The sequence below is a fragment of the Hibiscus syriacus genome, unplaced genomic scaffold (assembly GCF_006381635.1).
Source record: "Hibiscus syriacus cultivar Baekdansim isolate YM2019G1 unplaced genomic scaffold, ASM638163v2 tig00110122_pilon, whole genome shotgun sequence".
NCBI classification, from domain to species: domain Eukaryota; kingdom Viridiplantae; phylum Streptophyta; class Magnoliopsida; order Malvales; family Malvaceae; genus Hibiscus; species Hibiscus syriacus.
In genome coordinates, this window is record NW_024062598.1 from 1,536,167 (window position 1) to 1,608,255 (window position 72,089).

General features: G+C 35.4%; 1 protein-coding gene and 1 pseudogene across 1 annotated transcript; both read left to right on the plus strand.

Annotated features, from left to right (window-relative positions):
- The first annotated feature begins 8,829 nt into the window (after positions 1–8,829).
- On the plus strand, positions 8,830–21,563 carry LOC120215502 (annotated as a pseudogene).
- Positions 21,564–24,581: 3,018 nt separating this feature from the next.
- Positions 24,582–30,046, plus strand: LOC120215503. The gene is given in 7 exon segments (XM_039213173.1): positions 24,582–24,712; positions 24,714–24,875; positions 25,800–25,878; positions 27,497–27,562; positions 27,642–28,045; positions 29,776–29,843; positions 29,940–30,046. Coding segments are annotated over 7 exon segments (876 nt in total). The 5' UTR covers positions 24,582–24,673; the 3' UTR covers positions 29,998–30,046.
- The last annotated feature ends 42,043 nt before the right edge of the window (positions 30,047–72,089 follow it).

A 72,089-nucleotide genomic window follows, 5' to 3' on the forward strand; every position in this document is an offset into this window, starting at 1 on the left:
ACATCCTCAATTTCAAAATTTCTTACAATCTTTGGGGGTAACAACGTGGATTTAGAAACAAATTTGAATACTTTCATTTCGGAGGTGAAGATTTGAAATGTTGAGACTTTTGAGCATATTGGTAGAAAAAAGAAAAGACTTTTAGCTCGTAGCCATGGCATTGTTAGATACCTCTAAACTGCTCATTCGGATTTTCTTATTGATCTGGAAGGAAGGTTGCGGGGTGAGTTGAAGTTGGTTTTGGAGCAAGAGGAGATTTTGTGGAGACAGAAAGCTTGTTTTCAGTGGATTGTTTTTGGTGACCGTAACACAATTTTTCATGCATCCACTATGGCTCACCGTCGAAGGAATAAATTACAACTTTAAAGAATGAGGACGATGACTGGTGCTCGGACCAAGAGGAGTTACAACAGATGACAGTGAATTTTTATCAAAATCTTTTTACTGGTTCTGGAGTGAGTCCGACCGATTACGAGTATAGAGGTTTGTTTCCTAATATTGTTCCTTCTTTTCTGAATGATATGAATATTCCGGTCACTCAGGATGAAATCAAAACGATCATTTTTTAGATGGGACCATTTAAAGCTCCAGGTATTGATGGTGTACATGCTGCGTTTTTTCAAAAGAACTGGAATGTGGTGGTTACTTCCGTCTGTAAGTACATTTGTGAAGTTCTCAATAACAATTGTTGGCATAATGAACTTAATCGGATAATTTTAGTTTTACTGGAAAGGTTGAATAAATTCTGACCCATTAGTAATTAGATCTACAAGGTGATTTCAAAAATTTTGGTTAATCGCTTGAAATTCATTCTCCCGGTTTTGGTTGCTGAAAATTAGACAAGTTTTGTTCCTGGTCGTTCAATTATGGATAGTATCATAATTGCTCAAGAAGCCATTCATTCTATGAATGGGAAGAAGGGTAAGAAAGGGTGGATGATCATCAAAATTGATTTGGAAAAGGCATATGATCGATTGGAATGAGCTTTTATTAAGGATATTTTGATTGACATTGCCATTCCGGAACGTACTCTACAAATTATCATGAGGTGTGTGAAGACACTAGTTTTTTACATTTGATTTATTATTTTATTATTATTATTATTATTATTATTATTATTATTATAATTATTATTATTAATAATAAAAAATTATTATTTACATTACAGGTCCAAAACCAGACTGACCCATTTACAAATCCCGGAGCCCAAACCCAAATGTGTAACCCTAAACCCAATTAGGGTTTGTATCAATTTCTCCAGCCGCCCTCAATCATCAGTCGTTGGATCTAATGAGATCCAACGGTCCCAGATGCACCAGCTTGAAAACATAGGGCCACGCGGCCGCAGTTTCTTTTGCCGCCGATCTACGCCGTGCCACGCCACTCTACACACTGCCACGACGCCAACATGAGCTTCTAGAAGAAATCAACACCAGCCGTCCACGTTGTGACTTTAGGGTGAGTCACTACTGTGGGTTCAGTGACTCACTGAAAGGTGGTCTTTTACCCGGTCTGAGACGGGCGCCGATGGTGGTTATAAAAGCCACCGAGCCCCCTGCCAACAGAAGGAGAGAGCAACTACAGAAAACAAAGCTAGCCAGAGAGCAACCAGAACACAAAAAGAGAAAAAAAAACCAGAGAACCAACAACCCAAGAATCAAATCACAAAAATACCGAGATAAAAAATAGAGAGAAACCTTACCGAGGAGCTACGCAGTGCCAGAGCCTCCGAATCTCCCCAGAAAAAAAAATACCGAAGGTATTATTTTGTAGATCTACGCAAATAGGAGCCTTTTAGGTAAAACTAGGGTCAGATTTGGGTATAGATCACTCAGATCTATCATTTGGGAGGTTTTTTTATTTTTCGACCACCAACGACGGTGGCCGACGGTGAGATTTGCAGCGAAAGACGGTTGCCGGCCGGTGACCAGATTCCCTCCGGTGAAGGAATCTTAGAGAGAGGCGAGAGAGTTTACAACTTTCTCAGTTAGAGAGAGAATGGAAATAAGAGAATGAGAAAATTTGGCCTTAAGGCCGGTTATAATAGGGTATTGATACCCTCTCTTAAACGGCGTCGTTTAAGGGAGGGCCTTTGTGTAATTTTATGCCTGGCTAAACTATTCTCGTAGCCACTATAACTTTGAAAACTTGCAATTTGATCCTTACAGCATGTTTTTATATATTATAATTCGGTTCATTAATTTTTATTCATTATAATTTAGTCATTGATTTACTTATATATATATTTTAGGTAAAATAACTGAATTAGCCATTATGATTTTAATAATTATTATTTTAATCCCTAGAGCATGCTGTAATTTATTTTAAATTGTTATTTGAATTCTATATAATTTCATTTTAATCACTAAATTAAATAAAAGTAAAATAGCATGTTTAATCCCTGTAATTTTAAATAATTAATTACAAATTAGGTATTTAATTTTAATATGTTATAATTTAGTCACTAATTTTAATATTTTCATTTATTTTTAATTACAAGTTTTTTTTAATATATAGTTTTAATTTTATTTATTCTTTGTTCAGTCATATTTTTTATATGTTTATTTTAATATATTTAATTATTATTATTATTATTATTATTATTATTATTATTATTATTATTATTTAATCATATAAATATATATATAATAAATAATATTTATCTACTTATTTTTATTTCTATTAAAATCCTATTTATAAATTTAATAAATTACTTTTAAATTATTTTAATCTTATTTTAATATTTATTTTTCAATATTAAGAAAGGGCAGTCTTAAAGCAACTAGATGTCCATTTTCTGATATTTTTAAATAAATAAATATTTTAAATTATATATATTTTAATTATTTTTAGATAAATGTTTTATTAATATTTATTTATTTTTTAATATTAAGAAAATAGATGTCTCAAAGCACCTAGAAGCTCTTTTATGATATTTCTAAATAAATAAATATCTTATTTATATGTATATATAAATTAATAAATTGTCTTAAAATTATAGTAATAAATTTGAAATAAATAGGATTATAAATTAAATATATCTTCAAAATTTTAAATTTCTAATAATAGAGACAATTTGTAATTAATGAGTACCAATTTTGGGCGTTATAGGGGTGTTAATCCTTCCCTAAACGTAACCGACCATGAATCCTTTTTTATTAAAATTTTTTGGTTATACATATATCAGTTTATCTTTTTAATTATGTTTTCTTATAAACTATTTTAAAAGATTGTTTTTAGGTATTTGACCTACCTAACTCAAAAAGGTCAATAGCGACTCCCAAAATATTTTTTAAATCAAAATCATTTATTTATTCATTTTATTTTTCCGCCAAGTAAAAACTTCCTGCCCGGACGAAAACCAGTTACGACAGCTTGGCGACTCCGCTGGGGACTTGGTCCAGCTTTGAAATTAATTATAAATTGTCTCTATAAATTATAAATTAAAAATTCATATATATTTAATTTATAACTCTTCCGATTTGAAGCCATGCCGAAATTTTGTCCAAAAATAGGTGTACACAAAGAAGAAATGAATTCTAACTTTTTCCTTTTAATTAATTAATTTATTTCTCTGTTAAATAAATTGAATATGAATTTATATTATTTAAACTATGCTATGTAAAAAGCATGTTAAATAGAAATATATGGGTAGACATTAAATTAAATTTTTTCTTCCTTATTATGTGAACTAATTCATTTCTTCTTATGTTTTCTTTTATTTTTGCTATTTGCATAACATCACACAGGATTAAAGGTATTGATCTTCGAGTTAATCGTCTCATTGGAAAACCTTCATCTATGGATAAAAAGTGTTCAAATCAAATAGTTCCAAACTCAGAAGTAAGACAGTGGTCTGAAGACTTACAAAGACAAGGGGGAGACAGTCTGCAGGATGATTATGTACCTGATTTAGCAAGTTATGCTCTGGTTTCTCTAAAAAGAAATTATATGCAAGATTAGCGAGGCATTTGGGAAAGTTGGGATTCAAATAGAAAGTTTTAGTTCTATCAGTCTTACGGGGACATTCCATATTTGCTCTATGTCGAAGTTGATGATGACTTGCTTCGAGCCCTGAATCAATTATGGAATCCAGGGTATAATTGCTTCACTTTCAATAAGGAGGATTTGGTTCCTACTATTAAAAAAATATACAACTATGCTACATATTGAAGGGGCTTTGGAGAATCGAATTTATTCAAGATCAGTTAAAACTCAACCTTTCCGAGTTAAATTAGCAAAGATTACAGGAGTACGAGATGAATGGCTAGCAGCCCGTACGAAACAAAAGGGCGAGGGCAAAGGCATTGCCTGGACCAACATCAAAGAAATTATTCAGAGTTATCCAGATTATAAAGTACGATTTGATCTCTTTGCTCTGGGTAAATACGGTATGGTCATCTTCCCGAAAGCATTGGGATACATTGAGGCTGCAGTAGCAGATTTGTTTGAGCAGCTACAAAAAAGGGTCAATCCTGCTTATGCAATCCTAGCAGAGACTTTTCGATCTTTAAGAGCTTGTAGAAGACTTGGAGGTGGGTGATTTTCGGGATGTGCACAATTGTTATATGTATGGATCCGTAGCCATTTTTGGGGGACAAAAAGGTCTCTTACCGTCGCTTTAGTACGGATTATTCACCTTTGAAAGAGTTTTTGGAGCAAGAATGGCCGAAAGAAGTTACGAAAGACATGTGGATAAATGCCCTTCGAAATCTGCAAAGTAATGAGATCGTTTGGCAGCCCCGTGGCAAATTCAAAGGGAATTTTTTTACAAATGTGGTGACTACAACTGGGTAATGTTGCTTGGTTTGTGGGGAGGAATCGGATATGCACCACTTCTGGTTATAAGGCAGTACGAGGGTCGTCAATTTGTTCCTGTCACTACTGGGTTACATTCATCTGAGTTTGCATTTCACAACAAAAATTATAAAAGAAACATCATGGATGTCGTTAAATCTTGGAAAACAACTTTCTATATTCGAGCCAAATCAGCAAAAATAATGCTAACTCCTGATTATGAGGAATGGAGGCCTGTCAGGAAAAATGAAAATATTCCCCTACCATACCAAAATAAGGATATCTCTATGAAAGATCGCATTCAGGTAGTCCCATCAGAGATTGAAATCCTAAGAGATGAGTTTGAAGCAGAAGGAGAAGGTTGGTCGAAAGAATTAGAGCAAATGAGACGAGATAAAGCTATGTTGGGCATCGACGCTAACTTTCACTCAGCACATTGTGTAATGCTGAGGGAAAACAAAGAAAAAGTTGATGGGGAATTCATAACGTTAAAGAAAAATTACAATGAGCTACACAAGTCCCGGAGAGCATCAAGATCAAGCAAAGCAACAACACAAATGACCAAAGAGTTAAATATCGAGAAATGCCGAGTTGAAGATTTTAAAGGAAAAAATAGTTGTTTGCTCAAAAGCCTTGAGAAAGGAAAGTAGAAAATGGAAGATCATGAGGTTGATAAAAGGGAGCGAATTATAAAGCACAAAACTGAAAGTCATGAGATTATGAATGAAATGCAGAAAGAAAAGGATCCAGCAAAATAATTAGAAGATATGAAGAATGGCATGCTTGAAAGATTTGAGGATGAGAAAAATACCATGTTCAAGGGATTTGAATATGAAATGAACAATCTGATTGCCGAACTTGAAGTCAGGGGCCAAAGGATTGAAGAGTTCGATATTGAAAAGGAAAAATGGGAGTTGGAGAGGAAGAATTTCAACACCAGACTTGAATTATAGCAAGAAGTGGCCAGCACTTGGATGCAACGATGTAGAAACAAAAATGTGCAAATACAGAAGCTTAATAAAAGGACACAAGAAGCACGAACAAAACTTGAAGTGGATCTAGATCAATTTAGAAACAAAACCTCAGAGTTTAATACTTACATCTTGCAACTTAAAGAATCATTATTCCAAGAGAAGGTTCATCTAGGACCTAGTGATCTTAAAGAGAGTTATGAGGAGAACGCTTCACTATGAAGACGAATTCGAGATCTTGAAAAAACTCTGCACAGTTGTCAAGTCAGAATCACTGAATTAGAGCAGACTCTTGAGGGAACTAATGAATAATGGAAAAAATCTACTGACTTCTTTGAAGAAAGAGGCAGTATGGTATTCGAGGCCATGGTACAAATGAGCGAAGTTGCTAGATATATTGGGGAGTTAGCTGCTGAAGCAAAGATTATTGAGCATCACGTCGATTACTTTCTAAGTATGGAAAGAAGATGATATGGCTGATGAAGGAAATCATAGAGCTTAATAGGAAAGCTATGTCGTATCTGTAGTTATGAACTATTATATAGAAACTTTTGTATACCGATGGAAGTTGTTCTATTACAGTTAACTTTTTGGGATCAATACCTTTTGCATACATGCATTTTGCATGCATTCATTATTCATTGCATTATTTTCTTTATGTATAAGATAAACATTCAATAAATAAAATTATAAAAATAATATCAACAAATTTTCAATCACAGTTACCCTGGCCAAATAAGAAATTCAACATCACTACGGCACTAGAAAAGCTACTAAGAAAATCATGGAGGATAAAATACAACGTCTTGAGGAGCAACATAATAAATAACAAGAAGAAATAAGAATGAAGTTAGAGAAGATTGAATCCAGCATTGCAAATTCACAAGATAGTATGATGCAGAAAATAGAAGAAATGCTCAGGAAGCAAGCTATCATTGGAAAAATTCATAAAAATCATGTACCTTTCGACCAGGAACCTACGTATCCCTTAGGTTTCACGCCAGAACCGACTTATCATTCTGGCATCACACATGTACAAATCCATGCTCGCACATCCACACTTCAAGAGACCAAACCTAATGAAAGTCAACAAGTGGATCCCGCTTCTTCAAGTAAAAATCCGCTTATGTCAGATGTGAAGATAGGGGAATTTAATGCTGAGCATCTGATTCCAGATTTGAATGAGTTGAATGAGAAAGAAAAAGCCAATGAAGAATTGACCAGACCGATCAAGAGATTAGAGGAAAGAATAAAGTCTGTAGAAGTAACTGAATCGTTCTATAGGTTTGACGCCAGCGAATTGAGTTTGGTCCCAGACCTAATCCTCCCCATCAATTTCAAACTTCCTGAATTTGAAAGATACGATGGTACTACATGCCCATCATCCCACATTACCATGTTTTGTCGCATAATGGTAGGACTTGTGAAAGATGAGAAATTGTTAATTCATTACTTTCAATATAGTTTGGCAGGACCAGCTTTAAAGTGGTATACTCAACTGACCAAAGCCAACATTAGATCATGGAAGGATCTGGCAAAAGCATTCCTAGAGAAGTATTGCCACGTTACAGATATGGTGCCTGATAGATAGACTCTCCAAAATCTGGAGAAAAAGAACAATGAAACATTCAGACAGTACGCCCAGAGATGGCGTGACACAGCGGCCCAAGTTCAGCCACCTCTATCAGAGAAAGAAGCCACAGTGATATTTGTCCACACTTTAAAGGCTCCCTATTTAAGCCATTTAATGGGGAACGCAACCAGAAAATTTGTAAATCTGGTAATTTCTGGATAACTCATTGAAAAATGTCATGAAAAGTGGCAAAAGAACCATGTACCGAAAAAAGAAAAATGAAGTTAACAATTTGAACACTTAGAACAAGAAAACCTCGAAAAGTGTTACGATAGCCCAACCAAGGGTTAAGAAGGAGGAAACAAAACACTAATCGAACGGAATCCAGAGGATCTCGCAGGGAAAATGAAAGGTTTTCCTTTACACCCTTACCAGTACCATATGTTGAGATCTATGATTCGCTGTTAAAGGCAGATGTTATATGGCCCTATCCGTTGATTCCTATGCAACCACCATTCCCTCCATGGTACGATGTGAAAGCACACTGTATTTATCATGATGGAATTACGGGTCACTCTATTGAAAACTGTTTGGCATTCAAAAGGGTGGTCTAAAATTTGATTAATACTGGAAAATTGGAATTCAATTCACCAGCTACGTCAAATCATCTGCTGGCAAATCATGGAGACAAAAACGTGAACGCAATCCAGGAAGAGAATGGAAGGAAAGAAAAAACTGATGTTTCTGAAATTAAATCTCCCTTTGGTTGGATATTTCAACAACTCTCCCTATCTGGTATGATTCAGCAACAATTCAAGCCAAAGCATAATGAAGGAGAGAATTATTGTGAATATCATCAAGAAAAGGGACATGGAATTCAACTATGCCCAGAATTTAGGGGATTGCTGCAAAAATTGATGAATGACAAAGAGATAGAGTTCTTTGAAGAAGAACCAGGAAAAAGCGAAGATGACGTTTACGCATCAGAAGATTCTGAACCTAAACAGAGAACAAGCGATCCCGTGATTATCACTGTGAAGTCATCTACAGTAAATCCTACTCCAATAAAGTCAAAAGTGGTCATCACAACTCCTTTACCATTTCCATATAAGGATACCCGCATGGTACCTTGGAATTATACTACCAATGTTTCAATGGTAGGAGGATCTGTTTCTTTGAAAAAAGAAGAAGAGAAAGTACAGAGTATGGATTCGACATCTGAAGCAGTAAGTGAAGTCGGATTCTTTACAAGAAGTGGGAGATGTTACTCTCCCAAGACATCGAATGCATCAGAACAGGAAAAAAACAAAGGGAAAAGCTACAGTAATACCCCAAAAGGTATTTGATGATGAATCCCCGCCCACAGTCAATGAGCCTGTAACAGAAAAACAAGCACAAGAATTTTTGAAATATCTGAAACATAGCGAATATAGTGTGGTTGAACATCTACATAAACAGCAAGCACGAATTTCAATTCTTGATATGTTGATGAATTCAGAAGTACACAGAAATGATTTGATAAAAGTTCTTAATCAAACATTTATCCCTGAAGATATATCTCTTAAATGGCTTGACAGGATTGTGGGGCATATAGCCACTGATAATTACATCACATTTACTGATGATAAAATACCGGAAGGTGGAATGGGATCAGTGAAAGCTTTGAATATTACAACACATTGTCATGGCTATGTCTTGTCAGGAGAATTAATTGATAATGGATCTGCTCTTAACTTAATGCCTCTGGTTACACTTCAAAGGATGCCAGTAGATAAATCAAACATGAAGAGTTATCAGAATGTAGTGCGAGCTTTTGATGGCACGTGCTTGATAATGGATATCCACCCTACATATAATTATTTATTAGGAAGGCCGTGGATTCATTCTGCAGGAGCTGTTCCTTCGTCGTTACATCAGAAACTGAAATTTGTTGTTGATGGTCAACTGATATGCGTAGGAGCTGGGGAATAAATCATTGCATCTATAACAAGTGATGCTCCGTATATTGAAACCAATGATGATGCTCTCGAGTGCTCTTTCCGAGCTTTGGAATTTGTCAATGCAACCTTTATTGTTGAAGGAAGCAAAATTCCACATCCCAGATTGTCCGATTGCACCAAAATGACAGTACGACAAACTTTAGGCATTAGAGCCAAAACTGGAAAAGGTTTGGGAAAGAATCTTCAGGGGAGTTCGGTTCCTGTAAGTATAAGGATGAAGAAAGATCGTTTTGGGCTTGGATTTAAGCCTAACTTCCAACAAAAGAACAAAGAGATGAAAACAAGAGCTGAAGATAGAAGGGAAAGATTAAAAAGAGAAGAAATTCCCTAGGAATGCATGTCTTTCCCTCATCTGAAGTCCATATTCAAATAAAGAGGAATGTTTAATGTAGAACAACAGCTTGTTGATTCTCTTAAAGAAGAAAAGTTGACAAAAGAACAAATCATGGTTGAAGAAGCTATGGGAGGATTATTTATCAACATGATTACAAATGCCCACAAGACTGGCAAATACTTGACTGGAATTCGCCCTTGTCTTCCTGGTGAAACACTCAATAATTGGACTGCTGAAGATCTCCCTGTAGTTTTTAGTATTAACACAGAGTAATACTCAGAACTAATATTTTATGCTTTAGCCCAAGAATATAAAAAGTTTTTGTTATCTTGTAAGGGCAATTATGTTAAGTTCACTTAATATCAAATATAAGAATTTTCTTAAAATTTTCAAATGGCAATCATTCTTTACATTGTTTTCATTTTTTACATTCATTATTTCTCATTTTTTATATTTATTTCATAAATTTACTATATCCTTTCGGAAATATGTCCGACTTAAATTTGCAGGTGTCACAATGTTAATAGCCTGATTATTCCTAAATTTAATCATCAGATAAATTTAGAGCGGCCCATATGTTTGGAGGAAGTCAATGAGTGTGAGGATGAAATAGAATGTGATGTTCCTACTGAATTGTTAAGACTGGTAGAAAAAGAAGAAAAACAAATCTTACCTCACAAAGAAGAAATTTAAACTGTAAATCTGGGAACCGATGAAGAAATGAAAGAAGTAAAAATTTGTACTACTTTGTCAGCCCAGATAAAACGAGAATTGATAGATCTCCTCCAAGAGTTCAAAGATATCTTCCCCTGGTCTTATCAAGATACGCCTGGGAGGATTATTTATCAACATGATTACAAATGCCCACAAGACTGGCAAATACTTGACTGGAATTCGCCCTTGTCTTCCTGGTGAAACACTCAATAATTGGACTGCTGAAGATCTCCCTGTAGTTTTTAGTATTAACACAGAGTAATACTCAGAACTAATATTTTATGCTTTAGCCCAAGAATATAAAAAGTTTTTGTTATCTTGTAAGGGCAATTATGTTAAGTTCACTTAATATCAAATATAAGAATTTTCTTAAAATTTTCAAATGGCAATCATTCTTTACATTGTTTTCATTTTTTACATTCATTATTTCTCATTTTTTATATTTATTTCATAAATTTACTATATCCTTTCGGAAATATGTCCGACTTAAATTTGCAGGTGTCACAATGTTAATAGCCTGATTATTCCTAAATTTAATCATCAGATAAATTTAGAGCGGCCCATATGTTTGGAGGAAGTCAATGAGTGTGAGGATGAAATAGAATGTGATGTTCCTACTGAATTGTTAAGACTGGTAGAAAAAGAAGAAAAACAAATCTTACCTCACAAAGAAGAAATTTAAACTGTAAATCTGGGAACCGATGAAGAAATGAAAGAAGTAAAAATTTGTACTACTTTGTCAGCCCAGATAAAACGAGAATTGATAGATCTCCTCCAAGAGTTCAAAGATATCTTCCCCTGGTCTTATCAAGATACGCCTGGTTTGAGTACATATATAGTGGTCCATAAACTCTCGATCAGTCCAGAATACAAACCAGTTCAACAAAAGCTCAGACAAATGAGGCCAGAAATGTTGTTGCAAATTAAAGAAGAAGTGATGAAGCATATCAATGCAGGTTTCCTATAGGCAGCTAAATACCAAGACTGGGTAGCCAACATAGTTCCAGTACCAAAGAAGAATGGGAAAGTTTGAATGTGTGTGGATTACAGAGATCTTAACAAAGCTAGTCTGAAAGATGTTTCTCGTTACCTCACATAGACACATTGGTAGACAATACTGCAGGACATGCATGGTTTTCATTCATGGATGGCTTTTCAGGATATAATCAGATAAAGATGAACCCTGAGGACATGGAAAAAACAAAATTTGTAACCATGTGGGGCACTTTCTGTTACAAAGTAATGCCATTTGGATTGAAAAATACAGGGGAAACGTATCAAAGAGCAATGGTAACTTTGTTCCATGAGATGATGCATAGAGAGCTTGAAGTATATGTGGATGACATGATTGCCAAGTCCCGAAACGAAGAAGAACATATTAAAATTTGAGAAAGCTTTTCTAAAAATTGAGAAAGTATTAATTAAAGCTCAACCCCGCTAAATGCACTTTTGGGGTGACATCAGGGAAGCTTTTGGGATTTTTAGTCAGCCAAAAATGAATCGAGATTGAACCAGATAAAGTAAAAGCAATTCAAGATCTTCCGCCACCCAATACAAAGAAAGAAGTTCGAGGCTTTTTGGGAAGATTAAATTATATATCTCGGTTCATATCTCAATTAACTGACAAATGTGATCCAGTGTTCAAGTTACTTCGAAAGAACAACCCTAAAGTCTAAAATAATGAATGTCAATAAACTTTGGATATTATTAAGAAATATTTATCCAATGCCCCATTTTAGTATCACCAGTGCCTGATAGACCGTTAATTCTCTATTTAAAAGTCTTTAAAAATTCGATGGGATGTGTACTGGGACAGCATGATGAATATGGAAAAAAGAGAAAGCCATTTATTATCTGAGTAAGAAATTTACTAATTGTGAAATTCGATACCCACCAATACAAAAATTATGTTGTGCCTTGGTGTAGGCTACTCGAAGGCGCAGACAATACATGTTATATATACCACTTGGCTGATATCTAGATTTGATCCTTTAAAGTTCTTGATGGAATCACCATCTTTGACAGGTAAAATGGCTAGATGGAAGATGTTATTATCTGAGTTTGATATCGTATATGTCAACCAAAAATCACTAAAAGGAAGTGTCATAGCTGATTTTCTGGCCAGTCGTGTATCCGATGATTATCAGTCTCTGAGTTTTAATTTTCTAGATGAAGATTTGTTGTGCATATCCATGAACGAAGAAGTCAGAACAAATGATGAATCCTGGAAGCTTTATTTTGATAGAGCATCCAACACCTTGGGAAGAGGAATTGGAGCGGTGTTGATCTCTCTAAAAAATATTTATTATACTTTCACAAGAAGACTGGAGTTCTTTTGCACCAATAACATGGCAGAATATGAAGCTTGTGTCATACGATTGAAGGTAGCCATAGAAAGGAAAATTAAAATTCTCAAGATATACGGAGATTCATCATTAGTGGTGTATCAATTATGAGGATAATGGAAAATGAAAGATCCCAAATTACTGGAATATCGAGATTTTATCCTCGAATTAGTGAAAGAATTTGAGAAAATTGCCTTCAATTATCTCCCTCGAGAGGAAAAATCAAATGGCAGATGCTTTGGCTACATTAGCTGCTATGTTTAAGGCAAATAAAAAAGTTGATATAATGCCAATTAAAATGCAAGTATATGAAATTCCTGCACATTGCTACAGTGTGGAAGAAGAAGCAGATGGCAAGCCATGGTATTATGATATCTTGCAATATATCAAGTATCAAAGTTATCCACAAAATGCATCTGAGATTGATAAAAGAACATTGAGAAGAATGGCTACTCGATACTTTCTTGATGGTGAGACTTTGTATAGGAGAAGCAATGATCAAATGTTATTGAGATGTATAAATACGAGCGAAGCCATAAGCATCATTGAGGAAGTACACAGTGGGATATGTGGAACACATGCAAATGGTCTTTCCATGGTTAGAAAAATAATGAGTTATGGATATTATTGGGCTACCATACATACATATTGCATTGATTATGCAAGAAGATGTCATAAATGCCAGGTATATGCAGAAAAGATTCATGTACCTCCATCGCCTTTACATGTAATGACTGCACCTTGGCCATTTTCTATGTGGGGAATAGACGTCATTGGGGCAATCACACAAAAAGCATCAAATGGACATTGTTTCATCCTGGTTGCAATTGACTATTTTACCAAGTGGGTTGAAGCGGCTTCATATGCCAATATTAAGAGGTCTACAGTTTGCAAATTTATAAAGAATGAAATAATCTGCCGGTGTGGGCTACCAGAGAGAATCATTACAGATAATGCTCTGAACTTGAACAACAAAATGATGACTGAACTTTGTGCACAGTTTAAGATCAAGCATGCAAACTTAGTGGCATATCGCCCAAAGATGAATGGGGCAGTTAAAGCAGCGAATAAGAACATCAAGATAATCATTACAAAGACTACTGAAACTTACAAAGATTGGCACGAGAAGTTATCTTTTGCTTTATATGCATACCGAACTACTGTGTGAACATCTACTGGGGCAACGCCTTTTTCTTTAGTCTATGGGATGGAAGCAGTCTTACCAATTGAAGTTGAGATCCCATCACTTCGAATTTTGAGAGAGGTAAAATTGGATGAGTCTGAATGGATCCAAGCTCGATTTGATCAGTTGAACCTTATTGATGAGAATATATTGAAAGCTATTTGACATGGACAAATGTATTAGAAACGGATGATGAAGTATCATGACAAGAGAGTGCATCCAAAAGAATTTTAAGAGGGTGATCTAGTGCTGAAAAAGATCTTGCCTATACATAAAGATTTCTGTGGTAAATGGATGCCTAATTGAGAAGGGCCATATGTTGTAAAAAAGGCCTTTTCTAGAGGAGCGTTGATCTTGGTAGAAATGGATGGAAAAGTTCTGAGAAACCCAATAAACTCAGATTCTGTCAAGGAATATTATGCTTGAAGAAAAAAAAATGAAAATGAAAAATAAAATGAAAAAGAAAAAGATAAATATGAAATGAAATGAAATGAAAAAGAAAAATGATAATATATATATATATATATATAGAAAAGGAGGGTCAATATGAAAACCAGAAAAGGGCGTCTTGCAACCAAAGGAAGGATTTGAGTTGAAAACCTGAAAAAGTTGCTCAAATGCATGTTGATATTAGGCATCTAGCAATTAAACCCTCTTAAGAGCTTGATGTTTTGGGATGAACTTTACATCTACAAGCATTCTGGCAACGTTTGAGATCTTCCAGACATAAGCATACTTTAGTGCTCTAAATTATATCAAGTTGATTAGTTTAGAAATCCTTATGCTAATAATATGTTGAGTCTTTTGAATTTTATCATTCCTATGTTTTCCATGACTTTGAATACATTTTTATATATTTATTCTTTATTCCAAGATTATCTTTTTTAAATTCAATTTATTTTCGAAATTTAATTCGTTCTTTCACATAAATATCTGGTAAATGGATTAACATAATCTTGAAACAAACAAAATATTTTTGGTTATCACTTTATGTTAATACTTTTAAGTACATGGAATCCAAAGTAAGTCTTATCAACGTTTGCAATCACTGTTGAAAAGCAAACAAGTTATTACCACCATAGAGTCATTTGGAAGCAGAATAAGAGGAAATTTGTTCTCAAATTGGCAGATTGTGAATATATCCTCTTTTCCATGCAACAACACAAAAATACTTCGAATTTACAAATTCTGGCTCTATATCGTATAAATACAGTGACATTTCGGTCCAAACACCAACTAGAGAAAGTGCCACGTTCTCGCAGTAGAAATAAGGGGGTCAATAACATCTTCTGGAAGTGTTCTTTGAGTTATCTGATTTGGTTCGATAAAAACCCCAAAACCAATCCTTGGATTTGGAAAATAAATTGCATGATCATCTTCATTAAGAAGCTTCTTTTCAAGCTTCCTCTGCTTCTTCCTTTTCCAAAAATCATAGCCCGAGTTTCGCCTTTTCTTGTAATTGGGATCATTGTATAATCACTTCATATCTTTCACCGGAAGAAGTGCGCTAGCAGCCTTAGCCATTTGAGCAGCACATATAAAATATGTCAACTCTGTAATTGATGAATTTGGACCACATCTCTCTATGGCTATTGAAGCCTCAGCCTCTGAGTACCCCATTTTTGTCAAGTATAACAGTTTATTCTCCTAATCAGAATCAGAATTCAAAATTTCCTCGGTATCAGAAGAAATATCAATATCTGTGAAATCATCCTGAAAGATCGCTTCATAATCAGATGATGCAGAGGGATCTGAGACAGATGATGCTGAGCTGTCAGATTGTACCTTGATGGTGCTAAGATACAATGAGTTGGTAGATCAGCGCAAAGGCGGGAATTGATTGTGATATGTTCCTCATTGGGGCCGTTTTGAGTGTGCTTCAGTCTTTTGGCCATAACTTTGGCTACGGGTGTCAGAATCGTGCATAAGACCCCAATCCAGAATGCTATTTTCTACGCGCACGCTGTCTACATGGAGCATAATGCGGCCTTTTTTTCAACCTCAAATTCTTTCGTTTTCCCCTCCGAATCACTAGATTTAGATATTTTCACTATTTATGGTAATATAGGAAGTCATTTTAAATCCAATTTCGGCCGAATTTTTTGCAAATTGCTTATTTTATTTTGACTTTCAATTTAGAGTGATTTTTGGGATTTTTCTATTTTTGGTAAAATTTCGATAAACAAGATTTTTGGCTATAACAGTTCGGCTTGTGGACTGATTTTGGACAGTTTTGATTTTATAATATTTTATTAAACTCTAGAGACTTTTTTCCCTGGTTTTTGGGTGAATTTTCTCTTGTGAATCATCTGTTGGAACTAGCCTACAGGATAATCGTTATTCTGTCTAGCGTCATCAGATGAGTAGTTATCAGAATCAACATGTTGCATGAGTGCGGACTTTTCAAGAGCCTATACCATTGAGTTTTGTTCTCAAGTAGTTTTGTGACATCATACAAAAATTCAGGCATATCTACATCTACACTCTCCAAGGATGATAAATTCTCTGTTCAAAGAAGAAAGATTTATTGGATTTCTACACAATTGAAGAAAGATCGAGTTCAATACTTTGAAATCAAATAAAGATGAACTTAACATTCATGCATCATATTTAGACATTTGCAAAATAGGGGCATTTTCATTCATTTTATCCATGTTAAATATTTGACAGGAATTTCAAAGATTTTAGCAAAGATTTGAACCCATTACTCAATGGATCAACATTTCCAAAGAAGTTCGTAATGAGAAGAACTCATCTGAAAAAGGAAGAAGAAGTTCATAATGAGAAGAACTTGTTCAACCTTTTGTTCAAATTCATCACTAGATGAATCAACTTTTCCAGAGAAAGTTCATAATGAGAAGAACTTATCTGAAGAGGAAGAAGAAGTTCATAATGAGAAGAACTTGTTCAACCTTTGCATGACTCTATCACAAAAGGAGATAGATCAGCATCAACATTTCCAGAAGTGTTCATAATGAGAAGAACTCATCTGAAGAAGGAAGAAGAAGTTCTTAATGAGAAGAACTTGTTCAACCTTTTGCTAAAATTCATCACTCGATGGATCAACATCAACTTTTCAGAGAAAGTTCATAATAAGAAGAACTTATCTGAAGAGGAAGAAGAAGTTCATAATGAGAAGAACTTGTTCAACCTTTGCATGACTCTATCACAGAAGGAGATAGATCAACATCCACATTTCCAGAAGTGTTCATAATGAGAAGAACTCATCTGAAGAATGAGAAGAAGTTCATAATAAGAAGAATTTGTTCAACCTTGCCTTAATTCATCACATATTTGAATTAACAACCCTTCTTTGGAAAATCTGCATTTCCAGAAGGAGTTTATAATAAGAAGAACTCATCTGGCAAAGAAGAAGTTCATAATGAGAAGAGCTTGTTCAACTTTTTGGTAGATTACATTATAGAAGGAGATGAATTGTCATCCCAGTGGAAGAGTTCATAATGAAAAGAACTTGTTCAATATTGCCATCATAATCAAGTGAAGTCAAATGAAAAAAACTTATTGACTTTTTATCTTTGCCCTATTCTCGTTAACACCAGAATGAGCAAAGAGGAGCAACTGAAGATACTAGTTTTTTCCATTTGATTTATTATTATTATTATTATCATCATCCTTATAATTATTATTATTATTATTAATAAAAAAATTATTATTTACATTACATGCCCAAAACCAGACTGACCCATTTACAAATCCCGGAGCCCAAACCCAAATGTGTAACCTTAAACCCGATTAGGGTTTGTATCAATTTCTCCAGCCGCCCTCAATCATCATCCATTGGATCTAATGAGATCCGACGGTCCTAGATGCACCAGCTTGAAACCCTAGGGTATCATAACCCTAGGTCCATGCGGCCGTCGTTTATTTTGCCTTCGATCTACGCCATGCCACGCCACTCTGCACACTGCCACGATGCCAACAAGAGTTTCGAGAAGAAATCAACACCAACCGTCCACGTTTTGACTTTAGGGTGAGTCACTACTGTGGGTTTAGTGACTCACCGAAAGGTGGTCTTTTACCCAGTCTGAGACGGGCGCCGGTGGTGGCTATAAAAGCCACTGAGCCCCCTGCCAACAGAAGGAAAGAGAAACCACAGAAAACGAAGCTAGCCAGAGAGCAACCAGAACACAAAAAGAGAAAAAAAACCAGAGAACCAACAACCCAAGAACCAAATCACCAAAATACTGAGATAAAAAATAGAGAGAAACCTTACTGATGAGCTATGCAGTCGTCGGAGCCTCCGAATCTCACCAGAAAATAAAAAAGCGGAAGGTGTTTTTTTTGTAGATCTACGTAAATAGAAGCCTTTTTAGGTAAAACTAGGGTCAGATTTGGGTATAGATCACACGGATCTATCATTTGGGAGGTTTTTGTATTTTTCGGCCACCAGCGACAGTGGTCGACGGTGAGATTTACGGTGGTAGACGGTTGTCGGCTGATGACCGGATTTCCTCCGATGAAGGAATCCTAGAGAGAGGCGAGAGAGTTTACAACTCTCTCAATTATAGAGAGAATGGAAAGAAGAGAATGAGAAATTTTGGCCTTAAGGCCTGTTATAATAGGGTATTTATACCCTCTCTTAAACGACGTCGTTTAAGGGAGGGCCTTTGTGTAATTTTGCACTAGCTAAACTATTCCCACAGGCATTGTAACTTTGAAAACTTGCAATTTGATCCTTACAACATGTTTTTATATATTATAATTCAGTTTATTAATTTTTATTCATTATAATTTAGTCATTGATTTACTTATATATATATTTTAGGTAAAATAACCGAATTAGCCATTATGATTTTAATAATTATTATTTTAATCCCTAGAGCATGTTGTAATTTATTTTAAATTGATATTCAAATTCTATATAATTTCATTTTAATCACTAAATTAAATAAATGTAAAATAGCATGTTCAATCCCTGTAATTTTAAATAATTAATTACAAATTAGGTATTTAATTTTAATATGTTATAATTTAGTCACTAATTTTAATATTTTCATTTATTTTTAATTACAAGTTTTTTAATATATATTTTTAATTTTATTTATTCATTGTTCATTCATATTTTTTATATGTTTATTTTAATATATTTAATTATTATTATTATTATCTAATCATATAAATATATATATATAATAAATAATATTTATCTATTTATTTTTTTCTATTAAAATCCTATTTATAAATTTAATAAATTACTGTTAAATCATTTTAATCATATTTTAATATTTATTTTTTAATATTAAGAAAGGGCAATCTTAATACAACTGGATGTCCATTTTCTGATATTTTTAAATAAATAAATATTTTAAATTATATATATTTTAATTATTTTTAGATAAATATTTTATTAATATTTATTTATTTTTTAATATTAAGAAAAGAGCTGTCTTAAAGCACCTAAAAACCCTTTCATGATATTTCTAAATAAATAAATATCTTATTTATATGTATATATAAATTAATAAATTTTCTTAAAATTATAGTAATAAATTTGAAATAAATAGGATTATAAATTAAATATATCTTCGAATTTTTAAATTTCTAATAATGGAGACAATTTATAATTAATGAATACCAATTTTGGGCGTTATGTGGGTGCTAATCCTTCTCTAAACGTAATCGACCACGAATCCTTTTTTATTAAAATTTTTTTGTTATACGCATATCAGTTTATCTTTTAAATTATGTTTTCTTATAAACTATTTTAAAAAATTGTTTTTAGGTATTTGACCTACCTAACTCAAAAAGGTCAATGACGACTCCTAAAATATTTTTTTAAATCAAAATTATTTATTTATTCATTTTATTTTTCCGCTAAGTAAAAATTTCGTACCCGGACAAAAACCGGTTACGACAGTGTGTTCGTCTATCTGCTCCAAAATTCTCTGGAATGGTTCTCTGATTGGGTCCTTTACTCCCTCCCGAGGAATCAAACAAGGAGATCTTTATCTCCGTACTTGTTTGTGCTCTGTATTAAACGATTAGCCCAATCTATTCAGGTTGAGATGTCGGTAGGAAATCGTTTCCCACTTCAGCGTCTAACCCAGGAATTTCTCACATTTTCTTTGCAGATGATATGGTTCTTTGCAGATGATATGGTTCTTTTTGCTGAGGCTTCAATGGAAGAAGTTGAGGTAATTCGGTCTACGCTTAAAAACTTTTGTGATGCTTCTGGTTAAAAGGTGAGCATTCCCTAGACTAATATTTTTTTTTCACTAGGAATGTGTCTACTACTTTAAAAGATCATATTAGTTTTGCTTTTCGGTTTGAGGCGATAAACTTGGGTAAATACCTTGAGTCCCTTCATTACATAATTATAAACACCCGTTTTTGTTCAAGTTTAAAAAATATTATTTATTATTATTACTATTATTTATTATTTTGCAGTTTTTTTTGTTCAACCCCACCACTCCACAAAACCCCTAAAAACAAGAAACATTATTAACTATCCAGTCCCTTGCTTTTCTCCTTCTATCATGCCAGCCACTATTAGAGGTGTACAAAAAATCTGAATATCCGATTTTGTGCAAAAAATATCTGGAATCGGATTTGGGAAAAATCGTTTTTTTAAACCGGATCGGATATTTTAAAACCGGATAGTATAACCGGTTTGGGAAAAAATTGGACGACCGAATTTTTTATCGGATTAAAAACTGGTTTGAAAAAAACCGAATAAAAAACAGGTTTTTTATCTGAAAAAAGATCCGGTATGGGGTTTAAAAAACTAGTTTTGAAGGATTATTTGGATGGAGCGGATTTTTTACTGGATTTTTAACCGAATTAAAAATTGGTTTTTGAAAAAAACCGATTTTTTCAAACCGAAACCGGTTACATCATCCGGCCTTTCAAACCGGTTAGAATCCGAACCAATTTTTTTCAAACCGAAACCGGTTACACCATCCGGCCTTTCAAACCGGTTAGAATCCGAACCGATTTTTTTAAAATCTGATTTTTTAACTAGGTGAAAAAATCGGATCGATTTTTATCTGATCCGGATCGGATTTAAATATGACTTTGTGCATCCCTAGCCACTACTCGCATTAACTACAAAACAAATCCCATTTTCTTTCTGCTTTTTAAGGGGCCACAAGAAATTGAAAAAGGGGGGTAACCGATACACATAGAGGGGAACAAGCCATTGATTTGGGCAAAGGGGGTTCAACGGCAGTGACAGCAATATTGATCAACTGCCAGAAGCTGGTAGTAGCAAATGTTGGCGATTCCCGGCTGTGATATGTAAGAATGGTGGGGCTAAACAGCTTTCTGTTGATCATGAGCCTGCTTCCGAAAGGGAGAGCATCGGAATTAGAGGTGGATTTGTTTCAAACTTTCCAGGGGACGTCACTCATGTTGACGGTCAGTTAGCGGTGGCCAGGGCATTTGGTGACAAGAATTTAAAGAAACATCTTACGTCGGAGCCGGACTTGATCACTGAAATGATCAACGATGATACCGAGCTCATAATATTGGCAAATGACGGTTTATGGAAGGTTATGTCGAACCAAGAAGCTGTTGATGCTATCAAAGGTAATTAAGGATGCTCGGTCTGCTGCAAAGCACCTGAGGAAGCTGTTAATATGAACAGCAAGGATGACATCACCGTTATAGTTGTAAGATTTCAGTGATCTGTAAGTGTGTCAACTTCTCTTGTTGAACCTTTTTCGTGTTCGATAGAATGTTATGCTTATGTTGTGTCGGTATCCGAAGCTTTCTATACATAAGCAAACTGTAATGAAGCTGTCTAATTCCCGATGAAACTAATGAAGCTGTCTAAGAACTAAGGAAACTAAAGTTGACTTTTAATCATTTATCTAAGCTTATGGTTTCAGTGGTTCAGATAGGATATGTATTCTGCCATGAAATTTATTAATTTGTATTGAACAATTGGAGTTTCCCTCGGATATGTAAAAAGTTGGTTCTCTTTTTTAATTTTAGCATTTTTTTTCTTATTATTTTTATTTTATTTTATTACTTTTAAAATTTAACCTTTTTTTCCTTTGATTCATTTAATATTATATATATATATATATTTTCTTTTATTTATTTAATATTTATTTATTATTTCTTATTTAACATTTTCGACTTTTTAAATATATTTTCAATCGATCAAAGGTAATTAGTTTGAATTGAATTTTTAAATTTCGATTTAAATTTTAAATTTCGCAATTAAGACAATCGACGAATTAATTGGTACCGAAAGGGCAGTACAAGGGTGTTAATCTTTTCTTGACTGTAATCGACTCCCGAACCCTACACATTTCTGGTAAAACGCAGATCAAGTAAGATGATGTCCGATCAGCTTAAATATTTTTTTTAAATGATTGATGGCGACTCTAAACCTATTTATTCACGTCGAAACTCAATTCCGGGTCCAATCGAAAGACGGTCGCTACAATAATCGTATGTATTCGCTTCGAATCACTATCTAACCCAAATTGTTCGAGATTGCTTAAATGGTTGGAAGGTACGGACCTCATCGTTGGCTAGTCCTATAATGATTGCGGATATGGTAGATCGGTATGGCAACTGAAAATGGGATCGTTTTTAGCATCTCTTACCAACTCATATTCTCCTTCGAATCGCTGCTAAGAAGGGTCCGTTACAAACCATGTCTTGTGATTCTATTGGCTGGTTAAGTAGGGGTGATTTGCATTTCTCTTTAAAGTCAGCCTATGGAATACTTTCTCGTAATGACAGTGAAGCTTTAGACCCCATTTGGGGTTTAATTCATAAGTATCGAGGGATTCACCGCATAAAGTTGTTCTTATGGTTTTCTTGTCGTGGTAGATTGATGACTAATACGGAGAGAGTTTGGCGCCATTTCACCTCGGATGCTAGCTGTCCTGTTTGTTTCCATCCTAGTGAGGATATTGACCATATTTTTAAGCATTGCTCGATAGCTTTATCGATTTAGTTCGTTCTGATCAAAAGGGAACGTCTTGATGATTTTCTCTCCATGGAGATGAAAGATTGGATGATGATGAATCTTTCAGGACTCAGCGATTTTGTTCGTGATATTAACAATTGGGATATCCTCTTTGGTATAATTTTATGGAACCTTTGGTTGCATCGCAATTCCATTGTTTTTGACTCTTTTCCAGGTGACTCTCGCCAATTATTAGAGTGTTGCATGTTTTTGAAGGATGCTACTTGCAAAGCACTTTCTGTTGAAGCAAACAAGAAAGCTGCTCCCACTGTTTTGGCTCGAAGGGTTCGCGTGGCAGGGGCGGATTTTATAGTTGCCCTAGGTATCACAGGCAATCCCTTAAAAGTATCTACTTAGTGTTAATTTTTTTTTTATTTTTTTAATTAATACAAATGTCATCCCTAATATTGTATGTAACTGTTTTTTTTATGCGGTAGTGTCATCAGAAATTCCGAGGGTGTTTGGGTTCATGGTTTCTCGAAATTTATCGACATTTGTTCACTTGTGGAAGCTGAACATTGGGGAATTTTGATTGGTCTCTCATTTGCTTGGGAGCTCGGTTTTAATCAAGTGATTATAGAATTTGATTGTCTGGATACTCATCGGATGATTAACCAGTACAAGAATGATTTTGCCCAACATACGATCTTAGCTCATATCTCGGTGAAGTTACAGAAGAATTGGAGTTTTTATCTTCAACATGAAGAGTCTATTGGAACCCATGAAATCCTAAAAGATCCAGCTGACTTTCTCTCCTTTATTCACAAAATAATAATAATAATAATAATAATAATAATAATAATAATAATAGTGAAATTTAATCGTTAAATTTAATTGGTAATGGAATTAACATAACCCGCGAAAGTGACGTGTTAAAAAAGTTAGCTTAGACTTATAAATGTGAATGAAGTACAGTCTGGTGATTTTAGTAAGTTTTATCTTGCGATAGACTTAATATACCGTTAAGAAAAGACGTTATTGATTTTGTTATTATTTTTTAATAAATTCGTTAAAAAATTACCTAAAACATTATTATTTACATCTAAAACATTAACGTTTTTAATATTTCCGTTAAAGTGTCAAATAATAATAAAATCAATAAAAAAAAATAATATTTTAAATAAAACTTTACTAGATATATTAACAAAACCGATAAAACACTTAATAATAACAAAATAAATAAAAATAATAATGTTTTAAATAATTTTTTATCAAATTTATTAAAAAATTAATAATAAAACTGATAGTATATTTATTTAATTATATATTAAGATTACCGTACGTTACACTTATACGTGATTTTACCATACCCACCACGTACTCCATTTTCACTGCTAGCCAAACGGTCAAACCCCACAAAAATAAAACCGCTCCTTTAACCCAAAAATAAAATTAAAAAAACCGCTCTCTTTTCCTCTCTGTAACGCATGATTGACGAGAAAACTCTCATCTCCCTTCGTGGCATTTTCTAATTAGTCCATTTCGTTTTGTCGGGACTCCTATCGACACCAACCAGTAAACAAAACAACTGTCGTCTTTCCTTCGGTAGGAAAAAAAGAGAGAAGAAAAAGCAACTTTGATTTTTGTTTTCTCTCTCTGAACTGTGTTTTTCATCTTCTTTATACGAAATTCTCATATTTTGTTGTAATTTCTCTCTTTTGTGTACGAGACTTTCATCTCCGTATTTAACAATTCATGATCTTCCGATCCAATGTAGGTTTTATCATTAACTCTGGGTTTTTTTTGCCGAGTTTGACCCACCCTATTGAGTCACTGTGTTGGGACTTCTTTCTGTTGTTGGAGAAACTAATGTTGGAGGCAATGGAGAGTTCCGTAAACGGCTGATTTATCTCAGTTACAGAGTTGCGGTGACAGTGGCGAAGAAGAGTTCTCGGTGTTGCCACGTCATACCAAAGTGGTTGTTACCGGGAATAACCGTACTAAATCGGTTCTCGTTGGTCTTCACGGCGTGGTCAAGAAGGCTGTCGGACTTGGCGGGTGGCATTGGCTGGTAATTGTTTTGGAATTGTTTTTTTTAAGCTTTGGCCGGAAATTGGGTGTTTGCGGTTTGATCTGGAAATTGGCTCATAATGTTTATATTATCAAGATTAAGTCAAGTAAATTCTAAATTTATTTCTTTTGAAAGGTAATGTGGATTCAATTTGAAGTTTTCAATTATCGAGTAAACCTTTTTGTTCATTCCATTCTTCATATTTGTTTTGATTGATCTTGCTTTGAATCCTTTTTTCTCTGTAACACAATTGAATGTCCTGTTCTATACGATATATGTATATATTTTTTACTAAAACTGTAAATTTGGAAATTTCTTGTCTAAATTTTCTTGAATTTGATCCGTCTTATTTTATCAAATAAAAAACAAATTTTCACTGGTCACAAGTTGCAAACTTGAGGTTTTCGAGGTGGGTTTTGAATGGATGTAAGTGTTACCCTTTGGATCTGGAATTTTCAAGTGTTCTTGTTAATGTATGGTTGTTATTCTGGATTTTTACAATGAATTTTGAGTTTTCGAGAATTTTTTAGAAAAATCCCTACTCTTTTTGTTCTTTGTTTCCCTTGCAACTTTCATTTGTGAATCACATGGATTAATATGCTATTAATTCATAGTTTGCTGGAATTGATCATATTTTGAGTCATTTGCGATTCTTCATCTGTTTCTAAGCTTCAGAGAAGGAGCTGGACTTTCTCCCAATTACTGCTGATTTCTTTTGACAAATTCGCAGATTTCCCCTTGAATTATTTGTATTCAAGATCAAATTTTATTTTATTTAAAAAAAAGCTTGGATTGGTTAGTGGATTGAAATACAAATTGACAATGTTAATTCTGGTTGACTATTTAGCATATTTAATAGATAAGGCTTTTATTTACTGTGAAGCTGATACTGATATTTTTTTGCCTAATTAATAAAAACCACAGGTTCTTACTAATGGCATAGAAGTGAAACTACAAAGAAATGCACTCAGCGTAATTGAAGCACCTACTGGTAATGAAGTATAACGGATCAGACATGGGTTAGTTCTTTTCTTTTGAAATTCTCAGCAGTGGAAAAGATATTTTGTTTACTTGTGTCGTCGATTATTCGAGCAGTGCTGTGTGTTAGACCGTTCTGCCTCGGATGGTAGTTCTATGCTTATCATCCTTAATGGCTTTTGATCTCTAGATATACTTAATTTTGTGATCAACCATTCAGGCGTAAGATTTTGGATGATAATTTATTTGCAGTGAAATGTGGTTGAAGAAATTAGGGAAGAATACATTATCCAAATAGTGATTGACAATGAGGCAGCAATGAAAGTCGCTAGGAAAAGATTAATGTTGAAAAGAAACCATGTTTATTGGACCTAATGTGCAGCTCACTACTTAGATTTATGTCTTGAGGATATTAGAAAAAAGTCTAGTGTAGCAAAAGTATTAGAGGAAGCGAAAAAAGTGACATGCTTCATATATAATCACATTTGGACCGTTGATTTGATGAAGAAGTATACTCACGATAAGAAAATTCTTTGCCCTGCCCTTATTCGATTCGCTCCTCATTTCATACAGCTTGTGGAGATAACAAGACAAAAAAAGGTTTTAGAGAGATGTTTAAGTCAAAGGTCATTATTTTATAATTAGTTAATACATTTACTGATTACTCAAATATAACAATATTTAATGATTTTATTAATTTCAATTTTTAAATAAGTTAAATTATGTTATAGATTTTTTCTTATTAAACTTTAGGAATTCAGAGAATCAAAATGGGGACAACAGAAATCAAGGTCTGTTTATGAAGCCAAAAAAATTGTTTTGGGAAAAGATTTTTGGAAAAAAACCGTTGATATCATAAAAGTCTACGAACCCTTAGTCAAAGTTGTAAGGCTTGTTGGTTTTATTTATAAAGCCGTTGATAGAGCTAAACGAGCAATTAAGGAAAATTGTCGATATTCCATCGAGTATGAAAGAATTATTGACAATAGATGGAATTTTATGCATTCCGACTTGCATTCCGCTGGTAAGATAAAATATATCATATAATTAAGAGTTGTTTTTTATTTTTTATTTTAAGTTTTATAATTTATATTATTATCATTTGAGCATAAATTATGATTAGGTTATTTTCTCAATCCTCAATTTCAATTTGGGGTGGAGCATTCTAAGAATGTATTAGCACAAACATTAGAAAGAACAAGATCAGTGATTGAAATATTAGAACAATCTATTGATAATCAAATCAAAATGGTTAATCAGATTAGATTCATTCAAGTACTATTATTTCTAACTTAGTTAAATAATTTGAAATTGAAATATTATTATCATTTTGATGTTAGTTTGAAATTTAAATAATATTATCCAGCTGAGTGGTGGATGATATATGACACATGTACTCCTGACTTACAAAGATTAGCAATTAAAGTGCTTAGTCAAACAACTTATGCATCAAATTATGAACGAAATTGGAGCACATTTAGCTATATTCACACCAAAGCAAGAAATAGGTTGAAGTACAAAAACTTGAGAAACTAGTGTTTACCTATTATAATATGAGACTTAAAATGAGGCATAAAAAAGAACGAGCATCGATGATATAAACGCTAGTTACAATCCTATCAGCCTTGATCATATCATTGAAGATGTTGATCCACTATCAAAATCGCTTCAAGAGAAAGAGAATCCATTATTAGATGGTGAAAATGCTGGTGTGTTGCCTGTGGATACCTCAAATGATGAAATGAATGTTAATGATCAATCTCAACAACAAAATTTATCTCATTAAAGTTCTAGTGCAACACCAAGTCAAAGTGGTAATGGGACCGATGGTGATGCCAATTGATGACGATGATAGACAGAGTGCTGATAGAGCTGAATTTAGATCTTCTGATCGGTATGGAGAAGAATATGTTTATACCTGTAGTGGACATTTCCATCATAGGTCAGAATTCGAAGGAAATATGTCTGTTGCATCTAGTAGAGAAAGAAGTGAACCAAGAGCTCGATCAAAAGGAAAAGGGAAAGACACAAAAAAACATACTTCTGAAGGTTCTTCTTCCGATAGAAGATCGACTTCTAGTAACCCTGAGTATAACAATTCATCTACTGGCACTCATGGTTTTTATCCACAGGGACAATCTTCATATTTTCAACCTTCACATGGTTTTTATCCACCATTTCCTAATTATGGTGTGCCATACAAATGTACCCTTAGCCACCAATGTATCACCCACCTCCACCTCACATGTGTCCTCCTTCTCAAGTATATCCTCCATCTCAATTATTTGAAAATCAAGGTGAAAATGTTACATTTTTTTTGATATATTTTTGGAAAAAGACCACAGAGATCAAGTGGAGAGAACTCTCAAGTGAAGGTGAAGGATATGATATTCCTCGTTATTCCACTAATTGGTAAAACTGCTACCACCCCATTTCTAAGGTATGTTTGGCCTACCAAAAGAAGCTATGTTTCTATGACATTTAATTAGTTAGCATTTTTTTAAGTATTGTACATCTTAACATAGTTAGGTTACATGAGATATGTGTTGTTTTAATTATTGTACATCGTACTTTTATGCTCTTGCTTTAATGAAGATTGTTTTCTTACTATAATTATTGCATGAGGTATGTATTGTTCTTTTTGCTTACATTTGAGATATACATTGTTAATATATATATACATTATTATTGAGTTTTTCAGTGAATGATAACTCTTTGATAAAATGGTAAATAATTTCTTATCTCATAGTTATAGCAAAACTTATATTTATCCATTTTAATTTACTAGATTTTTCCTATGTTGATAGTCTTATTTCTTTTAAATAATAATGTATTCACAATGTCATCGTTAATTAATTATTTTATCCTATCATCGGATTTTTAAAGTCTTCTATTTAGTTAAATTATATTATATATGTCAATTTCGCTTAGAAAACATTTTAAAAATCTTTAAAAATGTTTCTTTATAATTATAATTATTTTTATTATGTTTTAAGATAAGTTATACAATATTTAAAAAATTTCACGACCGCGACACCCGCAGTGAACACGATGACATTCGTTATGTCTGCAAACGCGACTGAAAACGTGACCGCAAACGCTATTTAAAACTCATGAGCTAAAAATTATCAAGTTCAACTCGAACTCGAAATATAATATTGAAACTTGAACTCGAAAAGGCTTGAGCTAAAAAAAAATTAGAAGCTCGATTGAAGCTTAAAATTTGAGCTTGATTGAAGTGAAAGAATAGTTCACTCAATGCTCACCAAAAGGCTCCATGATTTTGAATGCCAAATTACATCTATTATTTATAGAAGTTAGTTGGGATCCTCTTCTATGTTTCTTAGCCATGTGGGATTGTTTTGTTCTCATATTTTTACTCTTTAGACTTTTGGGATGCTGTTCTATGTTTCTTAGCCATGTGGGATTGTTTTAAAAAAAATTAAACTAAACAATATCATTTTGTTATGATTCTTTTTGCCCCAAATTTATTTTTTAATTATAGTTATATAATTATATTTATTATTTAATATGTTTTACCTTAAATATTATGCTGTAGTTAACTTGAATCATTTTGTTTCATTTGATTTTATGGTTTTTAACTTATATATGACTTACTTTGAATATGACTTGTGATATAAAAAATTATTTTTTATTAAATATTTTTGGTATTTTTATTTAATTTTTTAAATAATTATGACGTCGTCCGGTTCTTCCGACCGGTCAGACCGGTTCGACCGGTTGAACCAGTGAACCTGTAGCATGACCGGTTCGCTAACCGGTCCGGTTCTGAAAACCATGTTTTATGGAGATATTGGTGACACTTCAATCTTGTAAGTGTTTTCATGGAGAAACATATTGGCACATTTATAACAAAAGGAAAAGGAAATTGTTTAAATGTCATTCCCTTTGCCATTGTTAGGTGGATGTTATCCCCAATCCATCAAATGAGCAACCAGTCGATGCTCTTCAGAGGCATTTCGTGTCACAGGTAACTTTTTTCCTCTCCTCTTCGGACAGGAATAGATCCGACAATTTCAGAACAAATTCGAATTACATGATGTAATTTGTGTGTTTCTTGGTGTGGCAAATGGATGAGCTGCAGGTCATTGTGGGATTTGTTCAGGCTGCAAAGAGATTGTAGACTGTTTGCAAATGACCCGGATAAGAATGTCGAGTTCGGCTGTCGACGCTAACAGAAACTCTATATCCTAGTTGGATGTCTGTAATATAGATGGTGTTCGTGGCTTGTTTATCTTCCTAGTGGCGCAGTTAATAATTACTTGAAGCTGCTATAGAGGTTGTTTCTTCCTTTTAGGTAGATTAGTTTATAATGTAGATATGGCGTAGAACTTGGTTACAAGAACTTGTAAGAAATCCATGCGACTAAATGTACCTCTTAACTTGGTGAAGTGGATTTCTGGAAATTGTCACGGGGCTAGACTGCTGCTAGCAAGCTCGTGCGGCCTTAGTCGTTTTCGAGGTCGAAACTCGGCTAAGTAACCCAAACCTTCACTAAGCGAGAATGCTTAGAACGTTGCAAAAATAAAGGAAATGGGAAAAATAGAGAGATGGGCGCTCAAATGGAGAAGAGAGAGTTTAGAGTGAATGCTAACTTGTATTCCTCAATCTGAAGTGAGTAAATGAGGTGGGGGTGAGCCTCCTTTTATAGTTGGAGCCCCCTACAATCAACGGTTAAGATTAAATTACATCAACGGTCAGAAAAGAGCCCTACTCTATCTATAACTCTAAATTAAATAATAATTAGTGGGAATTATCTCTAAGATAATTTCAAATAATTATCATGCCTCTTCTCTCTCCAAGGTGGATGGGCCAGCTCTGCTGGGTCTTCTAGAAGGCCCAAAACGTGGCAAAGATAGTCTCTGGCAGCCTTGAACGAACTGGGCTCGGTCTTGGGCTGGCAGTCTGTGACATTCTCCCCCACTAGTTCTAGCGACGCCCTCGTTGCGCGACTAGAGTGAAACTGGTCAATCTTATCTCGGAATTGCCACAAGGCTTCGGAAGGTTCCCAACTTCCCTCACTCTCCGGAAGTCCCTTCCACTGAACAAGGTATTCATGCCTTGGTCGTTTTCCCACTCCATGAACGGCTCTCTCTGCGTGGATAGCTTCTACTTCTCTCTATGAGACCTTTACCCCGACTGGCGCTCGGTGTGACTTGCCTCGATCTAGCTCCTCCTCATCCTGATGGTATGGCTTTAACAAACTCACATGGAACACCGGATGAGCTTTGATGGTCGAAGGCAACTCCAATTTGTAGGCCATGGTGCCTACTCGCTTCAAAACTTTGAATGGCCCCTCGTATCTTCGCACAAGCCCTTTGTGATATGGGTTGCGCAAGATACCACTTAATTTGGCAAGGACTTGGTCACCAACCTCAAAGTTTACATCCCGACGCTTTCGATCTGCCCACTTCTTGGTTCGCTTCCCGGCCTTGTGCAAACAAGCTCGGGCTAGTTCATGTTGTTCTTGCCACTCCTTGGCAAATTGGTATGCTGTTGGATTTGGCCCTTGGTACCCAGTCACAACCGCATTTGGTGTAAGCGGCTGCTGCCCGATAACAATCTCAAATGGACTCTGATTGGTCGCTTCACTCCTCTGCAAATTGTAGGAAAACTGGGCTACATCCAACAATTTTGGCCAGTCACGTTGCGTGGCACTCACATAGTGCCTCAAGTAGGTCTCTACGAGTGCATTCACTCTCTCGGTTTGCCCATCCGTCTGGGGATGAACACTCGTCGAGAAGTTCAAGCTTGATCCCATCAACTTGAACAACTCCTTCCAGAACCTCCCAGTAAACCTTGTGTCCCGATCACTGATAATCGTCTTTGGAACACCCCAATACTTCACCACGTACTTGAGGAAAAGACGAGCGGCCTCCTTGGCTGGACAAACTTTGGAAGCTGGAATAAAAGTCCCATACTTGGAAAATCTATCCACCACGACCATGATGCTAGAAAATCCATCAGAAACAGGCAAACCAACAATGAAATCCATGGAAAGACTTTCCCATGGTTTCTCGGGGATAGGCAGAGGCTGCAACAATCCAGCTGGTCTCCTTTGCTCTATCTTGTCTTGCTGGCACACAAGACAGGTCTTCACATAGGCTTCGACATCATTGCCCATGTGCGGCCAATAATAGTGCTCCGCTATCAAGGCCAAAGTCCGGTGGATCCCCGGATGTCCCGCCCACTTGGAATCATGGCATTCCCTCATGAGCTCCTTTCGCAATCCTTCAAATTGTGGCACATAGAGGCGGTGTCCTCGAGCATACAACAAGCCTCCATCTAGCCAAAACTTTCTAGTCTTGCCCCCCTTGGCAAGCTCAATCAATGAAGGGGCTATCGGATCATGTGACAACCCCTCTTTGATGCGCTCCCGCAACTGTCCCGTCGGCAAACTCACAAACTCCATGTCACACCTTCGGCTTAAGGCATCGGCCACGGAATTCACTTTCCCAGGTTTGTGCTCCAAGGACATGTCAAACTCGGCAAGGAACTCTTGCCAACGAGCTTGCTTCGGTGACAACTTCTTCTGGGTTAAGAAGTAACTGTTGGCAACATTGTCTGTAAACACCACGAACTTGGACCCAAGTAAGTAATGTCGCCATGTGCGTAAACAGTGCACAACTGCAGTCATCTCTTTCTCATGGACCGTGTATCTCCTCTCGGTCTCATTGAGCTTCCGGCTTTCATAAGCAACCGGATGTCCCTCTTGCATCAGGACCCCACCAATGGCAACGTCGGATGCATCGGTGAAAACTTCAAAGGGCTTGGTGTGATCTGGCAACACCAAAACTGGCTCGCTTATCATAGCAAGCTTGATTTCATCAAAGGCACTTTGACACTTCGGGCCCCAATCCCACGCCTTGTCTTTCTTCAATAACTCGGTTAAGGGGGCTGCGATTTTTGAGTAACCTTTGACAAACCTCCGGTAATAGTTGGCCAACCCCAGGAATGATCTCAGCTCCGTCACCTTGGTTGGCACTTGCCATTCATCAATGGCTCGAACCTTGTCCCTATCCATCCAGATCTTGCCACCTCCAATAATGTGGCCAAGGAAAGGAACCTCCGTTTTGGCGAATGAGCACTTTTCCTCTTTGACAAAGAGCTCGTTCTCTCGCAACACCAGAAACACTTGCTTCAAGTGTTCAACATGCTCCTCCAACGTCTTGCTGTAAATGACGATGTCGTCGAGGTAGACAACAACGAATCGATCCAGAAAAGGTTGCAACACCTTGTTCATCAGGGTGCAGAAAGTGGCTGGAGCATTCGTGAGGCCAAAGGGCATCACAAGGTATTCATACGAACCGTACCTAGTCACGCAGGCTGTCTTCGGTTCATCTCCCTCGGCTATCCTGACTTGGTAATAGCCCGATCGCAAATCCAACTTGGTGAACCACCTTGCACCACCAAGCTGATCGAACAAGTCCGCAATGAGAGGAATCGGGTACTTGTTCTTCACCGTGAGCTTATTCAAAGCCCGGTAATCGATGCACATCCGCAAAGAACCATCGTGCTTCTTTTGAAATAGCACTGGGGCACTATAGGGGGACTTGGATGGTCGGATGTACCCGGCATCGAGTAGATCCTTCAACTGTCTGCGCATCTCCTCCAACTCGGGCGGAGCCATTCGGTAAGGAGCTCGAGCGGGTGGCTCCACATTCGGCACAAGCTCAATCTTGTGATCCACCTCCCTCTTTGGAGGCAACTTCTTAGGCAACTCGGCAGGCATCACATCTTGGAATTCTGCCAACACGTGGCTCACCACGTCAGGAACTTTCTTGGTTGTGGTTGGCTCCTCACACACCAAGACAGCTAAGAAGGACGGTTCCTCCTTGCGCACCGCCTTCGAGAATTGAATTGCGGATAGAACTTTGGCCCCTACTCCGGGCCCTCGGCTCACTGGAACAATGCACTGTTGCTTTGGATCCAGGATGCACAAACAATCGGCAAAAGGTACTGGGAAAGCATTGATTCGGTCCAAGAAACTTAACCCGAGCACGAAGTCGAAGTCATCAAGAGGAATCACCTTGATGGCTTCCGTTCCGGACCAACCTCCAACAGTTAACTCAATTCCCTTTGCGACCCCCGCAATCGGAACCTCTTTGGCGTTGACGGTCTTGATAGAACCACAAGCCTTCTCGACATAAAGACCAAGTCTCTTGGCAACGGGTTCTGACATGAACAACTCGGAGGCACCGGTGTCCACTAGTGCACTCAATTTCTGGCCAGCAATGGTGATGTCAACGAACATCAACCCTTTTTTCTTTCGACCCTTCTTGACCTCCATGGTGCTAAGGATGGATCCAAGCTTTAGAGTCTCACTCTCCTCCCCATCTTTCTCCTTGATGGCCGAGAGTTTATTCTTCTGCGGACAGTCCCTCGCCAAATGCCCTTGGCCCTTGCAGTTGTAACACTGGATAATTTGCTTGTCTTTCTTATCCGAGTGCTTACCATTCGAGGGCTTCCCATTGCCACTCGAATCTTTGTCGGATTTGGATGCCTTGTCCCTATCACCACTGCTACCTCGGAACTTCGGTTTTGGTTTGGAGTCCACCTTCTTGACGCCAAGCTCAATGATTGACTCGGCCGTCGTCAAGGCAACCGAGAGCTCCTTAACTCCTCGTCGCCTTAGCTCGTTCTTCGCCCATGGTTTCAACCCATCCATGAAGGTGAAGAACCCGTCCTCTTCACTCAAATTTGGGACTTGGAGCATTAGTTCGATAAACTTTCGAACGTGCTCCCTCAGTGACCCTTCTTGCTTGAGACGCCTCAACTTGGATCGCGCCTCATCCTCAGCATACTCTGGGTAGAACTGTTCCTTGAACTCAGCTTGGAATTCTACCCAGGTCTCGATGGCAGCGTTCCCACGCTTCACATCGTTGCATCTGCGTCGCCACCACATGAGGGCGACCTCCGACAAGTAAACACTAGCGATGCTTACTTTCTTGGCATCCTCTGTGATGCCCGTGGCTGCAAAGTACTGGTCCAACCCCCAAAGGAAATTCTCAACATCCTGGGCGGACCTGGTTCCTTTGAACTTCTCCGGTTTAGGGATGTCACCCAAGGCTTTGGGTGCAACCGTGGCTACGCTATTCCCGAACGCAGCTTTACACACCAATAACTCGGTCTTGAGCAACTCGACCTCCCTCTTTAGCTCGACCACCTCAGAATCAGAACCCTTACTCTTGAGTTCCTCAACTTCCTTCCTTAAAGCCACTACCATGGCTTCTAAGGAATCACCTCGATCAGTTACCTTCACATCCAAATCGTTGAGTGAATCCTGAACCTCCTCCCTGATACTCTCCAAGGACTCCAGCTTATCGAGATCTAACGACCCCAGCTTTTCAAGGTCTACGGACTCTAGCACATCCAGCACTACCTTGGCTTCCGTCATGGAACCCTCGAGCCTGGTAACCTTCTCCTGGATGGACGTGAGAACATCTTTCGAGGGTGCTCTCTTCTTTCCAGCATTGCGGGTTTCATTCCCATCAGAACCCGTCGCTTCACCATGTTGTGGTGCCATCTCGAACCAACGAAAATAAAAAAGAAATAGGCTCTGATACCACTTGTCACGGGGCTAGACTGCTGCTAGCAAGCTCGTGCGGCCTTAGTCGTTTTCGAGGTCGAAACTCGGCTAAGTAACCCAAACCTTCACTAAGCGAGAATGCTTAGAACGTTGCAAAAATAAAGGAAATGGGAAAAATAGAGAGATGGGCGCTCAAATGGAGAAGAGAGAGTTTAGAGTGAATGCTAACTTGTATTCCTCAATCTGAAGTGAGTAAATGAGGTGGGGGTGAGCCTCCTTTTATAGTTGGAGCCCCCTACAATCAACGGTTAAGATTAAATTACATCAACGGTCAGAAAAGAGCCCTACTCTATCTATAACTCTAAATTAAATAATAATTAGTGGGAATTATCTCTAAGATAATTTCAAATAATTATCATGCCTCTTCTCTCTCCAAGGTGGATGGGCCAGCTCTGCTGGGTCTTCTAGAAGGCCCAAAACGTGGCAAAAGATAGTCTCTGGCAGCCTTGAACGAACTGGGCTCGGTCTTGGGCTGGCAGTCTGTGACAAAATGTATATATTCTTCCTTTGTCTACTTTATTTTATTTGAATTTTTGAACTCACATGTGTAACATAAGTGGGCAGACAAAACATAGTCACTCGTAATAGAAACATAAATTTTCTTTGCTCGATGCAGTCCCTTGTAATCTGAAAATATTTGGGACCCGGTTGATTTCGGCGTTTTTATTTAAAAAAACCCCAAAATTTTATTTATTAAGAAAATAATCTCAAACAACATTAATTGGAAAAAAACCCCTTAAACTGTCGACGTATGACTATCTTGTGTTCTACAAAACGCGTAAAAGGACCTCGTGTTTTGCATAACGCGAAGTCCACAAGAAATTGAAATGTCTGAACAATTTACTTCAGTCTTTCAAAATAAATTTTGAAAATTGAAATTAAATACCCAAGGTCTCGCAATCTACAAGGCGCGAGGTTCGTCTAAAAAGTTACATACGTGCCTTGCATAACGCGAGGTCCCATTAATCTCGTTTCGTAAGGGGTGCGAGGACTCCTATAAATAGGAACCCCGTTCAGCCAATTCCTCGCACCGAATTCTCTCTCTGTTTCTTCCTCTAAGCAGTTTACTTATTACTTTAAAATTTTGATTATTTGGTATTATGGCGAAATTACTAAGGCTTGATCAAAGGCATGTGTTCGATTATGTCATATAAATCCGAAGAATATTTTTATTTAATTAATTAATTTTATTTTTATTTATTTATAAATTTTTATTTGAAGGGGTATGAACGTGCGTTGACGTGTTATATCAATCGTTTCACAACATCCCATGATGATATTTTTCCGTATTTGAAGGAAGCCGATTTTGGTTACGTTGGCAATATAATTGGTGGTACTAAGTTGCATCCTCCACCGATAAACATGTTGTTAAAAAGGTAGAGGCCGGAGACAGACATTTCATTTTCCTTATGGGAGGCGACTATTACCCTTCAAGATGTTGCATTCCATCTTGGGCTGCCTGTTAACGAAATATCTATTACCGGTCTTACCGAAGGCTATTGGTACGACTTGTGTGAGGAAGTGCTCGGAATTGCTCCAAACGATTTGGATGGAGGGAAGATAAGGGTTAAATATTTGGACAAAAATTTTAAGCAGCTATCTCCCAATGTAACTCAAGAAATTAAGGAGGTAATTTTTTTAAATTTATGATTATTTATTTTGTTTTTTTATTATAATTTGAAATTTTATTTAATGTTATTGTGATTTTTCGATAATTTTTTATTTTGCGATTATTGTTATTTTTTATTATTTTGACAGTGATTTGCTCGTGCTCATATTTTACGAGTTATTGGGGGATCTTAATGCCCAGAAAAATCCCGAAACAAAGTGCATACAATGTAGTTGTTTCATCTACGCGTTTTGCATCATTTTAAAAATATTAGTTGGGGATCGACAAACTTGGCATTTCCTTTATAGGAGCTTTGTAAAGCCATCAATCCAGACAAACAAGTTATTAGAGGGTGTCTGATGTTGTTGTAGTCGTGGGCTTGGTTCTAAATGTAATTTTTACACCCAATTCTTAAAGAACCGACCCCATTTCAATTTCCACTACTTCGAAAGTAATTAAAAATAAACCAAGTTTATATATTTAGATTATTATGCATTTTTTATAATATCACAAATAATTATATATTTTGTCATATGAATTATAGGTGGACTGTTACAATAACTCAACCCAACTACCAAAAACTTATTGTGATTTTTTAATTTAAAAATCTTTTTTTATTTGAGTTTATCTAACTTAGTTTAATTTTTTTTGTTGCAATTCATGTGGACACTGTATAATGATCATGCTATTTCATCGTGTAGTCCGAATGAAATAAATCTCAATTTAGGCTTTTGGATGTTGACAGTCTCATTGATACTCTATAAGATAGTCAAGCGACATCCTACCGATCACGTGTTGCAATAATTTAATTGTGTCCAAACGATTCCGCCACCACCAGACTTAGACGAATTGCATCACTTAACGCGACAGGGGAAGACAAATGTTAATTAGGAGTATCATCATTCAGTGTGGGAGTTCTAGTGGACAACGAGATTGGATAGGTGGCCCATTTGTCAACTTATCTTCGATCATAATGTTTCATATGATTACATGTTGTGGTACTAACAAAATAGGAAGCCATATATATTGATCGAGGAGGAGAGAGCACGAGAAATTTATGTGCCTCCTTGAAACTGCCTATCGATGGAATGTGGTGGTAAATGTGGAGGAGAATCAAGCTAGAGAAGAAGAAAACATACTCTAGCCTCGTCATCAAGAATGACACAGGCACCTGTACAGTCAGCAGTAGAGAAACAGACGCCAATGCCACCACCTACATTCACCCACTCGACTCAGTTAGCATTTTCCCACATGGGGAGTCAAGCATCATTTCAGTATATGCCGCCTCGGACAAAAGATTTTTTCAGAGATGAGTTTTGTACCTATACGTCGGTTGTCACTTAATATTATCTTACTGTCTTAGTTCAACCACATTATCCGTCATTTCAGTCTGCATATGTTCCACCACTAGTATTTCAATTTCGACCAATGGCAACAGACTTTGCATCCAGTAGTGGTCCTAGTGACAATAGTGGTACTGCACATGAAAATGAAGATGGCGACGACGAAGATGACGATGATGGCATTGATGATGATGGTGGTGGTGGTAATGGTGATGTTGATGAAGGTGGACTGATTCAAAGGAATATGCGTCGGGCTCATCGTCTACAATTGTGCAGTACGAGTGGACAGAGGCATCATTAGTTATTTTTTTTACTTGAATCTGAAAATATTATATAATGTTAAAAACTTTATTGTAATGTTTTTTGAGTTAATCGAACTTCAATTTCATATTTAGTTAATCGAATTTGCAAAAAAAAAATATTTAGTTGATCAGATAAATGAAATACAAAAGATACATTATTTCACTTCACTTCACATTAGGAATCCACGTAAGGAATTCTTGTCTAGTGGACCTTACGTTTCATGTAAGGTGAGGTTGATCAAATATCGTGTCTGATAGGGTGTAAGGACTTCTATAAATAGAGGCCCTTCACAACTCTTTTTCCTCACATTCTCTTTGAATTATTCCTAATTATGTATATATGGGGAAATATTTTATGGTTTTGAACTTTATTTTTGTGTCTTGTGACTCGACACTGACGATTATGATTCAAGCTCGTCTTTAGATGAGGAAGAGTGGGTAAATGAGGCAATAAAGTATATAGTTGAGGATCATAAAAGTAAACTTGAAGAAGGGAATAAGAAGATGGAAATGAAGAAGAAGAAGAAGTATGAAGACTTACCAATCTGATGCAATGAATGAATTCGATAGAGGAATGGAAAAAATTACAACTTTGTAATTTTTGATCGTGGTAAAAAAAGTAAAATAGTATATGAAAAAATGTAGCTTTTTATATTTTAAATATATGATTGATTCAAATAAAATATAATGTTAATTTTTGAAAAAAAATTATTAATCAAGTTTTGATATATCAAATATTTAAAAATATCAATCAAATTATCCTCCAACAGTATGATAATTAGTCTGTTCGTTCGATGCATAAATACTTTGGGAACCATCATATTTTATAAAATTTGACTTTGACAACATATTAATCTATTTAAATACAAATTTATTAACATAATAAAAAGAACTACAAAAAAGTTACGGTTAATTGAAATGAATAGAAAAATATTATATTTTTGTTTCTTCGTAGTATGTATAAATGTCTGATGTTAAGTTCAGTTCCTCAATTATTTGCTATTTCTCCTAAAGTTTATGGGTTTAACGTAGCAAAACTACCTCTTCACCCTCTTTCTCTTGTGACAACCAAGTTACTTATGTGTTGCATAATAAAGATACTTCTTCCTCAAATGTTACATACAACTCGATGTTTATAATCATTGACCTTAAATATTTGACCTGTATCCAAACTTTGTAGTTTCCTTGTACTCTCTAAGCATTCGAATCTTCTTTTCTTCTTCTAAGCGAGAGATTTTGTTGGAAATGATCACTGGAAGAGTTTCCTATTCTCCTAAATATGCACGCTTCAAATGATTTGGCAAAGGCTTTGTTTCCAAATTTGGTGCATGCACAAGAAAAGCAAGAAGTTTGGTGTGAGAAAGAGGTAACTCAATATAAGATACATTATGCCTCAGGAGTTTGAGTGATTCTAGTTCTTGGATTGCATCTTGCAAATCAAGATCCAACACAAACTTTTTCATGATTCCCTGTAATTCTTTAGAAATGAAATTCATGTTGAGTGCAACTTTCAAATTGTCATCATCATTTTGATCAAAAGTTTCATGTGCTAGAGGGTCAATAACATCCATGAAAAAAAATAGAGGACACATCACTAGGATATCTCATGGCATCATAAATATTGAATTTAATAATTTCACCATCAAATTCCATGGTAAGTGTACCATCATTTACGTCAATTTTTGTCCTAGTTGTTTTCAAAAATAGCCTTCCTAACAAAATTGATGTTGATTTAGAAGAACCATATTCTTGCATATCAAGCACATACAAATATGTGAGAAAAACAAATTCATTGACTTGCACCAAAACATCCTCTAAACCTCCCTCAGGATATACATTAGATCTATTAGCAAGTTGAATAATCACTCATGTCTCTTTCAAAGAACCATCATTCAAAGATGAGTAAATAGAAAGAGGCATGATATTTATTGAGGCTCCTAGATCTAACATTACTCTCTCAATTCTAATATTTTCAATTTTACAAGGGATAGTAAACATACCTGGATCTTTGCACTTGGGGGGTAGTTTTTTCTGGAGGACAGCTGAAACATTCTCCCCCATACTTACCTTTTCATTACCCTTGAGCTTTCTCTTGTTGGTGCACAATTCCTTAAGAAATTTAGCATATCGAGGTACTTGTTTAATTGCATCAAGTAAAGGAATATTTACCTCGATCTTGCGAAATATATCAAGAATTTCTCTCTCTTCTAATTCTTTCTTGGACTTAGCGAATCTAGCGAGAAAAGGTGGATTTATGACCAATTCCTTTGGTTGTTCGCTTTTGAGTCCTTTGGGTTGGTCTTTCTGAGTCTGGGAAGCAACAACTTTCTTTTCAGTTTTTTCCTCTAAGGCTCTCCTATGTGCCAATGGACTAGGTTCCTTCAACTCCTTCCCACTTCTCAATGTGATTGCACTAACATTTTGCTTTGGATTAACAATGGTTTGTGAAGGTAGCTTACCTTGGGATTCTAATCGACTCACGGAGGATGCCAATTGACTCAATTGATTCTCTAAATTTTGTATACTTGTTCTTGTCTCTTTCTGAAATTGTTGTGTATTAGTTGGAAGTTATTTGACAATTTCTTCTAGGGACATATCTGGCTTTGAAGAAGACTGCTGAGGTGGAAAACACTGGAATTGCGATGGTCTTGGTCCATATCTCAGGTTAGGATGATCCCTCCATCCTGGATTATAGGTATTTAAGTAAGGATCATACTTCCTTTGTGGTGGGCTTGGAAACCTTCCAACTGTATTGACGTGCTAATGAGAATCATCTTGAAGTGTAGGGCATATGTCAGTTAGGTAACCAATCGCATCACATATCCCACAATCTTTCACTTACTGCGTGTTTCCTACAACTAGTTATTGAACAAGAGAGGTGAGATGCGATAATTGATGTTCAATGGAGGACGAACCTACCTCATTCACCCTTCTTGAAGATGTGTATTGCCTAAAGCCAAATTGTTGTGAATTAGTGGCCATGATGGAGATCAATTCCCTAGCATCGTGAGGAGTCTTATTCACTATGACACCTTCACTAGTTGCATCCATCATCTTCCTCTCCATGGGTAGAAGTCCCTCATAGAAATATTGGATGAGAAGTTTCTCAAAAATCCCAGGTTGAGGGCAGCTGGCACACATTCGTTTGAATCGTTCCCAATATCCGTGAAGGGTCTCAGTATCTTTTTGTTTTATTCCACATATCTCCCTTCGAATGCCAGCGGCTCTTGAAGCAGATAATTTTTATCAAGAAACATCATTACCATTTCGGTCCAAGTAGTTACAGAACCAGGGGGTAAATAAAAGAGCCAATCTTTAGTTATATCAGTTAGCGAGAATGGAAAAGCACGCAATTTTATATGCTCTTCAGTTACTCCTTGTGGTCTCATACTTGAACATACCACGCGGAATTCCTTCAAATGATTATGAGGATCTTCATTCTCAAGTCCATGAAAAGTGGGCAACAAATGAATCAAACCAGATTTTAATTCAAAAGCTACCTCCAAATCTGGGTAGTCAATGCAGAGCGGTTGTTGATTCACATTTGGTGCAGCCAATTCTCTTTTCTTAACTTACGAGCGGTCTTCTCGATCTCAAAATTGTATTGGAGTTCACCTGCATGAGAAGAACGGGGCATCAAAATATGTCTAAATGACACAAATCCCCAGCAACGATGCCAAAAATTTGGTGGGTGTCGAATCTAACAAATAATAATACTTTCTTTGAGAAATATAAATTGTAGTAGTGATAAGTAAGGTCGAATCCACAGGGATTGGGTATACTTATTTTAATGAAAATTAAAGCAAATAAAGGGGGTTTTAAAATTGAGAAAAATCAAAAGAAAAAGCAATTATAATCAACCAAGAGTTTAGAGAAAATTAATATTAACAAATATCCAACTAAAAGTAAAATTTCAGAATTGGTTCAGAGAATTGATCATAGATGCAATGATAAAATCTTCTACTTTTCACTAAATTGGTTATGGTTATTGACAAGCTCTAACAACCTGTCTCTCCTTAGTTTCTTGATAATCAAGAGAAGCTCTTTGATTATTTCCCTTGTTAATGAACAACCCTAGACAAGCACTTAAGATTTAATCCACCAAAAGTATTAACTACTAGAGATACCACTAATTATAGCCAACAAATACATAAGCTCAATTCATTTAGACTAGATTATATACCTTCATAACATAATAAAAAATCAACTATGTTACTTTACCACTAATATTAGAACGTTTAAACAATTACGGATTTAAAGTTCTAAATGGCAATTTATCAACCTGATAATTGAACAACAGGCCCTTTGCACAATCAATCAAGATAATAATTCTTAATAAAAATAGAAGATATATAAAATAGAGAAGAAATAAAAGAACAATGAAAATTGATTAGATCTCACAATCCTTGAAGAACCAAAGCTTCAATTATCCTTTAGTTGGAACAAAAGTATTTAGCCACTCATAATTGAAAGAACACCAAAATAGAATAAAGATGAACTCTGTAAGTAATCCTAAAGAAAAGCTTAAACTTAAAGAAAACTTAATGCCTCCTATGAAAGTCCTAGCTCCCCTTTTATAAGATTTCTCTATTAAGAGTGAATCCCACCAAAATAGGGATTTTTAAATACCCTCATCCTTCTTTAAAGATAAGAATAATTCAATAGAGTCTTTTAGCCTTCATTAAACTCTTTTTCCCTTGTAAATTTGTAACCCTAGTTTAGGGTTGTACGAACTGATAAGGCGTGCCCATGCCTTAACTAAAGACTTCTTCTGCGATAGCTCAGGATGAATAAGCCATGCCCACGCCTTATGCGAAAACCTCTTCTGGTCTTGCCAACTTCTTGATTTCCGATTTTCCCCCTTAATTTGGGGATCCCGTGAAGATCATGCTATTCATTGGATTTTGAACTTGTTTAATCCAAATTTTCAACCTAATCCACAAAATACGAAATATAATCAAAATCCATGATTTAAGCGATTCTAGTTATTCAAATATGAGGAAAATATCATAGAATATATGGCTAATATGCATCTTATCAAATAGTTATTAATTCATAAAAAATGTTTTTAGAAAAATATCGTAAAAACTTCTAGTCACAATATCCCACACCATTACTATACCCGAAAAAATCTAAGAATATGGACGAAAGATTGACTAATCTCGAGAAGACAAAAAATGAACTTGAAACTCGATTGGATGACATTGTGTTGAATATGAATGACCAAATTGCTCAATCTCAATGGGAGATAGTGAATCAAATTTATGCTTTGTTGAGATTTCACGATAATGAAAGTGAGAAGACACAAGAGGCGACGTCCCAATGCTGAAGATCAAGGGATTACTTCATCTAATACGAAGGTTCAACCCAAAATAGTAATACCCAGACAAAAAGTTCACTTCAACTCTATTGGATTATCTAAATCAATCTAGTAGATTTGAGAGGAAATTTTGCATACCATCAATATGAGAATGTACCAAACTGTAATGCGTCGAATTAATTTGAGAAAGCCAAAGCTGAAATGGCTAAACAATATGAGGACCGCTACAATATGCTTGAAGACAAGGTAAAGGCCATGGAAGTAACAAATGAGTATGGAATGAACGCTAATGAGTTAAGTTTAATTTTTTATCTCATTATACCTGCAAAATTCAAGGCCCCACAGTTCGAAAAGTATGACGGAACTAGCTGCCCACTGGCTTACATTACCATGTACTATAAAAAATTGTCAGCATTCTTGAAAGATGGGAAGTTACTCATTCATTATTTTCAAGAAAACTTAATTGGCTCAACTGCTAGGTGGTATACTCAATTGAATTTAGTTAACATCAGATCTTGAAAAGACCTCTCCAAAGTTTTTTTTGAAGAGTAGCTTCAAGTGGCTAACATGATTCCTGACTAGTAGACTTTTCAGAATATGGAGAAGAAGTCTAATGAGAATTTTTTTCTGTATGCTCAAAGTTGGCATGATGTAGCTGCCCAAGTGCAACTGCCTCTATTGGAGAAGGAAAAATACTTCTCTTTATTCATAATCTTAAAGGAATCTTTCTAGATCGAATGTTGAGAAGTGCAACGAAAATTTTTACAGACATGGTGATTTCTGGTGAACTGATCAAAGCAACGATAAAGAGTGGAACCTATTGTGAGTTCAATCAAGAAGAGGGTCATGAGATTTAGTTTTTCCATGAGTTTAGAAATTTGAATCAAGCCATGATGAATAACAAAGAAATATATTTCTTCGAGAATGATGAAGGGAGGAGAGAAGTAGATGTTTACATTCGAGAGCTCCAAGGTAGGATACGGGATAAATAAACCAGTGATAATAATAATAAAACCAAAAGTGAGAACTCCATCGCTAGTGACTCCTAAAGTTGTGATTACTGCTCCATCACCATTTCTATTCAAGGATACTCGAAAGGTTCCTTGGATTTACAATGCTAACATTTCCCTAGTTGAAGGATCAAAGGCATCTAATGAACTAATGGAGGAAATAAAGTCAGATGAACATAAGTCTGCGGTTGAAGTAGTGAATGAAGTCGGTCATGTCACAAAAAGTAGGAGATGTTATTCTCCTGAAACATTTAAGGAGGTTGAGAAAATAAAAACGAGAGGAAGAGCAATGGAAGCACCAGAGAAAATATTTGAAGAAAAACCTCCTCCAAAGATTAATGAACCTGTAACTGAAGTACAAGCACTATAATTCTTAAAAGTTTTTGAAATATTATGAGTATAGCATCATCGAGCAGTTGCATAAACAAAAAGCATGAATTTCAGTGCTAGACTTGTTAAGTTTTGAGGTACACCGTAATTCTTTATTAAAGGTGCTTAATCTAACGCTTGTGCCTGATGATATATCAGTGAATAAGTTGGATCATATAGTGGGTAATATCACTACAGGTAATTACATATATTTCAGTGATGATGAAATCCCAAAAAGAGGCATAGGATCCATAAAGGCCTTGAACATTACTACTCATTGTAATGGCCAAGTTTTACCTAGAGGTGTTCAAACAAATAACTCGGTTAATCAACCAAACCAAATTACCCAAATTTCATTAATCGATTTTTTTCTTTAAATATTAACCAAAACGAAATAATTTTAGTTAATTGGTATATTAATCGATTAACCAAAATTTATAAATAATATATAAAAATATATATTATATTAAATATAACATATTTTTGGTTTGTTTGATTAATTCGGTTAAAACCGAAGTTTAAACACATCTAAAACTAAATAATATGTATATTAAATATTTAATAATTTTGGTTAATTCGTTTAATTAACCAAATTAACTAAAACTGAAGTTTGAAAAAAATCATTAACCATTAATTGATTGAATCCAAAAATAATCGACTGATTAACCAACTAAAATTTCAGTTTTGTCAGTTAATTCGGTTAAAACCAAATTTTGATCACCCCTAGTTTCACCTAGAGATCTAATTGATAATGTGTCCTGTAACACCCTAATCCGATCCGACCCAAAGTCAGAATGATTAGAATGTCGTATGGAACCACCTAAGTGGCTAACCCTTTTTTAAAAAAATTTGACCAAATTAACATTTAAACATAATATAAAGTACCCACAATATAATACGTTTAGGAAATAACAATTTCTATAAATATGAGGAGCTCCCAACACCAGTCTCCAAAATACACGAGTACAAAAAAGAGTTTACGACTCAATAATAATAAGGGTCTATGATAGTATATACCCACTAAATAATCGAGATATACTCTGATGGATGATCAAGTCTAGAAATCTTGAATCTGGAGATATGCTCCTCGAATTGGTACGTAAGGACCTGCGCACAGGAAACACATTCCATACGCTGAGTTCACAAGCTCAGTTTCACACAAATAAACCTAATATACTACAGGCATTCAACATATAAGCATGCCTCAAGTCTGGTCATGAATAATTGTATACACTACTACGACAATCAAGTAAGCATCATGGTGTAGCTCGGGGTCACATAGCATCACATAACTCACACCTTTGTTTTCTTACTAAAGGAGCTTAAGCAAGACATATACAATATCAATGTCTCCATGAACCTCGATCTTAGTCCGAGTCACATAGCATCGAAACTCACTCGGCTAGTCTACTCCTCTAGAGTACTTGGGATATGGTTGGGCCACTTAGCATCAACACTTCATCCAACTAGCAATTTAAAGTGCACAACACTGATTTGGATATATTGGGATAATCCACATTCTACCAACCAATCATCATACAAGTGGCTCGGGTGTCCTCATCGTTTCTCAAGCATCATACAAAGGAATAAGTTTTATGGCATCTTATTTCATTAAGATCTTATGTTATAACACAAATAATTAAGGTGTTCCACTCGTGAGTTTATTAGAAGGTTTCCCGCACTAAACCCCTTTGTTTCGCCCCTCTATCCTCAGCTAGGCTTATAGCCTAAATAGTCACGACGGTATCAATACTCCTATTTGGGTATCAAAACTCTCCTCTTGTGGTATCTATACTTCCATGAGTATTGGTACCAAAAATACATTCAATGTTTTAGAAATCATCTCAGTATTGATACTCTCCTAAGGGTATCGATACTTCCTTTCTTGGGTATCGATATTCTATTGAGTACTGATGCCAAAATTGCTTTCGATATTTTGAAAAAATACCTCGGTATCGATACCCCTTCGTGGAGTATCGATACTCTTCCCTCAGTATCGATACTCCCATGAGTACCAATACTAAAATTGTCTTCAATGTTTATGATCAAAACCCTCAGTATCGATACCACTTAAGCAGTATTGATACATCTTGATAGGGTATCGATACTCTACTCACAAAACTTTTAAATTTTTCCCTTGCACCATACATGATGGGCATCATCATTACTGTTCTTAAAGTACCTATATCATCTTCCCAGAAAACTTTGTTTCACACTTCTAAAATTCTCCAATTCATTGCTAAAGTGTCCCTAAGGTCCCCAAATGGTGTTTAAAGCTTATGTAGTACTTAAGGAACATGAAAGGCTTTTACTTTACACAAGAGAAATAACAAATCCCTTTTTCATGCTTTAAACCCCTCCCAAGTGCACACAAATGGCTCATATACCCAAACATGTATCAAAACTACACATGTTTATCTAAAACTAGTACATAGAGGTTAGAAATGTTTTATATTTCATCCAAACTGCAAGAGGACTCTTCAAGATCACCCAAGGATAAAATTCTCCTTATCATTGCCTTTGGGTCTCTCTCCAACCTCCCTCACTAATAACGAGCAAAAGAATGGGTCACTAATTCATCTAGGGGCTCAAAGAGATTGGAAACATGAATACAAAACTTTTAAAAATAAATTTGAAGCACTAAGGAGCTCAAAAATCCAAAACATATCTTAATCCCCCACTTATGTTTTTTCATGGCTAAAACATAAGAGAATGAGTTTGGGAGGAAGGTAGAGAGGTGATGATTCCATTACTTACCTAACATTTTGAAATGGAGAAGAAGGGTTCACAAAGCTATCACCTTTGCTCCATAATAAGAGAGAAGAATGAATAATGAAGGTGAAGAATGAGACATGAATGTGATGAAAATAAGGTTCTCACTTTTCATTGTTTATTCCCTATGACATCACAAAAATTGAATGGGATTTCAACTTTTAAAACATTTAGAGATTAATTGCTCTCATAGTCCTTCTCGTTTCATACTCAAGATAAAAATACCCTTTTAAAACCTTGATGAGCTCAAGCCTAACTATAACAACCCAAACTTTAACCCAGAACTTCTAAATTATTGTTTGGCCTACTTGATGCCCACCCGAGTTTACCCGTAACTACTAACCTGGAAATTTAGACGTTACAGGTCCGCATTGAATGTAATGCCCATGGATACACTACTCAAGATACATATTGATAGTTCACATATGAAGGCATATCAGAATATTGTGAGAGCTTTTGATGGAACACAGAGGGTTGTGATTGGAAATATTAAGGTACCATTTTTTATTGGATCAATAGTTTATAACATTGATTTGGTGCTGATGGATATCAAACCCACTTATAATTGATTGCTTGGAAGGCCTTGGATTTATTATACAGGGGTTGTTCCTTTATCTCTACATCAAAAGATAGAGTTCGTCACAAAGGAAAATTTAGAAAATATTGGGGCGGAAAAAGATATCATTACTTCTATAATAATCGTGTTCTATATGTTGAGACAAATGAAGATGTTTTAGAGTGTTCCTTTTGAGCTCTAGAGTTAATAAATGCTACTTTCATCGCTGAAGGAAATAAAATTTCTCACCCACGTCTATCATATTATACTAAAATGACTATTCGAGAGACTTTGGGAACATGAGCCAAAATTGGTAAAGGCCTTGGAAAGAAATTGCAAGGTAGTTTACGTCCTAGGCCCATCATTTTGAATAATGATCGCTTCAGACTTTGATTTAAGCCCAATTTTCAGCAAAGAAAGAATGAGTGGAAGAAGAAAGATGATGCCAGAAAGTCTAGGATGCGTGGCGAGGATTATCCCATGGGAGCACATTTTTTCCCTCACTTGAAAAAAAGTTTTAAGTATGGAGGAGTGTTTAATGTTGAGCAACAACTGATAGAGGTAATTAAAAAATGTGAGAAGTCGAAGGATGTGTCAATGTTTGAGGAAGCCATTAAAGGATTGTTTGCTATTGTGATCAAGGATAACAAGATTCAGAAGTTTCTTGATGGTATTCGCTCGTGTTTTCCAAGAGAGAAGCTTAACAATTGGACTGCAGAGGACTTTCTTGTAGTCTTTAAGACCATTTCAAAGTAATACCCTGAACCCCTTTTTACTTTTTCCCATAAGCATTAGGGATCTTTTATAATGGATATTATGTTATTTTTACTTGCTCCAAATAAAAGATACCCTTCTTCATTGTGCAAATTGTTGGGACCGTCGACGCACCCTATGGTGCAACGGAAACAAAACTCGACGGTCTCACCAGTGATCCCAGTACGTAAAACCAAAATTAGGAGGAAAAGATACGAATACTTACAATGGGTTCCTTGAAAAACAAGAAAGACAGCAGCGACTAGTGGTGATCACGAACGATTCGAATCGTAAGCCTCCATGAAAACACGTCTCGGCCTCTACTTAGTTCACCTAATTGAGAGCAAAATTTTCTTTTCCCAAAATCAGTTTTGAGAAAAATGGCTGAAGTTAAAAAAACAACTGCTAGACTTTACCTCACTTAAATATATAAGTTACCCTAACATCTTAGGGATTTTAAAGTATTTCGAATTAATAAAAATCTTATTTAATTAATTCAAATTAAATATGCATTAAAGACTTATAATCTAAATTACAATCTTTAATGTTTATTTAAAATATTTTTTAGTTATTCCAAATTAAATATCAATTAAAATAGCTGTAATCAAAATTACATTCTTTTAATGTTTACTTACTATATTCGGGATAATTAAAATCATAGATATACCAAAAATATATATATTAACTCTAGATATATTTTAGTAACGTACAACAAATTGTACATCTTTGCTCATTTCAATCCTAGGGTGTGACCCTGTAGGTTCTTGTAATGTTAGTAGTAATTATTAGAACAATTCTAATATTACATACAATGAGTGACATACAAAAAATTATGATTCGACTTATCATCTTCGTGACTTACTCTTTTATGTATTACATCTTTTTGTCCTTTATATCTAAAATAGGCACAAATCTTGGAATAGTCACACTTGTATAGCCCATCTATTGTTTCTTCATATCTAGAGTAGACTTTAATTAATAAATAGTTTATGATATCTTATATCAACTTATTCGAGTATGGCCACACGTTTCTAGTCTCACTCAATCAAGTGGCATGTGATATGTTTCCTATTATATAGGAAGGACAAATCCTATCTTAATCATACACACCCACTACATATATTGAGATATATTCAATAACAGTCTTTATAGAGCAACCAGTTTCAGAGCTTGTTTAACTGTATCGAAACACACAACAATATATGTTGGGATAGTAATGATCTCAAGTCTGAGGATCATACATATAGTCATCACCATAAGCAGTGTTATGACTGTCACATAATAATCCAAGGCATATGCTCATGGTGGGTCAATCCAATAGATTGTTCTCTAACAATATAATCATGTATCTATTCTAACATCTATATGTCAATGACAACTCGTTGCCATCAATCAATAACATGTTAGTCTTAAGCGTATTATTATTGTCCATGCCCCTAATAAAACTTCACTATGGATATTTTAATAATAAAAATTATGTTATTATATGGGCTTTATTATCTCCCAGTTTATGTTAAACACATATATATAACTGAAAATAATAGCGGCAATGCCTTTATTCAATAAAATCGGTAAATAAATGTATTATTACAATAATCATATGATTGGTCTTTGGGCATACTCTAACAAACCATCATTTTTTGTTTCTTTTATTTTTTCATTCATCTCATATAAATATCCATTCTCGTATAAATATACATTCTTTTCTAAAGTATATATATTCATTTCAATTTTGTTTACAGGACTCCTATTGTGAATAGCATGAATATTTCTAAGTTTAATCCCAGGGTAAATTTTGAGCAGTCTATGTGTCTAGAGAAGATCAATTAGAGAGAAAATAAGGTTAAATGTGATATTTCTAACGAATTATTAAGGCTAGTGGGGAAAAAACATATTTTACCTCACAAAAAAGAAATGGAGATTTCAAATCTGGGAACTAATGATGAAATAAAAGAGATGAAGATCAGTACTACACTCTCATCAAAGATAAGAAAACAATTGATAGACTTGCTTCAAGAGTTCAAAGATTTGTTTGTCTGATCTTATCAAGATATGTTAGGATTAGATATAAACATAGTGGTGCATAGGCTCCCTATAAAGCCCAAATGTAAGTCGGTCCAACAGAAACTTAGAAGAATGAAACTGAAAATATTGTTAAAGATCAAGGAAGAATTGAATAAATAATTTGACGCAAGATTCCTCTACGTTGCTAAGTATTCAGAGCGGGTAGCCAACATTGTCCTTATGCCGAAGAAGGATAAAAAGGTGTGTATGTGCGTAGATTACAGGGATCCCAACAAAGCAAGTCCAAAAAATAATTTTCATATACCTCATATTGATACACTAGTAGATAATATTGAGTGGCATTCATGGTTCTTATTCATGGATGGTTTCTTGGGGTACAATTAAATAAAGATGAATTTAGAAGATATGGAGAAGACAACATTTATAACTATGCAAGGTATATTTTACTATAAAATAATGCCATTTAGGTTGAAGAATGCAAGGGTCTATATACCAAAGGTTTGTGGTAACCCTTTTGCATAACATGATGCATAAAGAGATCAAAGTATTTATTGATGATATGATTGCCAAATCCCGAACAGAAGAGGAGCATATCCAGAAATTGAGAAAGCTTTTCTAGAAGTTGAGGGAGTATCAATTGAAGTTCAATCATTCTAAGTGAAATTTTGGATATTAGGAAAAATTTTGGGTTTTATGGTTATCAATAAGGGAATTGAGATTAATCTAGAAAAAGTCAAAGCAATTCAAAATCATCCATTATCTCGTACATAAAAAGATGTTTGAGGTTTTCTTCAATGTTAAATTACATATATGGATTTATATCTTAATTGATTGATAAATATGACTCATTTTTTGATTACTCTGGAAGAATAACCTAGGAGTATTAGATGATAAATGCCCATAAACCTTAGAAAATGTTAAAGAATACTAGTCAAATACTTTAATTCTAATAGCGTCAGTTCCGAAAAGACCATTGATTCTTAACTTAACAACTTATGAGAATTCAATGAGATGTGTGTTAGGGTAGTATGATGATTCCAGAAATAAATATAGGGTTATTTATTACTTGAGTATGAAATTCACTGATTACAAAGCTCGATACCCACCAATCCAAAAATTGTGTTGTGCATTAGTTTGGGCAACTCGAAGGTTCTGACAGTACATGTTATATCATACCACTTGGTTGATATCTAGACCTGACCCACTGAAGTTTTTTCATGGAGACATCAACATTGACTGGAAGAATGGCTCGATGATTATTTTGAGTTTTACAATGTGTATGTAAACTATAAAGCAATAAAGGGAAGTGTTATAGCATATTTTTTTGACAAGTCGAGCATTTGAGGATTATAAGTCTTTTAATTTTAATTTTCAGGATGAGGATTCGTTGTGTATCTCAACCGAGAGATAGGTTGATATGAAATACGAATCATGAAAGCTTTATTTTGATAGGGCATCAAATGCCTTGGACGAGGAATCAAGATAGTGTTGATTTCTCCTAAAAATGTCTATTATCCTTTCAAAAGTATATTGGAATTATTTTACACCAATAATATGGAAGAATATGAAGCATGTGCTACGGGGTTACGAGCGGCCATGAAAAGGAAAATTAATGTCTTGAAAGTATACAAAGATTCTTCGTTAGTAATTTATCAGCTTAAAGGAGAATAGGAAACAAAGGATCCAAAACTAGTTGGATGACACAAATTGATCCTGAATTAGTGAAAGGATTTTCAGAAGTTACTTTCACTTGCCTCCCTAGATAAGGGAACCAAATTGTATATGCTTTAGCCACTTTGGTTGCAATGTTCCAAGCTAACAATTGAACTAACATGATGCCAATTAGAATGCATATCTTTGAAACCCCTATTCATTTTTATAGAATTGAAGAAGTAGATGGTCGACTATGGTATTTTGATATTTCGCAATACATCAAATTTCAAACATATCCATAATAGGAAATTGAGAACGATAAGAGAACGATTGGAAGAATTGCTTCAGGATATGTCCCTGATGAGAAATCTTATATAAAAGGGGTAGAGATCAAATGTTGTTGATATGTGTTGATGCTCGAGAAGTAGAAAATATACTTGAAGATGTGGACGATGGAGTGTGTATCACGCATGCAAGTGGCTTCTCTATGGCCATAAAAATCATGAGATATGGATACTATTGGTGTACCATGGAAGGTGATTGCATTGATTATGCAAGTGAGTGTCATAAATCTCAGATATATAAAGATAAAATTAGTGCACTACCTTTACCTATTCACGTAATGATTGCACCATGGCAATTCTCTATGTGGGCATAGACGTCATCGGGCCAATTACACCTAAAGCTTTTAATTGACATCGCTTCATTTTTTTGGTCCTTGATTACTTCACTTAAAGGGTGGAGGCTTCTTCGTATGCTAGTATAACAAGATCTATAGTTTGCAAGTTTTTGAAGAAAAAAAGTTATTTGTCATTATGGGATGCCTAAGATAGTTATTTCAGATAATGCTACTAATTTGAACAATGAAAAGATGAAATAAGTTTTTGAACGGTTCAAAATAAGACATCTCAATTCAACAACATATTGCCCAAATATGAATGGGGCAGTGGAAGTTGCAACTAAAAATATCAAGAATATCATCTCGAAAATGACTGATACTTATAGAGACTCGCATGAGAGGTTGCTTTTTTGCCTTGTATGCATATTGAAGTATAGTGCATACTTCAACAAGGGCAACATTTTTTCTTAGTTTATGGAATAGAAGATGTGTTACCTATTGAGGTTGAGATTCCTTCATTTTAGGTCTTGAGAGAAGTAAAGTTGGACGAAGCTGAGTGGGTTCAATCTCAATATAATCAGTTGAATTTTATTTTAAGAAAATATATTGAAAGACATTTTTCATAGACAAATGTACTAAAGGAGAATTATGGGAGCTTATGACATAAAAGTTCGTCTAATAGAATTCCAAGAGGGTGAATAATGTGATCCAATACAACATCATGTTTACATTGGCTATTCCAACCTTTCAAGGGAAGAAACTTTCTAACTTTATACATAAAAATGCTTATTTCATATGTTATAATATAGTTATTTTCATATATATATATATATATATATATATATATTATCTATAGTTATTATGATAATAACTTATTCATTAATATGTGATATATAAGTTATTATTATATGATATAGCACACATTTCTATCTTATACACATTATATATGTTCATATACTTAGTTTATTTCCTTATGTTATATATGTAGGAACATTCAGTTAACAATTAGGAGCTAAATCAGAGCTAAATGGAGCATGCAACAGCAAGGAAACTTACATGAGGACGTTTAGGAGAGTATAAGGAACCATTGGTGAAAAGTTGTATGGAGGCCCGTGAGCTTATAGCTGGATTGAGTTGAAAATTTGAGCTGCAATATGAATTCAATTCAGCTGGGGAGATGCACCATCATCATCACCACTTAGGACACTTCAAATATGTCCTAACTAAAAATTTGTGAAATCGTACCTTTTCGTGAATTGTTGCCACCTCAAGAGGTACCTTTTCACAAGGAACTGCCATAATGTTCACCATGTTACAACTCACCTATGGCCAGCTCAACTCCAGCTCATTCACCTCCAAACTAGCTCAAATATGAAAGGTTACCTTTCCAAACATTGTGACCTTTCATGAATGATGCTACCCATGAAGATGCCCTTTCATCTAGGAGCACGTTGGTGAAAAGATTGCAACCTTTGGAGGCCTAAATAACCAAGAGACTTGAGATAGAGCTCCATACCTATTCGCCCACACCATATGCCTTGCACATGAGAGTTTTAGCGTCAAACATGAGGAGGCACATCATCATTCGGCCAAGGGAGCAGACTATGGCGCCAAGATGAACAAGCATGCACTATTCGACCAAGGAAGATGTCTCCCCACCCTTTGACCAAAACATCAAGGCCCTTCATGAAGGGTTAGCCGAACCAACACCAAGCTTAAAGGAAATATATATTTATTCAATTAATTATTTACTTTCATTAAGAGACATGTACCAGCCAAAACCCTATGTAACCATTCAGCCAAGCCCTCTCATTTCCTATAAATTGAGAGGCTTGCCTTTATTTGTACTCATCTCATCTCATATATTAAACAAACTCTTTTAAGTTAATTTTTCTTCAAAGTTCTTTGTGAACTTTATCTATTAAGCAAGTATAACTTCTTATACTTGTGGTGTCAATCCTTCCATCTTGATTCCTAAATTCCTAGATTTCTATCTAGTGGGTTGAAGACACTATCACCACCCCTCAAGCAGGTTTGTGAAGATCGGGATTGTGCTTTCTAGCATAGTTTCCTCTTTGGCGTGTTTGAGATACAACACCACCACCATCTCTATTTCGACATCAACACTACCACCATCTCTATTTCAACATTAACACCATCAACATCTTCCATCAAGACCATCAACAACTTCAAACTTCCGCAGCCATCTCTTTCAATTCTTTCCATTTCATTACTTTTAGTATATAACCATTTCTTAAGCCCTTTATTAATCTTATTTATTTTTTATTTTTGTTGCATTCTAAACTTATAATTCAAGGACATCAGTACTTGTCAATCCTAGATCGGGACATAATAAGGTTATCTACTCACTTCCATCAAAGCGTGTAGATTCAGCCTACATCAAGCAGTATTCAGAGCATAGTTGGATTTACAACAAAAATATCATTGGCGTGCAAAGCAAAAAGAAAAAGAAGTTCAAAAAAAGAAAAGTAAGACTCCTACAACAAAACAAACGAATTCAAAGGAAAAAGAAAAAGAAAAAAATCAGAAAAAGAAGAAGAAAATAATTTCAAAAAGAGAAGCAAAGCCAAGGAAAGTGCTCTACTATTGTAAGTACATCAAAGAGGCCTATCTACACTAAGAGAAGATAACCTTATTATTTCTTAAGAAAGGTTGATGTAAGTGTTGTTTCATGAATCGTAAGTCACCTCTTCCTTTTCTATACTTTCATTTTCATTGTCTTCAACCTTTTCCTTCTTTTAAATACCTTGAATTCTTTCTTCTATCTTTCCATTTCTTCTATTCTTTTCTACCCTAACCTATTTACCGCTTACGCACACAAGTAGAGAATTAACTTGTTCTAATTTTGAGTAAGTTCTTCAAAGGACTTAGCAAGAGAAATTGAGTGGAAAAAGGCTAATTGAGAGAGTGATATCAGAAGGGGAATTGTTAAAAGCCAAGATATATTCCCGAGAGCAAACACGAGTGTTGAGTGGAGTGATCCTATCATTTCTTTGGAGTGAATCTTGTGAGGCTTTGTGAGTGTGTTGGTAAGGTTTACTTTTGTTTTATTTGTTTACTAACCATGTCCCAAAGTCCTAAAGAAATTATAGGTCAACCAAACTTGCAAATACAAGCATTGATTGGAGATATGATGAGAATGTTTCAGATAAAATTTGATGCTCTTCATGATAAACTAGACCAAAGACGAGATCAACCTCAAGCTCAGAATAATGATACTCCTCAGAGGTAACAACCTCTTCCAGAAGATGATGTTCTAGACAATTATGATGATGAAGAACCAGCAATGTTACAAGGACCTAGGCGTGCCAATGTTGATGATAATATGAGCAACATTAAAATCAAGATTCCTAAATTCCAAGGCAAAACTGATCCTGAAGCATATCTTGAATGGGAAAGCAAGGTGGAACATGTTTTTAGTTGCCACAACTATTCCGAACTCAAGAAAGTAAGATTGGCAGCCATGGAGTTTTTCAATTATACTTTAATATGGTGGGATCAACTTACTATTACCAGAAGGAGGAATAGAGAAAGACCAATCTCAACATGGCTTGAAATGAAAGATATCAAGCGTAAACTTTTCATTCATGTTCATTATCACCGGGACTTGTTTCAAAAACTGCAGAACTTAAACAAGGCCAACAAAGTGTGGAGGATTACTATAGGGATATGGAATTGGAAATGATCCGAGTCAATATTGTGGAGGATCGTGAAGCAACCATGGCTAGATTTCTTATCGGACTCAATCCAGAAATTTCCAATACTTTGGAGTTGTACCATTACATAAAAATCGATGAAATGGTGCAAATGGCTAAGAAGATAGAAAGGCAACTACAACGAAGATCTATATCTCACACTACCATGCCTACACCTTCAAGATGGAGTCCTAACAATTTGAAGAAGTCTACTCCTACTCCTACCAAGGAAAAGGCCAAATCATCAAGTGCTCCATAACTCAACAAGGAAAGCCGAGAAAAAGAGACCCCTGAACGATTAAGAGACATTTGATGCTTTAAATGTCTTGGGATAGGGCATGTTTCTACCCAATGTCCTAACCAAAACACCATGTTACTACTTGGAAATGGTGACATTGAGTCTCACCATGAGGAGGAAGAAACATCACCAACAGAAGTCAAGGAAGAAGCAGAAATTGGTGCTCCTGTGGAAGGCGAAGTTTTAGTGGTTAAAAGAAGTCTGAGTACTCAAGTGGTAGAAGACGATGCACAATGGCAAAACATCTTTCATACCCATTGCCATCTGAATGAAAGGTGTGTTTCATGATTATAGACGGTGGAAGTTGTACTAATGTTGCCAGTACCATCATGGTGGAGAAATTGGGCTTGAAAATGTTAAATCATCCAAATCCCTACAAGGTACAATGGCTTAATGAACGAGGAGAACTTAACGTCAATAAACAGGTGACAGTTCCTTTTTCAATTGGGAAGTAAAAGGAAGAGGTTATGTGCAATGTTGTTCCTATGCATGCTAGCCATTTACTCCTTGGAAGGCAATGGCAATATGATAAGAGAACCATCCATAATTGTTTTACCAATCAGTATTCGTTCAACCATGGAGGGAAGAAGATTATTCTCACACCTTTGAAGCCTAAACAAGTCCAAATTGATCAAATCAAGAAGAAACAAAGTGTTGAGGCCATGAGAAAAGAAAAATCGAAGTCAAGCAAGGAGGAAACTAGTCCAAAAACAAGTGCTTATACATCTAAGTGCTTGTTACAAAAATGTTTATTGACAAGACGCAAGGTTGATGAAGCTTTTTCTAACCATGGAAATGCATAAATTTCCTTTGACTTGCAAGATGTTCCAAGCAACACAACTTATCAATTTGGGATGCTAAAAGACGTGACCTTTCAATAGCCAAGAGGTACGACTAATGACAAGCAATGGGAGGTGATTCTTTATCCAAGGGACGTGACTTATGATGACTATAAGGACATCACCTTTCATCACCTTTTATGATTCAATGCATACATCTATTAAAGAACCAAGGGACGTGATTTTTGGAATGCAAAATGCTACAAACGTTCAAAGCAAAATGTCTTCAATAGACATAAACTTTGAATATACATTTAACAGGGATTATTTCTTAACTTTAATTATGTTTGATCACATTTTTACTAATGAAAGTTTTCTTTCTTTTTAGATCAAGAACTTCTAAAGCATTCTTTTAACAGATATGAACCTTTTCATAAAGGTACTTATTGAATGGAAGGAAACTAGGAAAAGAAGACCTTTCGATTTGAGGACAAATAGATTAAAAGAAGGGGAGGATGAAGTGATCCAATTGAGGATCATGTTTACATTGGCTATTCCAACCTTTCAAGGGAAGAAACTTTCTAACTTTGTACATAAAACTGCTTATTTCATATGTTATAATATAGTTATTTTCATATATATATATATATATTATATCTATAGTTATTATTATAATAACTTATTCATTAATATGTGAGATATAAGTTATTATTATATGCTATAGCACACATTTCTATCTTATACACATTATATAAGTTCATATACTTAGTTTATTTCCTTATGTTATATATGTAGGCACATTTGGCCAACAATCAGACTTAAATGGAGCATGCAACAGCAAGGAAACTTACATGAGGACGTTTAGGAGAGCATAAGGAACCATTGGTGAAAGGTTATTCAGAGGCCCGTGAGCTCATAGCTGGATTGAGTTGAAGATTTGAGCTACAAGATGACTTCAATTCAGCTGGGGAGTTGCACCATCATCATCACCACTTAGGACACTTCAAATATGTCCTAAGTCAAAATTTGTGAAATCGTACCTTTTCGCGAATAGTTGCCACCTCAAGAGGTACTTTTTTCACAAGGAGCTGCCATAATGTTCACCATGCTACAACTCACCTATGGCCAGCTCATCTCTAGCTCATTCACCTCCAAACTAGCTCAAATATGAAAGGTTACCTTTCCAAATATTGTGACCTTTCATGAATGATGCTGCCCATGAAGATGCCCTTTCATCTAGGAGCACGTTGGTGAAGAGATTGCAATATTTGGAGGCCTAAATCACCAAGAGACATGAGATAGAGCTCCATACCTATTCACCCACACTACATGCTTTGCACATGAGAGTTTTGGTGCCAAACATGAGGAGGCACATCATCATTAGGCCATGGGATGTGACTATGGCGCTAAGATGAACAAGCATGCACCATTCGGCCAAGGGAGATGTCTCCTTACCCTTTGACCGAAATATCAAGGCCATTCATGAAGGGTTAGCCGAACCAACACCAAGCTTAAAGGACATATCTCTTTATTCAATTAATTATTTACTTTCATTAAGAGACGTGTACCAGTCGAAACCCTATGTAACCATTCGGCCAAACCCTCTCATTTTCTATAAATTGAGAGGCTTGCCTTCATTTGTACTAATTTCATCTCATATATTAAAAAAACTCTTGTAAGTTAATTTCTCTTCAAAGTTCTTTGTGAATTTATCGATTAAGCAAGTATAATTTCTCATACTCGTGGCGTCAATCCTTCCATCTTGATTCCTAAATTCCTATATTTCTATCTAGCGGGTTGAAGACACTATCACCACCCCTCAAGCAAGTTTGTGAAGATCGGGATTGTGCTTTCTAGCATAGTTTCCTCTTTGGCATGTTTGAGATACAACACCAACACCATCTCCATTTCAACATCAACACCACCACCATCTCCATTTCAACATCAATACCATCAACATCATCCATCAAGACCATGAACATCTTCATACTTCCGTAACCATCTCTTTCAATTATTTCCATTTCATTACTTTTATTATATAACCATTTCTTAAGCCCATTGTTAATCTTAATTCTTTTTTATTTTTTTTTTTGCAGCCCAAACTTATAATTCAAGGACATCAGTACTTGTCAATGCTAGATCGAGACACAATAAGTTTATCTACTCACTTCCTTCAAAGCGTGTAGATTCAGCCTACATCAGTGAGCTAGTGTTTAAAAAAGATACTTCCAATTCATAAATATTTCTATGGTAAATAGATTCCTAATTGGTAAGGCTCATATGTCATTAAGAAGGCCTTCTTCGGAGTTCCATTGATCTTAACATAGAGATATGGAAAGGTGTTGAAAAAAGCAATCAACTCAAATTTTTTTAAGAAATACTATGCTTGAAGAAAAGGAAAAATAAAATAAAAATAAAAGAGGAAAAAGGAAAAAGGAAAAAGGAAAAAGGAAAAAAGAAAAAAAAAAGAGAAAAAAAATAAAAGAAAGGTCAAAGATAAAAACCTACAAAGGACGTCTTGAAACATATGAAGGATTTGGACCTTTCTTTTTTTTTTCTTTTTTTTCTTTTTCCTTTTTTCCTTTTTCCTTTTTCCTTTTTCCTTTTTCCTCTTTTATTTTTATTTTATTTTTCCTTTTCTTCAAGCGTAGTATTTCTTCACAAAATTTGAGTTGATTGGTTTTTTCAACACCTTTCCATCCATCTCTGTTAAGATCAACGGTCCTCCTAAAAAGGCTTTCTTAACGACATATGGGCCTTACCAATTAGGCATCTATTTCTCATAGAAATATTTATGAATTGTAAATATCTTTTTAAACACTAGATCACCCTCTCGGAATTTTCTTAGACGAGCTTTCATGTCATAAGCTCCCATAATCCGCCTTTTGTACATTTGTCTAAGAAAAATGTCTTTCAATCCATTTTCTTCCATTAGATTCATGTGATCATATTGAGATTGACATACTCATCTTTGTCTAACTTTACTTCTCTGAAGATTCGAAATGAAGGAATCTCAACCTCAATAGGTAACACAGCTTCCATTCTATAAAATAAGGAAAAAGTGTTGCCCCTGTTGAAGTATGTAATATAGTTCGGTATGTAATATAGTTCGGTATGCATATAAGGCAAAAAACAACCTATCATGCGAGTCTCTATAAGTATTAGTTATTTTTTAGATAATATTCTTGATATTTTTTAGTTGTAATTTCCACTACCCCATTCATTTTTAGGCAATAAGTTATTGAATTTAGATGCCTTATCTTGAACCATTCACAAACTTCTTTCATAATTTCATTGTTCAAATTAGTAGCATTATCCGAAATAATTATCTCAGGCATCCCATAATGAAAAATAACCTCTTTCAACAAAAACTTGCAAACTATCTTGTGATACTAGCATACGAAGATGCCTCCACCCATTTAGTGAAGTAATCAGGGACCACAAAAATGAAATGATGTCAATTGAAAGCTTGAGGTGTAATTGGCCCGATGACGTCTATGCTCCCACGTAGAGAATGAACATGGTGTAATCATTACATGTATAGGTAAAGGTAGTGCATTAATTGTATCTCTATATATCTGACATTTATGACAATTCCTTGCATAATCAATGCAATCACCTTCAATGGTACACCAATAGTCTCCATATCTCATGCTTTTTATGGCCATAGAGAAGCCACATCCATGCGTGACACACACTCCATCATGCACTTCTTCAAGCATGTTTTCTACTTCTCAAGCATCAACACATATCAACAACATTCGATCTCTACCCCCTTTATATAAGATTTCTCCATCAGGGACATATCCTAAAGCAATCCTGCCAATCGTTCTCTTATCATTTCTTGTTGCGGGTATGTTTGAAATTTGATGTATTACGAAATATCAAAATACCACAGTCGACCATCTACTTTTTCTTCAATTCTATAAAAAAATGCACAGGGGTTTAATTGATATGCATTCTAATTGGCCTCATGTCAGTTCGCTTCTTAGCTTGGAGTATTGCAACCAAAGTGGCTAAAGCATCTACAATTTGGTTCCCTTCTCTCAGGAGGCAAGTGAAAGTAACCTCTTAAAATCCCTTCACTAATTCCAAGATCAATTTTTGACATCCAACTAGTTTTGGATCATTTGTTTCCTATTCTCCTTTAAGTTGATAAATTACTAACGAAGAATCTCTGTATACTTTCAAGAAATTAATTTGCCTTTCCATGGTCGCTCGTAACCCCATAGCACATGCTTCATATTCTTCCATATTATTGGTGTAAAAGAATTCCAATATACTTGTGAAAGGATAATAGACATTTTTAGGATAAATCAACACTATCTCGATTCCTCGTCCAAGGCATTTGATGCCCTATCAAAATAAAGCTTCCATGATTCATCTTTCATATCAACCTTTCTCTCGATTAAGATACACACCAAATCCTCATTCAGAAAATTAAAATTCAAAGACTCATAATCCTTAAATGATCGACTTGTTAAATAATCTACTATAACACTTCCATTTATTGCTTTATAGCTTACATACACAATATCAAACTCAAATAACAACATTTGTCATCGATGCATTCTTTCAGTCGATCTTGGTGTCTCCATCAAAAACATCAGTGGGTCAAGTCTATATATCAACCAAGTGGTATGATATAACATGTACTGTCGGAACCTTCGAGTTGCCCAAACTAATGCACAACATAACTTTTGGATTGGTGAGTATCGAGCTTTGTAATCAGAGAATTTCTTACTCAAGTAATAGATACCCCTCTCTTTATTTCTGAAATCATCATACTACCCCAACAAACATCCCATTGAATCTCATAAGTTGTTAAGTAAAGAATCAATGGTTTGTTCGGAGCTGATGCTATTAGAATTAGAGCATTCGACTAGTATTCTTTAACCTTTTCTAAGGTTTTTGGGAATTTATCATCTCATACTCCTAGGTTATTCTTCCAGAGTAATCTAAAAAAATGAGTCACATTTACCAATCAATTGAGATATAAACTGAGATATGTAATTTAACATCCCAAGAAAACCTCAAACTTCTTTTTTTGTACGAGGTAGTGGATGATTTTGAATTGCTTTGACTTTTTCTAGATCAATCTCAATTCCCTTATTGCTAACCATAAAACCCAAAAGTTTTTCTAATATAACTCCAAAATTTCACTTAGAGGGATTGAGCTTCAATTGATACTCCCTCAACTTCTAGAAAAACTTTCTCAATGTCTGGATATGCTCCTCTTCTGCTTGGGATTTGGCAATCATATCATCAACAAACACTTCGATCTCTTTATGCATCATGTTATGGAAAAGGTTTACCACAGACCTTTGATATGTAGCCCCATGCATTCTTCAACCTGAATGACAATACTTTATAGTAAAATGTACCTTACATAGTTACAAATGTTGTCTTCTCCATATCTTATAGATTCATCTTTATTTAATTGCACCCCAAGAAACCATCAATGAATAAGAACCATGAATGCCACTCAATATTATCTACTAGTGTATCAATATGAGGTATATGAAAATTATCTTTTGGACTCGCTTTGTTGAGATCCATGTAATCTACGTACATGCGCACCTTCCTATCCTTCTTCGACATAAGGATAATGTTGCCTACCCACTCCAAATACTTGACAACCGAGAGGAATCATATGTCAAATTGTTTATTCAATTCTTCCTTGATCATTAACAACATTTTCAGTTTCATTCTTCTCAGCTTCTGTTAGACCGACTTACATTCGAGCTTTATAGGAAGCTTATGCACTACTATGTCTATATCTAACCCTCACATATCTTGATAAGATCAGACAAACAAATCTTTGAACTCTTGAAGCAAGTATATCAATTCTTATCTTATCTTTGATGAGAGTGTGTACCGATTTTCATCTTTTCTTTCCTCATTAGTTCCCAGATTCGAAACCTCTTTTTCTTCTTCGTGAGGTAAAATTAGTTTATTCTTTTTTTCCACCAGCCTTTATAATTCATTAGGAATATCAATTCTTGTCTCCATATACGTAAATTTATCCTATAAATTATTCATAGTTTTTTCTATTTAGATTTATTCTTATTGATTGTATTTCCTACTTTGGTTTGGCTGTTATATGTGTGTGTGAAATTTTAATTTCGTTTAATTTTATAAATTATTAATAATAGGAGTTCAATATGAAAAATGTATTTTTTCCTTCTAGATTATGTATAATTGAATTAAAATAAAATTTTCAAGTGTACGAAAAAATCAAAATTTCATATATATATATATATATATATGTATGTATATATCGGTTTTCTTCTTGGTTCCAAGGCTTCGTCCTGACTAATTTATGCCGCTCACATTGTACGCCTGACTTTTGTGAGTGGGTCTCCCAGCGATGATTTTTTACATATACAATGGCTCGAACCTAATATCTTTCTTAAACGATATCAAATTGCTTACTACTTGAACCAACTTCTCTTGGTAAAATTCCATTTATATTTAGAACAAAATAAAAAATATATTTCATATTACATATTTGACCAAAATATGATATTCACATGTTTAACATTTCAATTTAAAATTTTTGTATGCTCAAAATCAATATTTCGTCCGGATTAGTAGATAAATAGATCGAAAAAAAATCGTAATAAAAAAATTTAAATCAATTATTCATATCCGATCGAACTTGATAGTCCACTTAACCTATAACAAATCTACTCACAATAAAAAGCTTAAATAAGAGTTTTTTAGAACATTATAGAGTATGACATAATTCTTTCTACTTCATAAATACCGCTAATTACAATTTTGATGTTCTAACTTTAAATAGGAAGGAGTAATTATTGAAAGGTAGCTGGTTTTGTTTGACACAAGATAAAATAGTTTGAAAATACTTTTGAAATTTTGCGTTCAAAAATATTATTTTTTAATATAAGACTTTTATTCAAATTATATGTGTTTCTAGGTCTTATGCAATATTTGAATTTATTAATTTTTTAATAATTTAAGATGATTATAAAATATGTAATATATATTTATAATTTTTTAATTATCAATAATATATATTCTATAAATATTATTGTTCATATTTGAAATTAAAAGAGAATATTTTGTTTAATCATTTAATAAATTTATTTAACAAAATTTTAACACGTGAGACGTGATTTATATATATATGTGTAGCCACATATATTCGTCCGACCCATTACAATATGTTTTATTATATAACATACATATTTTTTACTTAAACCTTATAATATTATTGGTGTAATAATGCTTCCATTTGGGGTTCAATTTTATGTGCAGGCCCAACTAGAAGGCTGACCAACAAGCCCACACGAGCAAGACTAAGGGTTCACAAACCTAAGCGCCGCATCCCTCGTTAGAGCAGCCTCAACCACTCGGTCAAACCAACGGCAAGGTCCCGATTTTTCCGGCGACAGATTATCGTGGGGCAACAACAACAACCAACAATCAATTTTAATGCCATTAGAATTCTAAAATCACACGGAAATAGCTTTGTTTACACTATAAATTAATGTAAATCTAAGCTAAGAAGGAGGGGAAAAAACAAATACGAAATACAAATTTTTTTTACACCCATACATACGAAATACTCGAGCAAAAGACAGTGAATACTACGAGCTTTACACGAGATCCACACAGACTACACAAAAAAAATACGACAGAAGATACACGGAAAAAGGAAGAAATCCGAGAGAAAACGAAGAGATCGGGGAAGCATTCGAAAAGAGGGGAATTAAAAAAAACTTGTACTCATATTCGAAATCCATTCCAAAGAAATCAGATTCAAGCAACATTTCCCAAGAGGTATTATATATATATATATATATATATATTACATGCATGTTTAGTTTAGAAATAATAGAATAAAACTAAGGAAAATATTACGACCTTACCTTGGTATGGCCGAGAGAGGTAGGCTCGGCGTTCCACGGCGACGATGGCTTCCTTCTCTCTTTGCGCCGCAGTGAGGAAAGCAAAAGGAGGAGAGGCACAGCTGAAAGAAATGAATTCACGCGTGATATCAAGGGTTTTTTATTTTCATGGACTTTTTCGGGTTAACTAGGACATGGGTTATTAGAGAGTTCCACATTTTTAGCTATGGAGTTATGTTTTAATTTCATTCAATTTGGTCATCAGTTGCATTTGTTTTTATTTTGGACTCTCTATTTTACTTTTATTTTAATTTAGTCATTTCTGTTTTATTTATTATTTTTTCTTTCTTTCACGGATTTAGTTTAAATAATTTTTTATAATTTTTTATTATTTTTTTTAAAAACTAACCCTTTTACTTTTTTATTTTATTCATTTTATTTTATTTTATTTTATTTTTATTTTTATTTTTTTTATTTTCATTATTTTCATTATTTTTGTTTATTATCTTTTTTCACTAACTTTTAATTATCTCTGCTACCTATTTTATATTAGAATTTTTTTTCTCGTATTTATTTTTATTTTATCATCTAACATTTTTTTTGGCATTTTCAGTGGTAATTTTGATCAATCAAAGGTAATTATTCGAATCGAATTTTTAAATTTCAATTTAAATTCTTAATTTTCGCTACTAAGACAACCGAAAAATTAATTGGTACCGAAAGGGCGGTTCAAGGGTGCTAATCCTTCCTTAACCGTAACCGACTCCCGAACCCGACACGTTTCTGGTACAACGCAGATCAGGTAAGATGGTGTCCGACCCACCTAAATTCGTTTTAAAGTGGTCGGTGGTGACTCTAACCCAATTCATTCAAGTCGAAGCCCAACTCCGGTGCCCAACCGAAAGACGGTTCCGACAGCTTGGCGACTCTGCTGGGGAAAGGTAAGTGAGTCAGGCCAGAATTAATTTCCGGTTGTCTTTTTATGCGAAAATTGTAAATTTAAATTTTAATTTATTTATTCGGTTCCAATTATTTACCTTTGATTATTTTTCAAATAAATAGTTGTACTAACATTTTTTCAATGATTTCAGATTTTTGAAAAGTTTCTATCTCAGGCTCTGTACTCGAGCTCCGAACCCTTTTAAGTGGGGGCGAAAGCGACGCCTTCGTGTGAATTTATTCACCGTATGGGCCTAGCAAGTAACCTTCGGGATTCATATACCTTATGCCTTCGTGTGAATTTATTCTTCGTATGGGCATAAGGGAATGTTTCTTCTCGAGTTTAACTTAGTCCACGCAAGCTTATAATGGGCTTAGGACTAAGGGTCTGGCAAGCCCAAGGGGGCACCAGCAAGGAGAACTCGAGTACCTTTTTAGAACCTAAACCGGAGAGTACGGGGAATTAGAGCCCACCCCAAAACTTCATTCCAAACCCTAGGCTGCTTTTATTTCCTACTTTATTTTTTTCTCAAAGAATGCGAACTAGACAAATATGCGGTTAGGATTTGTTTGAAATTAGCATGCGGGATAGAGATCATGTCCGGGTAGGAATAATAAGCATGTGGGGTAGATATCATGTGGGGTAGGACTTTCATTTTTATGATCATTTTTTATTATTTTTCACATCACTAACTCTTTTCATCTTTCTTCTATTTTATTTATTTTCATCACTTGCATTATTCAAAAGAGGTGTTGATCCACCAAAAACGTGTTTGTTAAACATGAATAATCTGCATTAATGGACAAAGGGGTTGTAATACAAGAGATGAAAATACAGAGGACAATCTACAAGGCGACTATGTGGTCCCCACAAGTGAAGAGTAGATCACTCTGGTGCATTATAAAAGACTCAGGATGAACCGGGTATACACCAAGTAATGAAAGTCTATCTTTGAAGAATTGACTGCCAAAGGTTACAAAGCAAAACGAGGAAAAGGTTACAGACTCGGACGCTCCTTTCAAAAACTACGAGAACAAGACGGCGAAACCCTAGCTGAGCTGAATGTCATTGCTGACGAATTCAAGAAGAAAACTTCGATAGAGGGCTCCAATGGTGTTGCTGCTAGGGAACAGACTCGGCAGAGAGTGGAAGCCGGAGGTGCAGTCCTTCGAGACTCTTTTTGGGGCAAACAACTCATCATCTGCATAAGTCGGAGCAGTTCGACAGGTTATCCAACCGGTGACAGACGAACGCAGAAGACTAGTCAACATATCAGAAGTTGTCAGAATATTCTTGTCTCTTAAAAGATAAAACACTTTTATCCCCAATAAGGGTTATTTTTAATAACAGATACATTTTTGGATTAATGCCTCGATCATTTCATGCATCATATATTTAGACATTTTGCATTTTTTAGTTTCTTTGCATTTTGTTATTTTCTTTGCATTCACATTAACTAACATATACATGTCTCATCAAAAGGAGTAAATACTGGATACACCGCCTCAAGCGTTGGACACACCCCATCCACATAACACTCGTTTGAAGAAGAAGAGGATGGAAGCCAGAATTATACAAATCGAGGATAATATGTTGAAACTACAAAAGGAGCTAGAAGACGAGATAAACCAGAACAGTCGAAATACTCTGGAAACAATCACAAAGAACCAAGAGTCCTTGGTTGATCAGATCGTTGCCAAGTTAGTTGGCCTACAATAGACCAGTGTGCCCGGGGTAGGTTCACCGGAAGGGGTAACTATACAACCTACCCCGCAAGTGGTTATCTCACCTGAAATCCTACCAGAACTTTGAGGGGACTCATCTGCTGCAAAAACAAAGCCCTTGTCCTCTGTATTTAACCATAGGAACAATCCAGGTTATTACCATGTATTGGATTTGGACGAAGATGACAAAACGAAGAAGATGGAGGAAAAAATCAAACAGTTGGAGAACCAAATGAAGGTAGTCAAAGGAGACCATGACTACCATGAAATTGATACAGCAGAACTTAGTCTAGTCCCGGACTTAGTTCTTCCTCCGAAGTTTAAGTCCCCGAAATTCGAGAAGTTTGATGGAAACAGTTGTCTATCCGCTCACATCACCATGTTCTGCCGAAAGATGACAGGATATGGAGGAAACGACCAACTCCTGATCCACTGTTTCCAGGAGAGTCTGTCGGGCTAAGCCATTCGGTGGTACAACCAGCTGAGCCGATCAAATATCAAAACCTGGAAGGACCTGGCCAAGTCATTTCTAGAACAATACAATCATGTCAATGACATAAGGCCAGATCGAGTTACGCTACAAAGCATGGAAAAGAAGCATAACGAGAATTTCAGGCAATACGCACAAAAGTGGAGGGACTTGGCTGTGCAAGTTCATCCACCGTTGGATGAAATAGAAACCCGAAAACTTTTCGTACAGACCCTGAAGACCCCATACTTTGGACACCTGGTTACGATCACGTCAGGGAGCTTTTCAGACTTGGTTATGGCTGGAGAAATGGTCGAGTCGGCCATAAAGCAAGGCAAAATTAAGGATGGGGAGGCCAGTAGGAAACCTCCTATGCGAGAGCGGGATGGAGAGATTAACAACATCAACCATGCCAGTAAAGCTGTTACGATCTCCAAAACGAAACCAACTGCAGCTGTACCGTCAGGTACTTCTAAACAAGATCCCAGAGAACCAAGGAGGGAAAGGGAACATTTCGACCCTATTCCCATGACCTACAAAGAGCTTTACCATCAACTTCTTGACACCCATGTAGTGTCACCATACCCGGTGGAACCCATGAAGCCCCATACCCCAAGTGGTATGATGAGAATGTACATTGTGAATATCACGGCGGAGTCCAGGGCACACAATTGAGAGCTGTTACGCATTCAAAAGGGTCGTACAAAAGATGCATAACCAGAACTGGATCGACTTCAACAACTTGGGGGCATCCAAGTCAGGGAGATCATTTCATCATTTGAGGCATTATGTTTGAACTTATTTTTTTTCCACTTTTTCAAGTTTTTGTAAGAACATTTGAATAAATTTTGAATCACATTTGTAAACTTGCAATTCTTTGAATATCATTTGAATTAAGAAACTCTGTGAATGGTTCAAAGTTTCGGATCTTTGACAAATTAACATGTTTTAAAACAAGGACCTTGACCTTACCCAGAATATACCCTCAAACACCGTACCCTGCTCTTACAATTAACCAATATAACACTTTCTTTTCATAAGGTGCGGACAACACGGGGCATCATTTGCATATGACAATTACTATGTTTTTTATTTAAGACGTTCAATGACGATGATGATCTTTACAAATGAAAGAGTCGAGTAGGTGAATCCAGTTTAGGTCAGTTGCTTGAAAATTGAACTCTAAAGATGAAATTTTTGACTTTCAACAAATACCTAGGCTATAACAGGTTCTTCTTGACAATCTTAAGAAATTAAATCTGTAAAAACTGAGCTATTCCGCTAAGGCAATTGGTTATAGAGGAAACTTGAAAGCCCTGGCCTTATGAGTAGATTATGTTCAAACCATGACATTGCTCGGACACTTGGCAATTCGGTGTTTGCTCCACTGCTCTTGTCAGGCTGAAGACTTTGTGATGAGATGAACCCTTCAGTTAACTTGATAAGAGTGATTATAATATTAAGTTGTCCCTCTAAAGCAATTGGTTAAACGCCCTGGCTTTATGGATTCAGCTAGCCAGACCATGGTAAACTAAATCAAATTTATCTAAGCAAGAAATTTTTGGTAATGATGGACTAAGGGAGTTAGGAACACCTGTTATAGTCAACTACACACGAGCACTCAAGAATTTCATTTTTAGACCGATATTTTTTGCACTGCCTTTGTTAGAGGAGCCTACAAAGCTTGAAGAAATGGAAGATTTCAGAGGACTGAAATAAAAGGTCTAGTAATTGATTATGTTAGTTGCATAATTTTGTCCGCGCCTAATTGAAATGCCAAAGCATGGTTCGATATTTCAAAAAATGACATTTTTGGTTACAGAAACCTTAGAAAGGAGGACAACCTAAAGCCAACCCATCCATTTGAACATTTGTCAAAGAGTTGTAACTCTGAAAGCGTTAAAAGAGCTATTGATTCCTTTGATATTCTTTGAACTCACGTTTATAATATTGATTCAATTGCGAATAATATTTTACAACATTTTTATCATTTTCTCTCCTGAAACAAGAAAAATGAGAAAAACACTTTCGAACAGAACAATCTCATATATGAAATGTCTGTAAAGCCCAAGCTCGAGAAGCAAATGGGGCACGATCCATTCCAAGGACCTGATTGACAGACAAAGCACGAGACTCCATCCAGAAGATAACACATAATTCATTCATATTGCATGCATCTTAAACATACTTAGGTGCATCACATTCATCATTTTAGCATACACGTTTTTGCAGCTTTTAGAGTTAAGTTTTGACTTCAGGATGAAGGATACTCGATTCTCAAGCGCCTTCAAAGAAGGATGGTGGTTGATTAACTCGGCAGTAAGAAGCTACACCTCAACCGACTTGACATCTTAGAACCAATTTTAGATAGGTTCGAGAACCAGTTCAAAACAAATCCAGTTCGACACAAACTCAACCATGAGCAGTATGTTTCTAGTTAACACTTTCAAGCCAGAGTTCAACTTCACGACGAAGGGACCGCTAGTTGTCAACAA